Source organism: Lynx canadensis, chromosome A2, assembly GCF_007474595.2.
Source record: "Lynx canadensis isolate LIC74 chromosome A2, mLynCan4.pri.v2, whole genome shotgun sequence".
NCBI classification, from domain to species: domain Eukaryota; kingdom Metazoa; phylum Chordata; class Mammalia; order Carnivora; family Felidae; genus Lynx; species Lynx canadensis.
In genome coordinates, this window is record NC_044304.2 from 61,389,179 (window position 1) to 61,439,724 (window position 50,546).

Sequence of the window (50,546 nt, forward strand, 5' to 3'; positions counted from 1 at the left end):
CTGGGGCACCTGGGTGGCTCAGTCAGTTGAGTGTCTGACTTTGGCTTGGGTCATGATCTCACGGCTTGTGGGTTCCAGCCCCGCGTCGGGCTCTGTGCTGACGGCTCAGAGCCTGGAGCCTGCTTCAGAGTCTGTGTCTCCCTCTCTCTGCTCCTCCCCCACTCACGCTCTGTGTCTCTCACTCTCAAAAATAAATTAACATTAAAAAAAATAAAAAAAAATTTTTTTAACGTTTATTTTTGAGACAGAGAGAGAGCGTGAACGGGGGAGGGGCAGAGAGAGAGGGAGACACAGAATCGGAAGTAGGCTCCAGGCTCTGAGCCATCAGCCCAGAGTCCGACGCGGGGCTCGAACTCCCGGACCGTGAGATCGTGACTTGAGCTGAAGTCGGACGCTTAACCGACTGAGCCACCCAGGCGCCCCTAAAAAATTTTTTTTTAAATGCCCAGTTGCCAACAAAACATTACCAGGCACAGATAGGAAGTATGACCCATGTACTGGCGAGAAAGCAGGCAACACAAACTGCCTACAAGAGCGACCGGATGCCGTATGTCACAGAGAAAATGTGAAGGTGGTTGTTGTAAGTTATGCTCACTGCTAAAGGAGAGCATGGTTAAAGCAAAGGAAGGTACGATGATGAGGTAGCAGCAAGTAGAGAATATCCACAAGGGACAGAAATGACGAGATTCACTTTAGGGGCTGAGCAGAAGATCTGAACTGGGAGGAGAACTAGTGAACTTGAAGACAGATCACAGGAGATTACGCGAGCTGGAGAAGAGAACAGAAAAACGCACAGAGCCTCCGAGAGGTGTGGAACACATTAACCGCACCAGCACATGCAGACCGCACATGGACCGGGGTACCAGGAGGAGGACAGCATCCAAAGAAGGTATAGCTGCAGACTTCCCAAGCTGAAAACAAAACCCTCCCACACACTGAGGGGGCTCGATGGACCCCAGGCAGGGTGGATGTGGACAGACCCACAAACACGTGTATCATATAAAAGTGTGTAAAGTCAAAGACAAAATCTTTTTAAAAGCAGCAAAAATCATTAGGAATGATAACATTGGTTCAGCAAGGCTGGAGGATTCAAGATCAGGATATAAAAATCTGTGCTGACAGCGTGGAGCCCACTTGGGATTCTTTCTCTGTCTCTCCCCACTTGTGCTCCCCCTCCTAGCAAATAACAAAAAAAAAAAAAAAAAAAAATCAACTGTTGACCTCAAATAACCAAAGCAATCTTGAAAAAGAACAGAACTGGAGGCATCACACTCCCAGATTTCAAACCATACTGCCAAGCAAATAAGTAATCAAAACAGTCGGTACTGGCAGGATGCACAGATTAACAGAATTGAATAGAGAGCCCAGAAATAAATCCACATTTATAGGGTCAATGAACCTATTTTTTTAAGATTTTATTTATTTGCTTTGAGAGAGCAGGAGAGCTCATGCAAGCGGGGGAGGAGCAGAGAGAGGGAGAGAGAATCCCAAGCAGGCTGTGCATTGTGGAGCCTGACATGGGGCTCGAACTCACAAACTGTGAGATCAGGACCTGAGCTGAAACCAAGAGTCAGATGCCTAACCTACTGAGCCGCCCAGGTGCCCCGACGAATCTATGACGAAGAAGGCAAATATATGCAATGGGAAAAAGTCCATCTCTTCAGCAAGTGGTGCTGGGAGAACTGGACAGCTGCAGGCAGAGGGAGGGAACCTGGACCCTTCTTAAACCACGCACAAACGTGAACTCCAAATGGATCAAAGACCTCAGTGTGAGACCTGAAACCTTAAGAATCCTAGAGAAGCACATGGGCAGTAAGTTCTCTGACTCTGGTCTCGGCAATGGTTTTGTGGACCAGTCTCTTCAGGCAAGGGCGAGAGAAGGTGGGGTTGCTTCAAGCTGGAAACAGAGAGAACTACTGAGTGGGAGAAGGCATTTGCCAATCATACAACAGATAAAGGGTTAACATCCAACTATATAAAGGACTTACACACCTTAATATAAACAACGACAAATAACCCTATTAAAAAATGGGCTGAGGGTGCACCTGGGTGGGCTCAGTCAGTTGAGTGTCTGACTTTGGCTCAGGTCATGATCTCACGGTTCATGAGTTCGAGCCCCGCGTCGGGCTCTGTGCGGACAGCTCAGAGCCTGGAGCCTGCTTCGGATTCTGTGCCTCCCTCTCTCTCTGTCCCTCCCCTGCTTGTGCTCTCTCAAAAATAGATAAAAAAAAAAAAAACAAATAAAAGGGCTGAGGACTCGAGTAGACATTTCTCCAAACACCTGGAGATGGCCAACAGACGCGTGAACGGTGCCACACCGTTGTCATCCAGGAAACGCAAGTCAGAGCCCCGGGAAGACACGACTCTCACCTGTCAGGATGGCTAGTATCAAAAAGAAAAAAATGACCAGTGTTGGTGAAGATGTGGAGAAAAGGGGCCCCTCACACACTGTTGGTGGGAATGTAAGTTGGTGCCACTGCTGGAAAACGGTATGCAGGTTCCCCCCAAAATTATAAAATAAATTACAAATAAATCTAAAAAAACCCACACCAAATGGAAGCACATTTGTAGATAAAGCAACTGTTGGTTACCACAGGAGGGAGGGGTTGGAGTGGTAAACAGATAAAGGAGATTAAGAGGGTGCAAACATTCCAGTCACAAAACAAATAGGTCACATATGTTAACACAGAGCATGAAGAATACTGTCAATATTTCAATAACTTTGGTGACAGATGGTAACTGGACTTATGGGGATCATTTCACATGTAAAAATATTGTATGTGAATTCATCGTGTGTGAGTTATACTTCCATTAGGAAAAGTTAATTGTGGGGTGCCTGAATGGCTGTCAGTTGAGCATCTGACTTTGATTTCAGCTCAGTCATGATCCCAGGGTTGTGGGATCGGACTCTGAGCCGAGTGTGGAGTCTGCTTGAGATTCTCCTGTCTCTTTCTCCCACCCTGCCCCTCTCCCTTGCTGTCATGATCTCTCTTAAAAAAGAGAGAGAGATGGGGTGCCTGGGTGGCTCGGTCGGTCGGGCGTCTGACTTTGGCTCAGGTCATGATCTCACGGTTTGTGAGTTCAAGCCCCGCATCGGGCTCTGTGCTGACAGCTCGGAGCCTGGAGCCTGTTTGGATTCTGTGTCTCCCTCTCTCTCTGCCCCTCCCCCACTCATGCTCTGTCTCTCAAAACTGAATAAATGTTAAAAAAATTAAAAAAAAGAGAGAAAATCAATTGTATTTCTATAAACTTGCAATAAACAATCCAAAATTAAAGTAAAGAAAATCCCATTCATAATGGCACCAAAAAGAATAAAGTACTTAGGAATCAGTTTAGCCAAAGAAACTCAAAATTTGTACTCTGAAAATTACAAAACTGTCAAAATTAAGGAATACCTAAATAAACATCCCACGTTCACAGATCAGAAGACATCACGTTAAGATAACACTCCCCAAACTGATCTAAGGCTTCCTTGCAATCCCCACCATAATCTGAACTACTTCTTTGTAAGAATTGATAGGCTCTGCTTTTTTTTTTTAAATTTATTTAGGCAGAGAACGAGCACACGCACAAGTGGGGGGAGGCCGAGAATCCCAAGCAGGCTCAGCACTATGATGGGCGCAGAGCCCAAAGCAGGGCTTGAACTCGTGAACTGTGGGACCTTGACCTGAATCGAAACCAAGAAATGGACACTTAACCAACGGAGCCACCCAGGTGCCCCAACAGGCTACTTCTAAAATTTATACGGAATTGCAAGGGCCCCAGAATAGCGAAAACCATTTACCTGGAAAATAGAGAATAAAGCAGGACTCACACTTTTTAAAAATCCAGTGTAGTTAACATACAGTGTTGTATTAGTTTTGGGGGTACAGTATAGTCATTCAACACTTCCGCAGATCATTCAGTGCTCAAGTGTATGGGCGGCTGCGTGGCTCAGTTGGTTTCAGGTCATGATCTCACAGTTCAAGCCCCGCATCGGGCTGTGCTGACAGCTCAGATCCTGAAGCCTGCTTCCGATTGTCTCCCTCTCTCTCTGCCCTTCCCCCACTTGTGCTCTGTCTCTCTCAAAAATAAGCAAAAAAAAAAAAAAGAAAAAAAAAAAAAAAAAAAAAAAAAAAAAAAACATACTTAACCCCCTTCACCTGTTTCCCTTACCCAATCCTCACCCTGCCCCTCAGTTAAGAGTCTGTTTTCCGGTTTGTCTTTTTTCCTTTGTTCATTTATTTCTTCAATGAATGAGCGACATCATATGGTGGGTCTTTCTCTGACTTCTCTCACTTAGCGTAATACTCTCTAGGTCAATTCATGTCTCTGCAAATGGCAAGGCTTCATTCTATCTGATGGCTGATATTCCAGTGCGTGTGTGCACGTGTGTGTCTGTCTGTACATGTCTTCCTTTATCCATTCATCAGTTGATGGCCTGGCTGTTTCGAGTTTGGAGTTGTAGATAATGTTGCTGTAAACACTGAGGTGCACAGATCCCTTTGAGTTCACGTTTTTATATTATATGAGTAAATAACCTAGTAGCGAAATTGCTAGATTGTAGGGTAGTTTTTAACTTTTTGAGGACCCTCCATACTGTTGTCCAGAGTGGCTGCACCAGTCTGTATCCCTACTGGTGGTGCGGGAGGGCCCCCTCCCTCCACGTCCTTGACAACTCGTTTCCTGTGTTGATTTTAGCCACTGATAGGTGTGAGGTGATCTCATCCTGGTTTCGGTTTATTATCTCCCTGAGTAGTGATGTGGAGCATCTTTTCATGTGTCTGCTAGGCACCTGAAGCTCTTCTTTGGAAAAGCGTTCATGTGTTGTGCCCGTTTTCCACATCTTTTCTTCAAGTTTATTTTGTTAGGGGTGCCTGGGTGGCTCAGCTGGTTGAGCATTTGATGTTGACTCAGGTCGTGATCTCACCATTTGAGGTTGAGCCCGATGAGCACGGAGCCTGCTTTGGATGCTCTGTCCACTCCGCCTCCCCCTGCCCCTCCTCCACTGTGCTCTCTCCCTCAAAAATAAACAAACCTTAAAAAATAAAGTTTGGGGTGCCTGGGTGGCTCAGTCAGTTAAGCGTCTGACTTCGGCTCAGGTCATGATCTTGCAGTTTGTGGGTTTGGGCCCCACATCAGGCTCCGTGCTGACAGTTCAGAGCCTGCTTGGGACTCTGTGTCTCCCTCTCTGCCCCTTCCTGCTCACCTCTGTCTCTCAAAAATAAACATTACAAAATTAAGTTTATTTATTTTGAGAGAGAAAAGTGCACAGTGGGGGAGGGACAGAGAATTCCAAGCAGGCTCCTTGCTGTTAGTGCAGAGCCCGATGTGGGGCTGGAACACCTGAACCATGAGATCATGACCTGAGCCAAAATGAACTGGACGCTTAACTACCTTGCCACCCAGGTGCCCTGTTCTGCCCATTTTTAAGTGGATTATTTCACTTTTGGTGTTAAGCTGAATAAGTTCTTTGTATTCTTTGGATACTAATCTCTCCTCCCGTTCAGGAGGCTGACTTTTAGTTTTGTTGGTGGTTTCCTTCACTGTGCAGAAGCTATTCTGATGTAATCCAGGACTCACGCTTTCTAGTTTCAAAATGTCCTGCAAAGCAACAATCAAGAGACAGCTACCGAGCGCCCAGAGTTAACCCCAGACACCTGTGGCTAGCAGAGTTTCAACAAAGGTGCCAAGAACAGAAGACAGAATGATCTTCTCGGTGACGGCACTGGGGCAGCTTAAGAGTCATGTGCAGAGTGGAGCTGACTGCACACCAAATACAAACATTCACTCGAAGTGAAGAAATCTGTAAGGGCAAAATTAAGTAATCAAATTCTCGGAAGTAAACAGGTGTATTTCCATGACCTTGATTCACCAAAGGACTCTGGGACAGGATGCCAAGGGCACAGGCAAATCAAGAAGATATGGTGGATGTTGCCAGAACAGGAAGCTTGCTGCCTGAGGGCCACCACTGAGAAAGTGAAGACGGAACCCATGAAACGGGAGAAAACATTCACAAACCATTTCCTGATGGGAACTGAGTTCTGAGTGTACAGAGAACTCTGACAACTCCGTAAGGTGACCGAATCAAGTCCTGGACACAGAACCGGGCCGGGAATTTCTCCAGAGCCCACGCAGATGATCAACTATGCAAGTGCACTGGCCGTCAGGGAAATGCAAGGCCCAGAGGCAGCAGCTGGTGCCCACTGGCCGCTGGAGTGGGCGCTCCCTGGCACCGGCCAAGGGAAGACGTACCACCTTCTGGAATGCACAGGATGGCATAGTGACTCTGGAAGGGCTGGGCAGCTCAAACTCCCATATAAATGCACATGGCAGGCATCTATCCCGGAGAGCGAGGCTCCCTCCACCCCGACTGTGGGGTGACCGGTCACCTGCAGGAACACGGAAGCAGGGCATGGACCCCCTGATGAGTCTCCCAAGAGAGCCCAGGCAGATCCAGCCTGAGGGCTGTGCAGACTCCTCTACAGAAAGCTCTGGAAACAAGAGTGGAGATGAAGGTCAGGCTGGTGGCCGCCAGCAGGGGGAGGTGTGGGTGTGAAGGGTGGCAGGAGGGGCCCCTGCATGGAGGCAGTAGCCCTACACGTGGATTCCTATTCCCGGTGTCCTGGTGACACATACCAGTTGTAGATGTCATCACCAAGAGTAATAGAGGACACAGGGACCGCTGTGATGTCTCAAGACTGCAAAGGGACCTGAGCATCTCCAGTGAAAGCCTGTGGTCCTGAGTGGACAGGACCAGCTCCACGCCCCCTCATCTATGCCCGTTCTTCACTGCATGATGTCATCCCTGCTCCCACATCTTGCCTACGCTCGGGGACACCGGCTTCAGAGTCCTCTCAGCTGCTCCTCCCTCTGGCCTGTGCAAATGACAAGCGCCAGAGGCCCCCCTCCACCCATACCCCAACGCCTGTGGGAGCTGCACGGTTTTGGGAGACTGGACTAGCTCTTCCAGAGGGACCACTTTGGAGATGGCCCTTCTCCCTGCCCCGCTCTGAGCTGCTGGGGGCAAATGGCAGCATGTGGCAGTCATCCTGCTTTTGCAGCAGAGGCTTGGGGAAGGGACAGACTACTGGGCGGGGCAGGGATGAGGCTCGGGCCACTCAGGGACAGGGCACATCCCCCTGGTCTGGAGGTGATGGTAGCTGCATCCTGTCAGCTGACTGCACCTGTCCCTTGTTCCAGAGCCAGTGACACTGGTCAGCTTGGGTCCTTGGGGGTCCTCCACTCATCTGAGACCACAGCACAGGCAGGCAGGGACGCCCAGGACGCCTGTGGTCAGTGCCCACACCAAGATCAGAACCCCAAGCCGTGTCCTCAAAACCCTACAGGCCTGACCCAGGAAGTCCTCGCAGCCCAAACGCTGGAATCCCAGGACCCTGGGTGTGGACCGCACGGTGTGAACAGCAGGCGGCTCCGTGTGAACATGTGGGACAAGGGGACCTGGGGAGGCAGAGAAGCCGGGACAGACTGGCCGCCATGAGAGCAGGGTGGGTGGTGGCAATGGTGACAAAGTCCGGGACACCTCCTGGTGTGGACACTGGAATTCACTGTTTATTGCCCACAAGAGAGCAGGAGCTGCCAGCCAGCTCCCCCACAGTGCAGTCCAGGCTGTGAGCCGGGTCCCCCAGGACGCAGTCCAGGTCACTTGGCCAGGGCCCTCAGGGTGCAGTCCAGGCTATGGGCTGGGTCACTTGGCCAGCTCCTCCGCCACTGCTTTTCGCATCTTGTCCTTGAGGTAGGCGCCTTTCTGCCACTCAGACTTGAGCTCCAGCCACTCGTAATAGGGGACCTGCAGGGGGCAGGGGCATCTGTGCTCTGCCCGCTGCTCCACACCTGGCCTCCCCACCCTCCAAGCCCATGAAGCTGCCGAGTGTGGCTGTGGAAGAAGCTGCCGGGGCCTGAGCCCCCGGGGCCAGGGATCTGAGAATCTGTGGCACCTGATGACAACTTTTTCATTTTTGAAGTGAAAAACAAAAACCCATTGAGATACCAAAACTACCACAAGAAGTAAATGTGACAAAACCCTCACACGGTGTCTGGTGCTCCTGGGTTCCCCGGCCCATATAGGATTGTCTGCTCTGGAAGGGGTCAGCAGCCCCGGGCCAGGCACTTGCGGGGCGCAGACCTGCTCTAAGAGCCCTGAGCAGACGCTTCAGGGCCGCGGCCACAGGGAATCTACGAGGTTCCGGGCCTCCCTTCGTCCCGCACAAAGGGGTCCACTGGACTGGCGGTACTCACGTCCACCACCAGGAAGCCAGCGGCCTGCACGTGACGCCGGGCCAGGGCGAAGCGCCCCAGCAGGTCTCTGCTCCGGCTGCTGAAGTTGGGGAACTCCCAGCGCAGGAACGCCAGCCTGGTGGGGGAGGGGCAGAGCGCTAGGCATCCTCCCGGGGGAGGGGGAAGGAGGAGGGGGGCACCAGAGAAGAGCCAGAGTCCAGGGCCTGCCACAGGCCACCTACCTCTTGGCCCCAGGGGGCAGCGGCTGGGTCCCCGAGGGAGGAGTGAGATGCGGGGCTACAAAGTCTCTCAGGGGCAGGAACTGGCCGTCTGTGTCCAGCAGCACCTCGGCGTCTAGGGAGGGGCACGGGTGGACATGGAAGGGACCGTCCCTGGGGCACAGAGACCTTGTCCTGGACAGAACAAGCCCCATGCCCACCACCAGGGTAGTGCAGAGAGGGCCTCACCCAGAACCCAGCCGTACTGCGTGGCCACCGCGAAGCTGCCCCTGCTGGGGCTCCCCAGCAGCCCCCGCAGGGTGTCCCGCAGTTCTTTCTGCAGGGGTGTGGCCTTCCCATCACAGGCCAAGAGCCAGGGCGCCCAGTCTGAGGCCGGCAGAAGGGGGCCCGTGTATTCAGGGTGCTCCAGCTGGGCGGTGGCGCTGATGTGCAGCAGCTTCTGGAAGGTGCTCTGGTCCTTTGGGGACTCGCTGCCTGAGGCAGAACGAGAAGGGAGGGTGAGCCGAGGCCGACGCTGGGCCAGAGAAAGAGGGGGGCCAGGCAGGGGACAGTGACACCCTCGATCCCAACTGACTCTGAACTTGGCATCATCAGGGGCAGAGACAAGATCATAAGGGCCACGCACATGGACAAGCAGAAGGATGGAGGAACAGATGCCAGCCAGGTGAGCTCTGGGCACCATCTCGCTACTCTGGAGCCCCCTCCCTGCCAGGCCTGAGGCCCCCAGACCCCTGGGGTCAGGGAGGGGAGGGGAAGCCCTAACACTCACCCAGGAACCGGGCATGCAGTTCAGGGCAGAGCACCGCTCGCAGCGCCTCCCCCTGCACCTGCTGCAGCACGCACAGTGCCCACACCACATCCACCTGCAGGGCCGGGTGCAGGCTCCGCAGCTTGGGCCCCAGCTTCTCATGAACCTAGACAGGGGCGGGGCGGGGGCTCTGCTCAGCAGCCGCATACCTCCTGGGCCGGAGGCAGTCGTAACGCTGGAATGGCTTGGCTGCGCTGAGGCTAGAACAACTACTGGGAGCAATCCTGGCTGACGTTCTTGGCCAGGCTTGGAGCCCCCCCTTCCCCCAGTAGAAAGTACCAGAAACCTTCTTCCTCACCCGGGACTAACGGACAGCACAACATGCAGCAAGACTTTCCTGCTGCCCCTCCCAGCAGCAAGGGCCTGTGGCACAAAATCACAGGCCCCTGGGGACAGGGATGGATTTCTGGCCCTGGGAGAACTTGGAGAGTACAAGGAGGGCAGTGTCCCCGTGGAGGCCCAGGTGCACACGCGAGATGTGTCATGCCTGAGTGGGCCTGCTCTGCATGGTGGTGTGCCAAGGGTTCAGAGCACCAGCAGGACAGTAAGGGAAAACCAGTGGCCCCCTAGCCCTGACTGCGGCGAGTGAGCCGGCCAACACCTCCCGACCTGTACACACGGCCGCACAGCAGGCATGTAGAGGACCTCACATCTTTTGTCCCCAGACCATCCCTGTGACACGGGGCTCCAGCTCCCCTCTCACCCCTGAAGCCCCCGGGTCAGGGCTCCCCTCTCTTGCCTCCACACCCAGGGTGGGTGAACAGGTGCACAGACCATACCAGGCCGAAGAACTTGTCCTCTCGCTCGGGACGGAAGTTCAGGTGTGCGAAGGCCAGAAGCACGTTGCACAGGTGCGGCACGGTGACGGTGTGGGCTCGGTCTACGACGTGCTGGGCCGGCCACACGGGGTGGAGGACAGAATGAGAGGGGCCCTCCCACAGGGCCCACGAGCCCCCAGCCGCCCGGGGGCCACCTGGACAGGGTGGCGGGCCAGACCTCCCCCTGCTCATTGCCCCCACCCAGAGACCGGTGGTAGTGTCACAAACGCCCCGGGTGGTCTGCGCAGCCTCAAGCCGCTGCAGGTAAAGTTAAGTGTCTCTCCTCGCTGTTTCAGGGGATGAAGTTTAGAGTCCTGAGCAAATTCCGAGCCTCACGGTCCACACTACGTCCTGCTATAGCCACCCGAAGACGGATGGAAACTCCTCCAGAGCCCAGTGACACGACGGAGGACACCGTCCTCACTCGCCATTCTCCACTGCCCACAGAGGCCGCGCCTCTACGAGTGAGCCGGGTAGGAAGCCCCTGTTCGTAACCGGGGAGTGTCCGGGGCGGCCATGCCTCCCCGGTGGAACGAGCAGGGTCTGCCCGGCTCACCTGGGCCAAGGCCTCGAACAGGGGAGGGCTGAGCCACTTGAGGAGGGCGAAGGACTTGGCGCCACGGGCCACCTCGCCGGACGTCAGGCTGGGCACGTGGGGCAGCAGGTCGGCAGCCAGGCGCTGGAGCACCTGGGTCTGGTGGAAGCCAAGTTTGCCTTTGGGACAGAGCGACCCCAGGGTTCACCTTGTGAGGGTGGGCAGGCTGCTCTGCCCTCCCTCCGCCCCCAGTGCCTGGCCTGGAGCTCCAGGGGCTTGGTGTCCGTGACCGAATTTATCCCTGAGGCCCAGCACAGAGGATCAGGGCCCATGAGCCACGTTGTTCCTGTGGCAGCCTCTTGGGCCGGTGCCTGCCACGGGTGGGCGGGCACCGAATTTGACACGGCTGCGGCCAGCCCGCCTCCCTTCCCACCGCTCCCCATGGGGAAGGCTCACCGTAGGCATAGGCCAGATCCAGGAGCATGCCTTTTGTCAGCGGGAATGGCTTCTGGACCAGGTGGTAAGAGACGGCGCGCAACAAGGGCACTGAACGCCGGTTCTGAGCCGCCAGTGTCACCAGCACCTTCCGCAGCTCGTCGGGGCCGAAGCGCTCCACCAACTCCAGGCACTGTCAACCACAGCCCTCAGGGTCAGCTCGGCGGCCCAGGCCGGGGATCCCATGCAGCACCGCCCCTGCGGGACAGCGACTGGACCTGAGCTCAGTAATCCAGTACCCTGCCATGCGGGCCTACTCGGTTCTCAGCCGGGGCACCCGTGGGCCCGAAGTGGCCTGTCTGCAGCCAAACTTATCCCCGGGTCCCAGGGCAGGGGACCCGGAGCCCATGAGCTGCGAGTTTCCTGTGGCAGCCATCTGGGCCAGCTCTCGCTACAACAGGAGCGGGGGCCGAATTTGACTTGACTGCCGGGGGCGTGTGGCACATCACCAGAAGCGTTAAGCGGAGCCCCCTTGTAAGTGTGGCTTAGGCTCTGCCCTACCCCCGAGGCCCTCCAGGGAGAGGAGGAGAGCCGGCAGCCCGCTAGCTAGGTCCACCGCCAGCTAGGTCCACTGTGTGGCCACGGGGTGCACCTGCAGCTGCCCGGGGCTCCTGCCGCAGTACCTTGTCTTCCAGGCGGTTCATCAGCGGCTCAGAGAGGTGCCCCGTCTTCGCCATCAGGGCCACCGCAGTGCGGCCATCATCGATCTCCGTCCAGCGCCGCTCTAAGTGCAGCAGCAGCTCAGCCAGCAGCTCCGGGGACTCCCGCATGTGCGTGGCGCTCGACTCGGCCAGGAAGGCCAGCTGCCTGTACTTGAGCCTACGCAGGCGCCAGCGGACCTCCTGCTCCACCGAGCGCAGCTCTCTGCAGGCCGCGGGCAGTGCCAACGCATACAGGCTGCGGAGCAGTTTCACAAGGGTCCCGTGCCACACAGCACTTATCTGGCGGGGGTTGAGGGGGGGAAGGGGACACACACGGGGCAGTCACAGCCGGGACCCCACCTGCCCTGGGCTGGTCTGCAGCCCACCACCAAGTCTACCTCCCGCGCCACCTGGTCAGCTGTGCACGGTCACCCGTGAGCAAGGACCCCTGTGTGAGTCAGAAGATTTCCCTTGAGGGGAGACCACAGACACCCGCTGTGGCTCCGTGTGCCCAAACCCAAGCAAAACTGTGGAGTCCAGAAGCCAGGGGGAAGCGTGTGGGACAGACTCCGAACTAAGAGTTTTGTCAACCCGCTCGTTCTGTTGCTTGTAGCGACGGTAACAGTTTTTAGGTGTTACAGACCCACCGGCCCTTCTTCAGAAGCAGCGGCCACATCGCATCTGACAAACCCCGAACCCTGAACCTCTTTTCTCCCACAAAGCAGTCCTAAGATTTCCGGGAACGTAGTTTCTTAGGAATGCAACCACCGAGGACAGCAAAGGTGACATCCCTACAGAGCATGCCCAGGCATCAGCACCCCGCCAACCCCCACCTTCCAGGGCTGCTGCTGACACCAGCCAGCACGCGGGGATGCCCCTGGCGCGTGAAGCTACGTGAAAAAGCGCTTGATATGCGGGCAGAGAGAGGCCAGGTGTCACAGAGTCCTGCCTACCCCACACTCCCTGGCACCAGCGAGGAGTGGGGCGGGGGGGAGTGGCTGGCCAGCCACCTGCTGCCACCGGCACCGTGTCAGACACCGGCACGCCGTGAGGCTTCACGCCAGGCTCCACGACGTCCCCAAAGCCCCAGTGCACACGGCAGACCTTCCCTCTTCCTGGGGGCCTGCCTGTTTCTGAACAAGGGGGCCCCCTGTTCTCAGTGTGTCACAGTCCGGTGCAGGACCCCGCGGTCCAGGTGCGGCTCCACCTGCAGCACGCAGCCTCTGCCCGTTAGGGGGTGCAGGGGGGCTGAGTGCAAACAGGGAAGGTGGCATGGAGGGGCTGGGCAGCTGGAGACATGCATGCTCCATGACAGCAGGGACACTTTCAAATAAGAGAGCCTGGCCACCATCCGCATTACCCATACTCTGGTCCCCGCTTGCTTTCGGCTTACGACTCTGTTACAAGGTTCACTCTTGTCTCCCAGAACTTGCTTTGGTTCCGTGTGTGTGTGAAATGTGCACTGACAATTACAGGCTTACAGCCTCGGAACAAGAAGGGACTCAGTGAACTGTCACCAGCTATGGCATCACCAGGAAGCAAACTGGTGCCCTGACCCCAGCACACACTTCTAACTGAAGCAAGACGTTCCAGGATGCCATGCTCCCCTTACCACACACGCATTCTGGCATTTTCTCCATTACCCTATCTCATTAAAACCAGCCGGCCGCATCCACTACTCTCACAGCCTCTGGTTTGGAAAACACTGTCAGTGCAACCGCCACCCCGATCTGTGCCTCTCCTCCCCATCCTCTCGGACAACTGGACACAGAGTCCCCTGCTCAGTGTCGGAAGCACGGCTTCTTCCCGGTAGCATGGACCAAGGCAGGGAGTGAGGGCCGACGCAGCCAGTGCCACGGGCCCCTGGCACCGGAGCGAACAGCCTAGCTGAAGGGAGTCCTTCCTCAGCCAGCCCAGAGAGGGCCTGAGGTCTGACCACCCCGCCCGGCTGCCTGGAATTCCCCGTCAGCCACCCCACATCCCCTGCAGCCATAGGAGTGCGCCCATAGTTGGCCAGACACTGCGGCAGGGTCATGCAAGTCAGCACCGCCTGGCAAGGGGACAAGCACCCAAGGAACCGGGTGGAACCAGTGCGGCTTCCTGTGCTTCTGCGTCCCGTGTGCTGCTGAAAGGACAGTGGAAGGATGGCAATGTTCACCTAACGGGACCGCTCTGTGATCAATGGGGAACAGCAAGCAAAAGTAGCCTAGACTCTATACAACAAAAACTTCTCACAGGACGGAGAAAACTAAGCAAGGCAGCACAGTTCCCGTCTATACCTGCAAAGTGACTGGCTGCTATGGACTCTGGTGCCATTGTTTTCTGCATGGGGAACCCTGAGAGAACATTTTAGAAACCCACCTGGCTGTCAACGAGATGGAGAAGCTGCTGAAAGCGGGCATCCTGCACGAGCAAGGCTCTGTCTTCCGGCTTGTCAGACAGCAGGCGAGAAAGCTGGATAAGCATGAGGGCCGCATGGTTCTCTTGCAGGCAGCGACTGTCACTGAGCAGCTCCAGGAGCTCCTCTGGCTGGGTGGCCTTCTCAATGAGCCGCTCCACCTCCTGGTGCTCTGGACAGGGGGCAGACAGTTGTTCCTTCTCCACAAGCCCCGACAAGGGGCCTGGGAAGTGGGAACTGGGGCAGATGGCTGAGAAAGTCAGAGTCCTATGCGCCACGCTGGCAAGCCTCAGTCGGCCTACCGGAGCCACCACAGGGGCCAGAAGGGTGGCCTCTCTCAGGAGGCACGCGCATCGCTTCACCAGGCGGGCTGCCATGATGGCCTGGGTGGCAGGGAGGGCAGCTTCCTAGTGAACAGGTCCAGGTCCAAAGCCCTGAAGAGGAAAAGGAGAGAAAGGGGTGATGCAGGCGCAGCTTCTGAGTCAGAGATCCGAGAACACGGCAGGTGACACAACGTTGTGGCCACTCTCTACACTGGCCGGAACCTCTGCTTTCTGCCTGCCCCATACCTGGGGCACAGAGGCTTTTTGTTTCGCTGTAGGATGGAACCAAATGCCAACCCCAGCAGCATTACAGCTAGGGCTGGAGAGCACAATTGCCTACGGGGTGGTTCAACCATTCAGATCCCCAGGTTCAGCCCCGGGTTCCTAGGTGGGAGTCTCCGCAGGATCGGACAGTGTCCTTTCATTTACTTTAAAAGTAACCCAGGATCAAGAATGATGGACTTCCAGAAGCACAAGACAATATTTCACATCAGACTGCTCCTGGAAAGCCCCGGACGTATGACCCACATTCCGTAGCCTCACAACGTGGCTCAGAATGACCTCCTGGGTTTACATCCCTCATCCCGACAGGCCCTGCACCTTCAATAGACCCAGCCAGGGCGACTGCCCCCACCCCCAGCACAGCACCCACAAAATCACCCATCACCTCTCCACACCCAGGCAAGACGTTACCTTCTCCAGGGGTGTGTCACATATCCCGATACTGTTCAGTCCTGCCTGCCTCTGCGATCAAGTGATGGGGTCCGCGCGCCTGCCAAAGCAGAGAGCGTAGCGTGTTCGACCTTTGGTTTCCCGGAACCCGGTAGTGGCCAGCGCATTATAGCCGCTGTAAAACGCTTAGTCTAATTACACAGTATAAGAGGCTCAGGAAGAACACCGGCCCCAAGGTAACAGCCCGCACCCGCTGAGCCCGGTCAGAGGGAAGCCGGAAACAGTCCGACCGGTCGATCCCACGACCTGGGGAGCGAGCTGCAGTCCAGGAGCGCAACTGGGCTACACCGGCCCCGAAGCTCCGCCGGCAGATGCAGACCCCGCACCCGCACCAAGGCGCGGGGGCCTGCGCGCTGAGACGCGAGGGTCAGCGCGCCGCTCGCGGGTCACCATGCGGGACCGCGGTGCAGGTGCGCGTGCGCACACGGGCGGGAGCCGCTCCTTCCCCCACCTCGCGCCGCGCCCCGGCCCCCCCCCCCCGCCTCCACCCCGCCAGCCCAGCCCCCTGACCCCCCGCGTCCCGGAGCGCCTGTCCGGTCTCCTCCAGCCGGCCACGCCCTCCGGCCCTCGGCATTCACGCCCCGCAGCCTCTTCCCCGCCGCCGGGAGACCTGAGCTGCCGCCGCGAGGGCCGCCGCTGACCTCCATGCGCGCCCGCACTGTCCTCGGACCACGCCGCGCGGCGCGCTCGTCACGTCACTCGGGGCGCCGCCGGAAGCGAGCCTCGCCTTGCTCCGCCCGGCCGGAAGTCACGCCGCTACCCTTTCCAGTTGGATGCCATCTTTGCTGAGGGCACCTTTCCGGACGGGTGCCGTCTTTGCTGAGGGCGCGCAGTAGGCGACGGGGAGCGGAGAGGAGAGCGTTGGGCAATGGGAGGGGGTGAGGGGAGGGGAACAAGGATCCCCGTTAGCGGCGGCAGGAGGCTCGGCGCCCTCCGGCCTGCACCCCAGCGTGTGGGGTGGCTCTGGGGTGGACGGCGTCCAGGGCGGCCTGAGGTCCTGCAGGCAGTTTGCCCACATCTTGCCGGATTTTTTTTTTTTTAATATGGAATTTTATGTGCAATCTTCTGATTTTTGAGAGTGTTGACGTTTAATTTTGAAAAAAAATTAAAGTGCGGGTAAGCCAAGCACACGAGGCACCTGCAGTCCGTGTGCGGGCTTGATCTCCCTTCCTGCCACGCTTTTTCACTTTCTCTGAATTAGTAATTGCTTTGTTTTCTGTTGTTGGATTAAGATTCCACGTGTTTATTGATTTGGGAAACAAAGGCAAGTGAAAAATCAAATTCCCTTACTGCCTGTGGACAAGTCCTTGAAACAGGCAGAGTGACCTCTCTCCTTCCCTCCTTCCTTCCCTCCCTTCCTTCCCTCCTTCCCTCCCTCCTTCTCTCCCTCCCTTCCTTCCTTCTTCTTTTTAATTTGTTTTGTTTTTAATTTCTAAAAGCTTGTGTCTTGTCATGATTTCTGATATTTCTCAATGATGCAAGTCTCCATCCTGAGCGCCTGATGGGCCCTCAACCTAAAAGCACTTGTCTTTGGGCCGGAGTTTGTTGTTGTTTATTCGTATTCCCTTTCTTCCATTTCCTCTAATCTGGCTTTCCAAAATGCCCACGTTTGAATACTGGCTCTTGTACACCAATTTCTGGTTTTCCCATCCTGTCTTTGTTATTCTTTCATTATTTCTTTGCTCGACCTTCTGAGCTATTTCCTCCTTAGCTTCCGGCTCTTCTCCTGAAGGTTCCTGTCAACACGTGTTTCTTTACCAAGAGCTCCTTTTTTGGCTTCTGAATGTTTCTTTTTACAGTTTTTTTTTTTCCACTATTGCGATCTTTTGTCTTACCCCTGTAAGGATTTCGATGATAGGGGTTTCCCCCCTGAGTTTTTCTTCTCCCTGTTTACTTGCTGTTATTTTTTTCCTCTTGCTGTTATTGTTCGTACTGTTTTGGTTTCTGTTCTCAGATGTAAGGGTGGCGGAGAAGGAGCTCTCATCTGTGCTGGTTGGAACTGCAACATGGTGCCGTCACTTTTAAAGTTTACTAGTTTTTGTTTTGTTTGTTTTTTACAAAACTAAGCATACTCTTACTGTCCAATGGGCTGAATGTTTCTGTCCTCCAGGTTCATACGTGGAACCTAATGACAGTGCTAGGAGGTGGGGTGTTTGGGAGGTCACTGGGTCATGAGAGTGGAGGCTTCAGAAGAAACCCCAGAGAGCCCCTGGCTGTTCCACCACGTGAGAACCCAGCGAGAAGTCTATACTACAGGACAGACAGCCCCCCTCCACCGTGCCGGCACCCTGACCTCAGAGTTCCAGCCTCCAGAAGTGTGAGAAACAGGTTTCTGTTGTTTGTAAGTCACAAAGTTTATGGTATTTTGTGACTGCAGTCTGAAAGGATACCGTGCAGTCCGGCAACCTTGATCCGTGGTTCACCTGGGGGAGGTGAAAACATATCCACACAGAAGCCTGCACACGGTGTTTACAGCAGCTTCAGTCATAATTCCCAGGACCTGGAAGCAACCAAGGTGTCCTTCAGGAGGCGGATGGATAAATGAGCTGTGGTGCGTCCAGATTATGGGATATTATTTAGTGGCGAAAAGAAAGGCGCCATCAAGCCATGAAAGGACATGGAGGAACCTTAAATGCATGTTACTAAGTGATAGAAGCCAATTTGAAAAGGTTGTGCACTGGGTGATTCCAAGAACATGACATTCTGGAAAAGGCAAAGCTGTGGAGACAGTAGAGAGGCCAGCGGTTGCCAAGGGTTAGGAAGGATGGGAAGGATGAATGGGCAAGGATGAATGGGCTGAGCACAGAGGGTTTTTGGGGCAATGAAACTATTCACGTGATACTGTGATGGATGGGCTATTACAGCTTTGTCCAAACCCATAGAATGTATACTCCAAGAGTGAACCGTAATGTGAATTGTGGGGTTTGGTGGTCGTGATGAGTCATGATGGGTTCATGGATCACAGCAAATGTACTTCTGGTGGGGGATGTTGAGACTAGGTGTGTGGAGGGGACAAGAGGTAGATTTCACTGTATTTTGCACTCAGTTTTGCTGTGAACCTAAAATTGCTCTAAAAAAATGAATATTAAGAAAAAGCAATGAGGGGTGCCTGGGTGGCTTAGTCAGTTGAGCGTCTGAGTTCAGCTCAGGTCATGATCTCACAGTTTGTGGGTTCAAGCCCCATCTCGGGCTCTGCTGACAGCTCAGAGCCTGGAGCCTGCTTTGGATTCTGGGTCTCCCTCTCTCTCTCTCTGCCCCTCCCCTGCTCGCACTGTCTCTTAAAAATGAATAAGCGTTAAAAAAAAAAATTAAAAGAAAAAAGAAAAAGCGATGAACACCTGTGCTGGCAAGGACATGGGTGAGTCTCAAAACGATGATGTTGAGGAAAGAACCCTTACGATGTGACAGTAGAAGACAATTGCCCAGGTAAGAACCGCTCAAAGAATCTGAGTAGACGTTTCTCCAAAGAAGATACATGGAAGTCCGGGGAGCACGTGGACACTGCTCAGCATCCCTATCCATCAGGAAGATGCAAATCAGAACCATGATGAGGGGCCCCTTCACACCCACTTTGGATGGCTGCAATTAGAACAACGGGAAAGCCCAAAAAATACCAAGCGATGGCGAGGATGTAGAGAGATCAGAACGCTGAGGCAGTGTTGGGGGGCATGTGAAATGGCATGGCTGCTTTGGAAGACAGCTTAGCAGTTTCTTGTCAGAGAATTACTGTGTGTCACTTAGGTGTATACCGCAGATAACTGAAAACACGTCGGTGCAAAAACTTGTACGCAAATGTTCACAGAAGCGTTTTTCATAAAAGTCAAAAAACAGGCACAATCCAAATGCTAACCGATAGATGCGTGAACAAACACGATGTGGTATATCCACCGTGGGATATCAGTCAGCCCAAGTTAACCTAGAAGAACCTTGAAAACATTACACTTGATGAAGGAATCCAGACGGCCTACTCCCTGTGTGATTCCATTTGTGTGCAGTGTCCCCGAGAGGCAAGTCCACAGAGCTGGAGGTCGATTAGTGGTTTCCAGGGGGCTGTGGACGTTGGGTAAGATGGGGAGTGATGAATGGGTCTGGGATTTGTTTGGGGTGCTGGAAATATTCTGGGATTGGGTGGTTGCACGATTAACTGTGAAGGTATGGGGAGCCGCTGGGTTCTACACGTTAAGGGGTAAATATCCGTCATGTGAGTTGTATCTCAGTAAAGCTGGTACCTTAAAAAAAAAGTGGCGGGCCATTAAGAGGACTTGCTGGCAGTGAACCTCGCCGTCAGGCTGTTTTTAGGGAACCTACAGTTGCCATCTTGTTAGTTCTTTCCTCTTGGGCCAGAGCTGCTGACGTTTGGGGAACCTGATGGGGGGAGGATGGCTGGGTGGGGGAACAGACAGTCTCAGGCTTGAACGCACGTACCTTTCCTCTGTCGGGGTTCCTGTCGCTGTTGCTAGTGGGGGTTGTGAGGGGGGCACCTCCCCTGCAACGGCTGGGGGCTGGAGATCCCCGCCGAGAGCCCCTGTGCCACATGGCAGCCTCTCCCATGTGTGAGCAAACAGGAGGTCCCTAGAGGTGGTCTCAGCTCCGCCTCTGACCTCACTCTCGGGGGAGCAGTGTCGGGCCTGGGGGCTAATTTAGAGCGGCCACGGTCAGGTTTTGGCAGGGTAGCCCCACGCTCTGAGACTCTTTTTTTTTTTTTTTTTAAATTTTTTTTTTCAACGTTTATTTATTTTTGGGGGGGGGGGACAGAGAGAGACAGAGCATGAACGGGGGAGGGGCAGAGAGAGAGGGAGACACAGAATCGGAAACAGGCTTCAGGCTCTGAGCCATCAGCCCAGAGCCTGACGCGGGGCTCAAACTCACGGACCGCGAGATCGTGACCTGGCTGAAGTCGGACGCTTAACCGACTGCGCCACCCAGGCGCCCCATCTGAGACTCTTGGTCAGGCCAGGTGCCTTGGCCACACTCTGCAGAGAGGAGCTCCTGGCTTAGGTGGGGGGTGGGGAAATGTAGAGGCTCCGGTTTGCGGGCCGGTGGAGAGGATCTTACTTTGCGGGATGTGTTCAAACATGTTCCTGAGCTTCGAGCATGGCATTGCCTGGGCCACCAGAGGCAGTAGGCTGGGTGGATCGGATGTGGAGATGTGGGGATGTGGGGAAGAAGTGGCAGTTTTGTTCATTCTTGTCTCCCTCCCGATTCTGCTCCGTTAGAGCCCCTCCGTGTTTCTCCTCCTTACCTCCTACCACCCACTGTTTCCGGTGCCCCCTCCCAGCCTGGCGGGCCCAGCACCAGGCTCACAGGAGCACTGGTTGAGATGGGTTTGTCTCCCCTTGAGGGAGAGGAGGGATTGCTGGGAAGACCTCAGTCCTTCCGTCCAACACACTTGCTGACGGACGGATGGTGGTCAGGGGCATTAGGGTTGGCTGGCGTCAGGAGACACGACTGCTTAGAGGTGCCATACGCGATGCGGCCTTCCTGGGCCTCCCTGGGGACATGGGGCCATCCTGCACCTGCTTGCCCTCTGCAGGGCTGGGTTTTGGCACACTCTGGGTGGAGCGCGTCCAGCCCAGCCCTGGGGGGAAACCCTGGGCACTGAGCCCCTCCTGGCAGACACATCACTTGTGTTACTGCGGAATTCATCGCCTCCTGGGCGACTGTTCCCGAGAGATGTCTGGAAGTTCCTGCCTGCCCTCCTCCAGAGTTCACCTCCCCCCCCCCCCCCCCCGTTCCTCTTCTCTCCTCCTGCTGTAAGAAGTCTTAGCTTTGCAGAATCACAGAGCCTGGGGACAGTCTTGGGGACTCTCCATCAAAGGGCTTTCCTCTCTCAGGGGAAGATCCTCCCTCAGGGCCTGCATGGACCCCTGAAGAAGAGGAATCAGAGCTGGTCAGCCTGGCCCCAGCTCTGCCCAGCACATGAACCTGTCCCTCACACGCTCTTCATGTATGGAAAACTGAGGCCAGGGAGGGCGGGGAGGGGACTGCCCAAGGGCACCTGGAGAGTGAGCACCCAGGGTTCCTACAGACATCTGAACTCCCAGTGCCTCTCCATCCTGCCTGGAGGCTCCCTCCCAACTGGGGAAGGATGATGAGCCCTCTGCCCTCCCAAACCCCAAATCCTGCCAGCAGCCAGGTCCCCAAAACCCACAGACTGATACGTCCCCCCTTCTCCTTTGTCTTTCCCTTCTCCTGCATCACCCCTCCTCCTCCTCCATCCCTCCTCCTGCATCATCCCTCCTCCTCCTCCATCATCTCTTCTCCATCATCCTTCATCATCCCTCTTACCCCTCCATTATCCCTCCTCCATCATCCCTTCTCCTCCTCCATCATCACTCCTCCTCCATTTTTCCTTGTCCATTCCTCTACCTTGTCCACTTCGGGGGGATGGAGCTTAGTGGCCTGGGCAGGAGATCAGCCTAGTAGGGCCCGGGAGCTCTGGGCTTGGCTGCCGTAAGCACTTGGTGGGAGATGGTGGAGGGGGGAGACAATTCCCCACGCCCCCGGGTCCTCTCTGAGATGGACCTCCAGTCCCTGAAAGCGATTGTCTTTAAAATATCTTTATTAACAGAAAGTCCTGGGTCTGGTGAGGCCAACAGATCAGGAGAGGACTGCCGTTGACTCTAATGTACGAGTCACAGTTTTCAGGGACAAGGGCAGCCTATGCCTCTCAGGGTCACACAGGGAAGCACTGTGTTGGTCAGGAGGTGGGGGTGGGGTCACTGTGGTACGGACCTCTGCTGTGGTTTCTGTGGGGAGCACCAGACAAGGGAGGGCAGGCGGGCTTAGGACTGGCTAGTGTGAATAATTAGCATGCTCTGCTGTGGGAGGGCTGCCCCCAGCTGCCTGCTGGGGATAGTGGCCTGGATGGTAAGACCCCAGAGAGAAGGGGGTTGGGGCATGGGCTCTGCATCCTTTGATTTGCATTTGAAAAGTGTTCCCCTTACCCCATGGGAGGAGAGGAGTCCTGGGGCAGTTGTGGGGGAGGTGGGGGTGGGGTGGGTAAGTTGACTCAAACATGACATCAGTGCCTAGTATGCCTGCGGGGCAGATGTTAGGGCACCAGGCTTACAGAAGCTGGATGTAGGGCTAACGCAGGGATGGAGGGGATGGGCGTTCTCTGCAGGGGAGGAGTCCTCCAGCATGGGGGTGGTTCACTCTGAGCTTGAGGAAGGGTGAGCTGGGTGGTTCCAGCTGCCCAGGCTGGGCTCAGGCCGCCCCCCCCGCCCCCCCTTCTGGAACCGTGAATGGAAGCTGCGGTCATCTGATGGCATCTTCGTGAAGACCGTTGGTGCATATCTCTGGCACGGCCACCCCTTTGGGTTGCACGGGGACGCACAGCCATGGTGGGTCCTAGGATGCCGGGTTTGATCCCTTGGTTCAATTAGGGGCCAGCTCTCTGCTGTGGGAGGAGCTCCTCCTTGTGAATAGCGGGGCTGCTTTGAGACTGTGATGTTTCTGCAGGGGTTTCTGGTCATCTGGGTCGTCTGGTGATGCTTGGCTGGAGGAACGATTACTTTGGAGTTGGGAATGGTGGGTTTCTAGTCCTTCTCTCCCCCCTGATGTGTTGACTGGCATTTTCCGCTAAGAAGAGCCTCCTCTCCTCTGTATGCTGGTGGCGCTGGGGGGAGGGGCAAGGTTGTCTGGGGGTGGCTGCAGGTTGGCTCCCACTTTCTGACACATGGTGTCCCCACGGCCTTGTTCGTTGTTCCCTCAACGGCGTCTCCAAGGAATCCTGCTTCCTTTTGCTGGAGAATGGTCCAGGAACAAAATTCAGCCACTGGTGAAAGCCCTTTTTATTTGGGACGATCCATCCTGTCTCCCTGGCTCCTGACATGTTGTCTGGCATGTGACAGGTGGCTTCAGCGTGCGCGACCTGGGGCCAGGCTGGGGGAAAGTGCTCCCCTGGGCTGGCTGTGCATGGGGGCACGGTGAGGAACTCTGGTCTCTCTCTGTCCCCTTCCTGGAGCAGCGCTTCAACACCTTGTGGTTTCCTGGCTGATGCAAGTGTCGTGTGTTGTTTGCAAGGACTCCTTTCTCACGCCTGAGTTTAAACAGATGCGGTGACTCTGGGGTAGGGGTCCCTCATGGCACAGGACAGGCTGGTGGCCTGGAGCCAACCATGTGGTTACGTGGGGACTGAGCTGGTCAACAACGGCTTCATCAAAATGCCTACTAATGGAGCTTTGAGAAAACCTCAGGGAGCTTCCTGGTTGGTGATATGTGGACGTGCTGGGAGATGGCACGCCCCAGCCCAGTGGGGACAAAGGCTCCTGCATCTCTGCTCCTACCTTCCACGTGTGGCCTTTATTTGGCTTTGCTGGTCTGTGTCCTTTATCACAGGGTGTGATCCGAAGTGTTGTGCCTTCAGAGTCCTGTGGGTCATTATCACAACTTATGGGAGCTGTGGGGTTCGTGGGACCCCAAGACTGGTAGCTTGGGGTTCGTGGGACCCCCAGGACTGGTAGTTTGGGATTCGTGGGACCCCCCCCCAGGACTGGTAGCTTGGGGTTTGTGGGATCCCCGGACTGGTAGCTTGGGGTTCGTCGGACCCCAGGGCTGGTAGCTAAGTGAGTTAGGGTGCAGGGCAGGTGTCTGTGGTGCTGGCAGCCTAGTGGGAACTTGGGGGGGCCTAGCATCAGAACCGCAGTGGTCTCTGGGGTGCCCGCTGGGTGTTGGGTGGGGTGCACGTGCTTCACTGCAGGTCCTAAACAGGGCTTCCTGGGAGCAGTGTCTGTGCTCCCCATAAGCACACACTGCCAAGTGGGTGGGGGCCACACACAAGCCGTGGAGAGAGGCCGTGGCAACCTCCAAGCCCCAGCCCTCCCTGCAGACTCCACTCTCCTCCTGTCCCCACGCCAGCAATGCCTCTCAAAGGGGCCAGACCCCAGAGGGCCAGAGCCCTGAGTGCCGGTGGACAGCCCGGTGCTCCCAGAGGCCTGTGTGCTTTGTCTGCCGCCCCCGCCCAGAGGTGCCCGGGACATGTGACAGACAGACAACAGAGAGACATGAAGCTGAGTGGGTTTTTATTAGCAGCAGGTAGGAAACATCGTGGGCTTTCTGGATCCGAGAGAGAAGGCTTTCGCCAGGCAGGCTCAGGTGGGTCACCCTCGGGCAGCCAGGGACTCCTGGGGAAGCCCGTCACTGAAGGGGGTCCTCTGCAGGGGACACGGAGGCCTCAGAGGTGCAGGGTGGGGGCAGGGGAGGGAGGGACGCTGTGTGCAGGTGGGCCAGCGAGCTCTCCACACCCACCCCTCCCCGGCCCTCACCAGAGCCCACTGGTAGGAAGGTGAGGTCACAGGTAGCCAGGAAGCAATTTCCCAGCTCCCGAGCCAGGTCTCCTTGCAAGATTAAGTGGCCAAGGCACAGACCCCGCTCGGGTGGCCGGCCCAAGTCCTGCCAGCCAGGTCTCTGAGCCGCCTTTGTCTGCCCGGCAGCCCCAGGGGCCAGCGGCTGTGTCCTTGGGGCGGGTCTGGGGCGCTCACCTGTCGCAGGGTCCAGACACCGCATGGCGCACATGCTGAAACAACACTTCCTGCTCCCTGCACACTGGCTGTCCACAGAGCACTCGGTGCTCTCTGAGCAGGGCTCGGGGGCCAGCGGGACGGGTACCCGGGGGCAGCGGCCAGCCTTTTGCAAAGGTGCTGCGGAGACACGGGCCAGCCCTTCGGGTCCCAGTGGTCCACCCTGCTGCTGGGTCCCGGTGGGGGCCCCCACACCACTGTGCGGCACCCTGGACGGCAGCCGAGCCCTCAGGGAGGGGACCCTGAGCGGAGCCCCGTGGCTGGGCCAGCAGGTGGGTGGGGTCACTGCCTGGTGGAGTTTAGGGGGCTGTGGGGCAGGCCACTGAGAGAGGGTGTGGACGGTTCCTCCCTCCACCAGACAGGGTCTGGCGTGGGGCACAGGGGTGACTGTTACCCATGACGGGGAACACGCAGGAGCGGCTGCAGGGGCTCCTGGGGCAGCATCTGATGCCTTGGGGGCAGTCGTCATCGGTGCTGCAGGAGACGACGCAGGAGTCCTCCTCCGAGGAGCTGAGCTCCGGGCACATGGCCTGCCCTGCGCACAGGACAGGCAGGTGGGTGGGCGCCGCTCCCAGGATAGGAACCTAGCACCCTGACACACCGTTTCTTGTAAGGAAGAGAATCTGCCGGAGCGTGACATGCCTGCCCCAGGCCCACGACAGCAGGTGGGGTTAAGACCCAGGGGGCCAAGGACAGGCCCCCCCCCACGCTCAGCTAGCTGTCTCACAGTGGCCTGGGCCCTGCCGCATGGGGGTCTCTGGGCAGGGCCCTGCCCTGCTCTTCTGCCTCCTCTGCTCTGCTCCTCCGGTCCCAGTGCCGTCCTGGTGCGTGTCAGGGAAGCGCCTCGGAGACAGGGAGGTCAGAGGGCCCTCCTGGGTGCCCCCTGTGGCGGTAGCTGAGGCCTACCTGGCACAGTGAAGGCCGGGGCCGCGGCCAGGGCCACGGCAGCCTCCAGGGCGAGCAGGACCAGGGCCAGGCTGGCAAGACAGCGCATGGTGGCCAGTGGCAGGCCGTGGTGGATGGTGGCCAGTGGCCCTGGCCCCGCTTTAAAGGAGGCAGTGGGAGGAGCCGTGGGGGAGGAGAGGCTGGTGCCCGCCCAGCCGCCATGGGGCTTCCGACTTGGAGGGGCGCCAGGCTGGACAGCCACTGCGTCAGGGTCACGTTTTAAAACATAGAAAAGTTCCTGATAAGGTGGGTGATCCCACTCCCTTGTGAAAGCACTGCTAGTTCATAGCCAGGATCAAGCAAAGGACTGACCAGGGAGGGGGGCAGAAGGGCGTGATGGGTGGTCTTCGCGGTTCACAAAACCATGTTGCGTTTGGGGGGGGTCACTTGGACAGTACATCTTGAACATTCTCATCGCAAGAAAAGAGTGTTTGTCAGGAGGTGACGGAGGTAATGAGACATTGTGGGGATCACTTCCCAAGGTTTGCAAACATCAGTCACCCGAAACCAATATTCTCTTGTGGATGATGATACCAACTAAGAAGAAGGCAAAACAGAACAAAGAAGTGCAGGGCAGAGGACGGACGGCACACATCTTCCCCATCCCGGACGGCCCTGCAGGGCCCCGGAAGACGTGCCTGTCCTGTACTCAGAGCGGGGCGGGGGGGCAGCTGTGGCGGGGCAGCCTTGGGGGACATTCTGTCTCTCTTGTGGTGCCTTTCATCCCTTCTGGAACTTTCTAGGAGCAGTGTGCTGTTTCTGCGCAGGGCGGTCACCGGGAAGGGCTTTTCCCAGAAGGTGTCAGGGTGAGACTCCTCCTCCATTCTTCTTCCCTGAGGACCTGGGCAGGAAGGGGGCCCCAAGGTGACTGTGGGCTAGGGCTGCCTGGTCTAGGCCGCACTCCTCGACCTGGCCACCTGGCCGGGGGCCTCCACCTTGGACGGCACTTCCCTGGGGCCCTTAGCCTGTGCTGCTTGCATTTCCAGATGCTTTGGTCCAGAGACTTCCACTCGGGCCCCCAGCTGTGTCCACCCGGCCCCGGGAGCACCCTCTCGGCAGAGTCCTGGGGCCTCAGCCTAGGCCCAGCCCAGGTGGATCACCCCTGGGATCCTGGCCAGCGACAGTGAGTTGCAGCCTCTCTGCTTTTCCAGGCTGGCAGTTCATGGGATGTTTCTGCACCAGAGCCCAGGAAGGAGGCAGCAGACAGGCCTGAGTCAGAAGACCGAGCCCAGGAGGAGAGGGTGGGGAGGCCACTGTCACTCACTGGAGGGCCCTCTGCTGGCCCTTCTGCCTGTTCTCTGCGCCTTTGCCTGGATGCTGGGTCTGAGGCCAGGCTGAATGCACCTGCCCCCCGCTCCCCAGGACATGGCCTGCTGCCTGTGGGACCTGTGGGCACAAGTCCCTTTCTCCAGGACCGCTCACAGCTTCTGAGCTGTGCTGTCCTGCATTGGACCTCTCCCTCCTCTCCCCTCCCTTCCCCTTCCCTTCCTCCTCCCCTGCTTCCTCCCCTCCCCCCTCCCCACCCCTTCCCTCCCGTTCCCCACCCCATCTGCCCTTCCCCATCCCTTTGCCTTCCCTCCCCATGCCCTCCCCCTCCTGTCCCTCCCTTCCCCATCCTCTCCCCCACTCCCCTCCTCTCCCCTCCCCCTTCCCTCCCTTCTCCTCTCTCCTTTTCCCTCCCCTCTCCTTCCCTCCTCTAGTCCTCCCCTCACCCCCAGCTCCTCCCCTATTCCCCCTCCCTTTCCCTCTCCCCCCCAGCCCCACCCTCTTCTCTCCCCCTCCTCACTTCTCCCCCAGCCAGGCCCCCCCAACAACTGCTGCTTCCCCACTGGGGTCCTCTGGCCAGCCCTGCTGACTTGGCCTCACCCCTCCCAGCACAGGCAAAGGAGCCTCCCCTCTGGAAGCAGCTTAAAGGCTCTCAGGCATCTGGAACTTCCTTGACACACTGTGACTGGTCCTGGCTACTCCTTGGGTGTCTGTTCCTCCAGAATGAACCCCCTGTGTCAGGGCTCATGTCCATCCCCCTGATCAGTGTGTCCCCAGTCTGGGCTCCCATGGGGAGGGGACTACATCAGCCCTCCCTCCCAGACGGTTGCCCACGCAGTGGCCAGTGACCTCACACCTTAGGTGACCCTCTCCCCTGGGGGGTGGAGTCCAAGCAGAGGTGTGGCACGAGGGTCCCTGCTGAGAGGGACATTTGAGCCCCTGTGCTCATGTGGGTCCCCAGCTCTGCCAGGTGCGGGCCTGTAGCAGCTCATGCTTCCTCCCTGCGGTGGGTGGTGGCGCCTCCCGGCCCACCTGCTGCCCAGAGCACCCGGAGGGGGTATGCAAGGGGGTCGGGCTCTGCCCTCATCCCGGAGGACCTTTCCCTGCTCTCTGGGCTCTCCTGGGTCCTCGGGACTGCACGAGGCCACTGGTACCAAAGGTGCCACGAAATCTGGAGAGTTTCTGTGATGCGATTCAGGTTGTGGAGGAGACAACCTCCAATATTTCCCATCAGATAAACAACACATGCATTGCAGGAAGCTCGGACAATCCAGAAAAACACAGAGAAGGAAACAAAACTCACAAGATCCACATCCTGGAGGTCTCTCGTTACCGGTCTGGTTCCACGTCATCCAGGTGTTCCCTGTGCAGACATCTCTGTCATCTATCATCTATCTATCAATCATCTATCTATGTGTCTATCTATGTATCTATCTCCTGTCCCCCCCCATATACATAGATACTCCCCCCCACCCCAATCTCGGTCACTGGGGTCATGCCGCAGGTGCGCGTACAGGCACATTATACTCGGAGCATTCCCTGTACCCTCAAGACTTCTGGAAAGCAGGAAGCACTGTGTGGCCAGTGGCTGTGGAGTGTGACACTTCACCTGCGGGCTGCCATCATTTAAACCATTTCCTTGCCTTGGAAGGGAGGCTTTTAAGCACTGTGGCTGGGCCACACTTCTGCCTGAGCTCTGGGTCTCCTGTGGGGGGCATGGAGGTCAGGAACTGTGGCCAGGAGGGGTGCACAGCCCACAGGGATGGGGGGGCAGGGGCCAGAGGTGTTGGCAGGAGAAGCATGGGGGCAGGTTCACCTCTGCGGTCACAGCCCCGAGGGCAGGTGGAGAAGCCAGGGGTTCCAGGAAGGATGTCGCCTTGAGCTCTGCGGCCCCAGGACAGGGATGTGGGGTTCTTCTTGGCCTGGGGATGTTTGCTGGCCCTGCGGGCCGAGCCTCAGCCCGTCTTTTTCCGAGACAGACATGCCTTCCTGCTTCCCAGCAGCTCCTGAAAGCCAAGACAGGTGGGGAAACGGGCCCATCTGTGATCACCTGGGGCATCATGGACTTAGTGGGCAAAGCACAGAGGCCCCCACTGGTCCTATGGGGTTGGCGGGCTGGGGTTTCCTCCAGTTCTCCAGGTCCAGGTTGGGTCAGGGCGGCCACACCATTCTCTCCACTTGCCTCTCTCAGTGGGGACCGTCCCGGCCCCTGAATGGGGGTCCTGTTCCCATCACTGGTGTCACAATCCCAGGGTCAGGGTCACATCCCTGTCACCAGATGTTATGACCCCGGGGTGAGGGTCCTGTCCTCAGGGCTGCATCGGGGCTCTCACGGCACGAGGACCTTCCCATACCCGTCTCACTGAGCCTCGCCCTTGTGCACAGCGGCTGCACCTCCTGCCTGTCACTCCTCTCTGGAAAGTTCTCTCCTACGCAGAGTCTCTCAAGGCTGTGTCAGCACCTCTGGTGCTGGTGGGGACTGTGGGCCTATGGATCTGGGGGGCCTAAGGAGAAGTGGGGTGTCCATGTGACATAAGTATGTGTGTATCTGTACTTGTGCATATGGACGTGTATCTGGCCATGGACACGTGCACACGTGTCCCTCTACATGTGCGTGGACGTGCACACTTACACATGCACTGCTCACACCTGTACGTGTGCACCTGCAGTTATTGTGGCCCCGTGTGACAAGGGTGTATGTGTGTATCCATACGTGTGCATATGGACGTGTATGTGGACTTTGACATGTGCACACGCACACTCACATCTGCACTGCTCACACCTGTACGTGTGCACCTGTGGATATGTGTGGCCCCTTTGCCTCGAGGCTTCCCATGTTCCGTGCACTTTCCAGAATGATCAGTGAGTTACTTCTGTCTGCAGTAGCCCCCAGGAAGGGTCTGGACGCTGCCTCTGGGCTCAGGACTGCCAGAGGACTGCAGTCTCTGGGGGTCCCTGGGGTGCACAGCTGGCACTGGGCTCTCCTTCCTGCAGGAGGTGCTGAATGGGTTTGACACAGCATACAGGCGGGTCTGGGATCTACACCACGGTGCTCTGAGCTATGTGGCCCCACCCGGGGTTGAGGGACTGCCACGGGAAAGTGACTTCGGGTGTGTCAGCTCAGGGCTGCCTTGGGGTCCCCTGACCCCCGCCCCCCACCCCCCCACCCCCACCCACAGACCACTGCTGGGACAGCCGGGCTCGGGCATCCAGCTGTTCACCTGCAACCCCAGGCCTGCAGGGTGTCTGCAAACGGAGACTTATTTTTTAAAAGTTTATTTATCCTTGAAAGAGAGAGAGCGGGGGGGGGGGGGGGGCGGAGAGACAGCGTGAGCAGGGGAGGGGCAGAGAGGGAGACACAGAATCCGAAGCAGGATCCAGGCTCTGGGCTGTCAGCACAGAGCCTGACACTCTGGGGCTTGAACTCACGAACTGCGAGATCATGACCTGAGCTGAAGTTGGATGTTTATCCGACTGACATACACAGGATGTTTAGTGTTAAAAGTATGTGCTGGTCTCTGTATCAGCCATTTCCAAGTGCGGGACCACCCTTGGGAATTAACCACACAGGTCACGGCTGTTCTCTGTGACCCTCCTTGGGACATCTGGGTCGGGACTTCTACAATTCCAGAAACTCTCACGCAAAGCCAGGTTTAGGGACCCCCTAGAATGAGGGAATTCTAAACACAAATTCCCAGTGCACTGTCTCTAGTGCCTACGAGAAGTGTGACCTAGGGGCATGCGGGAAGGGCAGACAGCTTCTCAGCAACACAAACGACTCCACGGTCATCTGAGCTCCACGGGCCTCAGGACTGTGTGGTGAGCAGGTTGCATCTGGGCGGTGCCTTTCCCTGTGTCCCTCTGAGGGGCAGGCAGAGAGCTGGAGTGGACAGAGGTTGGGCTGGGCCCTCTCTCTGTGCAGGTATGGGCTCCGGAGAAGGGATGGTTGGGGCCCCTTCCTGATTGGAGCGAAGAGAAAAGCTGGCCCATGAGGCGGGAGGCGGACGGTGGACGGTGGGCTCGGGGCACGGGGCCGCCTGGGGAGCCTGCCTCAGGGACCTGGCTACCTCCCCTGCAGCCCGCGTTAAAGAGGACAACACCAGTACGTCTCTCTCGACACGTGACAGAATGGCTGCTCGGACAATCAGCAAGGATGTGGACAAACTCAGCACCAGCTGAGTCCAACAGGACCCCTTTGGCAGTGACAGAACTGTCCATCCGCCAACGGCAAAGCACACCTGCTGTCCAAGTGCCTGCGGACAAAGGAGGGCCGTGTCGTGGCCCTGTCTTCTGGGAGCACAGGGGATTTAAAGTGGAAATTGGTAACAGGAAAGTTACCAAGTCCTGGTAAGTAAGCAACACCTTCCAAATAGCCCGGGGCAGAAGGAAGGGCCGCAGGAGGCAGAAGAACCATGGAGGATGTGGCATGTTGCAGCCTGGAGGTGCGGTGACGGCTGTGAGAAGCAGGGTGGGTCCCAGGTCAGTGGTCTCGCCCCCCCTCCCCCCCCTCCCCCAGAGGGGTTGGGAGCAGAGCAACGCTAGCTCAAGCCAGCCAAAGGAAAGAAATGGAAAATATAGAAAAATATATGGAGCAAACCCCCCACAAACTCTGGTTCTTGGAAAGATCAATCATATCGGCAAACGTTGGCAAGAGGGACAGAGAAAAAGAAGGACAGGTGAGCACGTGTGTTCGGAAACCAGGGATGGGGCGCTGGAGGGGCGGTGAGGCGGCTCTCCGTTGCTCATCGTGGACCACTGTGCGGACTGCGAGGCACCCGGAGGAGACAGCTTGTAAACCGCGGCTCCCGCAAAAGCAGTTTCCAGCCCAGGGGGCTTCGCTCCAAACATTTAAGGGAGGATCAAGGCTGGGGCGTCTGGGCCGCTCAGCCACTTCCACACCCGACCCACGATTTTGGCTCAGGTCATGGTCTCATGGTTCTTGTGATCGAGCCCCAGTTCGGGCTCTCTCCCTCCCTCTGCCCCTCTCCCCCTCGCTCACAGACGCTCTCTCCCTCTCTCTAAAATGACATAAAACAATAAAGTAGAATTAAGACCAGTATCCTACAGTCAGTTCTAGAAAATGGAACAGGACGGCCCAACTCCTTCCTGTGGCCAGCAGCACACTGTCTCCATCCAGATCTGACAGAGAGGGGAGAGCACACACACACCCCTGCACACACACCCTTACACACATCCCTACACACACACCCCCCGACACAAACATAGACACAGATACACACAGATACACCCCCCCCAGACACACACATACACGGATACACAAATGCAGACACACAGACGCATAGGCACACACACACACACAGAAGTCCTCAATGAGCAACAAGCAAGTGGAACCCAGCACTACTGATGAGTTTATGAAGTGGGATTCGTGAGCCAACGGCTAAGCAAGAATTCTTGAGACATTTTTCATGCAAAAAGGTGACTTTATTACAGCACAGACGCAGGACCCACAGGCAGAGAGCTGTGCTGGGGTTGTGAGGGGAGGCAGATTACATACTTTTAAGTTAGTGGAGGGAGGGGGGTAGACTTAAAGTCAGTCTCTGAGGAATCGGAAGCAAGGCTTCCAGGACCTTGAGGGGCTGGTGCCGCGAAGATAAGGTTACTTCCAGTCTTTAATGAGACAAAACATTAAGGCACTGGGGGCACCGTGCGTTCCTTCAGGAAGGTGACCCTCTGCACGCATCAGCTGTCTGGGAAGGTGACCCTCTGCATGTGTCATGTGTCCGGCAGTGGGCGGTGAGCCGTGAGGCTTCATTGAAGTTGCATTTCCCTTGCATTCTTTTCCTCATCATTTTCCCCCGGAACAATTCTGATCCTTTGATCTTAAAGTTGTTGAGGGAGGAAGGTCTTCTCTTCTGTGGCTTCTTCTTGCTGAGTAGGGGCGTAGAGATGTCCCTACCTCTGGGCCAGCGTTGGTCAGTTCGGGACGGAGGAGTTCCAAAGGCAGAGGCAGTGGAATCCAAGGTGGACCACGTGTATGCATCTCCTCAAGTGGGAGGGATCGCTTGTCAAAGTGCAGCTATTGTAGTGATGGAGCCTCAGCCCAAGCCGAGGGACATGGGAAGACACAAGGTAAGACGATCGGCCCGGCCGTAAGAACGAGAAGCCCAACGAAGAGACCTTCGTAGTTGACCACGGTCCTCCCCTGCCCCAGGAGCTCAGCCAGTCGTTAAGAGAAAGAGAAAGATCTTGTACAGCCTCAATTGGAGGATCCGTCCCTTTCAATAGTCCTGAGACATTTTCGTGATAATCTGGGATGTGCACACAGCGTTCTGTTTTAATAATGGTGCACGGACCACCTTGTGCTGCTGTGAAACACCTGAAGCCATTCTATCTGGTAGAACTGTTTTGTGCATTTGTATGCCCTCAGCCCCGAGTAAGGGGGAGCTGGCTTCTGAGTCACTGAGTGCCTTTACGGTGTACTTACTATGGCTTTCACACTCCAAATCATGCTTTCAAGGCATGCAGGTGGAGTGAAGATGGGCGCTAAATGATCATACCAATGAAAGGCAGATTGTTTCCATCTTTGCTTTAAATTGGGAAGACTAGCTGGGGGGAGTGGTGGTTGGTTTTTTTTTTTAATGTTCATTTATTTTTGAGAGAGGCAGAGCACGAGTGGGGGAGGGGCAGAGAGAGAGGGAGACACAGAATCCGAAGCAGGCTCCAGGCTCTGAGCTGTCGGCACAGAGCCCGACACGGGGCTCGAACTCCTGGACCGTGAGAGATCATGATCTGAGCCGAACTCTGACGCTTAACCGACTGAGTCCCCTACCGGCGCCCGAAGAAGGTGTCTCTTACATCAAGTACTGTAAGCCAGTTGACATCATCGGGGACCTGGGTGACAACGGCAAACGGATTTGGCACTGTGGGACGGATAGGCACCACCACCTTATTTACGGCTCTTAAGTCTTGCACCATTCAGTATTCTCCATTTGGCTTTTTTATCGGCAAAACTGGAGTGTTATAAGGAGATAGACAAGGCTTTAAAATGACCACGTTGGAGAAACTTGTCAGGAAGTGTTTGTAACCCAGCTTTTGCCTTGGGATTTAAGGGATGTTGTCTTTGATGAGGCGTAGTGACTGGGTCCTAATTTAAGGTCGCTTTAACTGGCTGGGCTTTAGGAGCCTGTCCTGGGACATCACAATCCCAGACCTGAGGATATACTTACTTCCCGATGTTAGAAGGGGTAATGTTTTCTTTTTAAAGTTAATATTTATTTTTAGAGAGATAGAGCAGGGGAAGGGCAGAGCGAGAATCCCAAGCAGGCCCCGAACTTTCAGCACAGAGTCCGACGCGGGACTCAAACTCACCAACTGCGAGATCATGACCTGAGCTGAAACCAAGAGCTGGCCGCTCAACCAACAAGTCGCGTGGGCACCCTCTTGAGGTCAAAGAGCACAAGGCGACTTGTTTAACCGGAGCGAAGCTGCTTCCGGGCTTAGGCACGAGGTCTCATCCACATAATCGAGTGGGATGAGACAGAAGGACCAGAAAAACATGCGTGACGAATTGACGGTTATATTTACAAGATAAAAGCATTGTCTGGTGGCACATTTTGGTCCCCGTTCTATGCCAACATTTTTATGGCCAGAAAGACAGTAGGGCCAGAGTGCTGGATAAGCTTACTTCCCGAGTCCGGGATAGCCAGGGCTCAGTCAACCTGATGTCAAAGGGAGCAGGACCAGCCTCAGGGCCCCATCATGCCAGATCTTCTGGTTTCTGCTTTTGGGCGGGGAGGTGACTTCCTGCCCCCCGCCCCTCTGGAGTGAGGACATCTCTCTTCCAATGTCCCCCTTGTTTTACGGATGGGACATGGTCCTGGAGGAGATCTTTTGTGTGGAACTCCTTTGCTCCAAGGTCTGGTCTGGCCTCTGCTGCAGCGTGGGGACTTACCTGATTCTTTGTCTGATTCTGGCTTTTTCTTTGGCCCCTGGCTAGTCTGCTGTCGTGGAGACTCCGCTGTGGCAGCAGCCAGTATTTCAGCCTGATTCTTACTCTGCAATTTAGCTGTCCCGTCCTGTTCTAGCTCTAAGACTGCACCTCTATTACCAAAGACTCCGGTCGAACCTCTAGGAGGCGCCGGGTAGGGGTAGGGGGCCTACAGCCATCTCAGTCCATTTTCGGTGGATGCCAGGTGCTGACGGACTTACAAAATGCCTGCTCAGTGTAGTTTCCCCTCAGGTGAGGCGGGGTCCCGATCTGTGTGTTTACAGATGGCATCTATTAAATGGCCCTGAAATACAGCTGGATTCTTACCAGCCCCTTGAGTAACTTCCCTGAATTTTATCGAAATTTGCAGGTTTAGGGAAACCTTTTCTCATTCCTTCTATTCAACAAGTGACCCTATGACCTTGTCTTTCCCTTCCCTGTCTCCCCTCTTGGTGACTCCAGCGTGGCTCGGTGTTTGGGACAGCAGCGCCCTGTCGGATGATGTCCCCGGCCCCCTGTGGCTGGTTCATCAGCAAACTCCTGGCCGCTGCCCGGAGACGGTTCTTCTCCTCAGTGTGCAACAACGTGATGTGCACATCTTGCCAGGTCAGATCAAACACAGTACGCACTTGTTGAAAGCCCTCAGTAGATTGGGAAGGGTTTTCGGAACATCGTCCTGACTGCTGTGTGATCTGAGCCCGGTCTGCTGCAGAGAACAGGACAGGGACCCTACTTGTGCCTGTTTCTCCATCAGCCACCTCCCTAAGGGCGCCATCCAAACCTGGGGGCCCGGAGTCTGGCTCCTGGTTAGTCCAGGGGGGGCCGGGAGCAGAGGGGTCTTGGGGTCTGTAAGGAGGAGGGAGAGTGACAGAGCCAGGGGTCCTCGGTCTGGACTGGCTGGCGATTCCTCCAGTGGCCCGGGCCTGTCAGGAGGAATGAGTCTATCTAGAGCCATCATCTGATATGTCCAGAGCGGGTTTGTTAAGCTGGTTGGTGCTTAGACACTCTGTACAAGAGGCCCTCGGGTCTGGATCCCGATTTAGAGCCACGAAGGTCTGGACACAGTGCACCTCAGTCCATTTGCCCTGTTTCTAACTGAAGAGATCTAACTGACAGATTGTATTAAAGTTTAACATCCCATTAATGGGCCATTTTTCCTCATCTCCTAAGGAGTGCTGAGGCCAGGCAGTGTTACAAAAGAAGATTGTTTTCTTCTTTCTTAGATCTTGCAATCCGAATTGATTCCAGTGGGTTCAAAGGCATCCTGAAGGAGAGTCCTTGGGGACTGAAGAAGATCCCATGTTCCTGGAAGAGTAGAGAAGGCCAAGAATTTTTACCCAGAATCCTCCCTGACTCCCGGGTGGCATCTCACGTGGGATATGTCAGAGGTTCCTGGTGTCAGATGTGGTAGGGTCTCCTCCCTAAGGAATGTGGTGAGAAAAGGCCTCAAGATAAGGGAAGGCAACCGGGCTGTGTGCCTACGTGACATTCCTCACGACTCTGTCTGTACCTGACATCCCGCCTGCCCTTGTAACATGAGACCCACTCACACTGTATGTCTACACCTTCCCCACGTGTGGCAAAGAAGTAGGAAATGCACAAAACGCTACACGTCACTGCGCTCGGGGCTCAGCTCTTCGGGTACGAACCCGGTGGAGCCACGCCAGCATGAATAACGTTGCTTCCTGGAAAGAAATGTCTTGGTGTCACAACTCTCTGTGCGAACCTTGGTCCTGTTACAAAAATGACCCAAAGCGTCCCTCAAATGAAGTTGCTACAATCTCTGACCAGCCACTAAGGCCCCAGAGAAGAGATGCTAGCATCCCCCATCTTCCCAATAGCATTCTAGACTCCAGATGGGCACCGGCATAGGGACCGAAAAACTGTGCCTTGTCTTGCCTTTTTTAACTCATGGAAAACACTAGAAAAGCTTTACAAGAGGAACTTACCCAATTTTGTAACTGTAGTAGTCAGTAAGGGACACCGATGAGAAACCGAAGACAGAAATCCATCATGATCTAAGTGACATTCCCGCACATGGAGACTCTACAGCCGACTTCCTAGGAAACCATCCCTGGTTGGGTTTTACTTCAATCCGGCACTGGTTTCGACCGGCTCCCAGTGGAGGTCCTGCAGCCAGAAGTGTCTAGACCAGATGTGGGGGCTGGGGTGGGGGATCATGTGAAACCAATGAGGATGAAACCTCACACAGGAGTCTTAAGATTGGCAGCTGTCCTGGTGACTTCAGTGGCTGTCCCATGCCCAAGACAGACAACTCTGTAGAAGGACAGGAATAAAGAGAGGGCATCGAGTTCCTGGGTCTTATTACCATTCCGGCCAGGGCACTAACTTCCAGCCAAAAGTCAGGCTTTCTCCTCCCCATGGAGTAGCCACGGGCTCAAGGACTGCATCTGGAGGGATCGACAGGAAAGTGTGCCAATAAGACCACACTCCCTGAAAATACCCTGGAAAGAAAGTAAAGGGAGAGAGAGGAATTACTCACCGAGTTTGCACCGACACTGAGTGCAGATGAAAGTACTCGACGCTCTGCATTCAGGTGCCAAAATGATGAGATTATGAAGTGGGGTTCGTGAGCCAATGGCTAAGCAAGAATTCTTGAGACGTTTTTGATGCAAAAAGGTGACTTTATTACAGCACGGATGCAGGACCCACGGGCAGAGAGAGCTGCGCTGGGTTGTGAGGGGAGGCAGATTACATACTTTTAAGTTAGTGGAGGGAGGGGGGTAGACTTAAAGTCCGTCTCTGAGGAATCAGAAGCAAGGCTTCCAGGACCTCGAGGGGCTGGTGCAGCGAAGATAAGGTTACTTCCGGTCTTTAATGAGACAAAAACATTAAGGCACCAGGGGCGCTGTGCCTTCCTTCAGGAAGGTGACCCTCCGCACGCATCAGGTGTCTGGGAAGGTGACCCTCTGCATGTGTCACGTGTCTGGCAGTGGGCGGTGAGCTGTGAGGTTTCATTGAAGCTGCATTTCTCTTGCCTGTGTTTCCTTCCTCACTGTGTGCAGAGAATTACACACCAGGAGCGAGTGGGGTGTGTTCCAGGGACCCCAGGCTGTTTCAGGGTGTGAAAACCAATCCGTGTAATCTACTGTATTAACAGAGTAAAGAAGAAAAATCGGGATGGAAACTCTCGGAAAGTTAAGAATAGAAGAGCACTTCCTGGACTTGATAACATTTATCACACAATTCCTGTCAGAATCCCAGAAGGATATTTGGAAGTCATAGACAAGGTCCGTCTAAAATTTTCCATTGGAAGGCAAAATGACCCGAATAGCAACAACAGTTTTGGGAAAGAATACAGAGGGAGGAAGCTGTCTACCTGCTCGAGGATGCCTGCAGCTGTAGCAGTTGGGATGGTGTGGATGGACCAAGGGACAGACATATGGACGGTAGACAGAACACAGCATGCATGGGTAGCCCCTCACAGACACGGCCAACCGACCTTTTGACAAAAGTGTGAAACCAGTTCCGTGGAAGGAAGGGGGATCTTTTCAGCTGATGGTGCTGGAACGAGACTGCCCCCTAAAACTATTGGGACTAATCAGCGACTTCAGTAAAAGTGCAGGATACACAGTCAACATAGAGAAGTCAGTTGTGTTTCTATATGCTAAGCACGAAATGTCTGACAAATAAACAGAACAATCCCATTTACAATAGCATCCAAAGCAATAAATCACTCAGGAATACATTTACCCAAGGAGGTGAAAAAGTTTTATACTGAAAACTGTAACACTTTATGGGCACCTGGGCGGCTCAGTCGGTTGAGTGTCTGACTTCGGCCCAGGTCATGATCTCATGGCTTGTGGGTTCGAGTCCTGTTTTGGGCTCTGTGCTGACAGCTCGGAGCCTGGAGCCTGCTTTGGATTCTCTGTCTCCCTCTCTCTCTGCCCCTCCCCCACTCGCACTCTGTCTCTGTCTCTCTCTAAAAAATAAATAGACATTAAAAAAAGAAAAAGGATTTCTTAGAAGTATCCTGTGTGGGGGCGCCTGGGCGGCTTAGTTGGTTGAGCGTCCTGATCTCAGGTCATGATCTCATAGTTTTGGCTCAGGTCACGATCTCATAGTTTGTGAGTTTGAGCCCCGCGTTGTGCTCTGTGCTAACAGCTTGAAGCCCGGAGCCTGCTTTAGATTCTGTGTCTCCCTCTCTCTCTGTCCCTCTCCTGCTCACGCTCTGTCTCTCAAAAATACATAAATTAAAAAAAAATTTTTTTAAAGTAAAAAAAAAATCACTGAACATGGGTTAGACACTTAAACATGGGACCTGAGACTGTAAAATTCCTAGCAGAAAACATAGATAGGAGAAAAATTCCTTGGCGAGCGCCCTGGCAATGTTTTGGTTGCGACATGAAAGCACCAGCAACCGAAGCAGAAATTCGCTGCACTGAACAGAAAGCTTCTGCATGGTGAGGGAGACCATCCACACGGTGAGAAGGCAGCCCACAGGACGGCAGTTCCCCTTCTGGGAGCAGGAGGGCATGGGGGAGCCGGTGCTGCAGACGGGCCCCCAGCCACGATCCGCTGTGCCCTGTGCTCCTATGCCACAGGCTTTCCTGGAAGGCCCAGGACACTTAAAAGCTTGGGAGTCCTTCAAGACTGTCAGGACTCTCCTCTCCCCTGAGACTCAGGGTTAACCTCGGGATTTTCACTGGGGTTGCGCTGACTCTGGAAATCAATTTGGGAACAATTAACACCCACGATAATTGAATTTTTCAATCCATAAACACATATTTTTAGGTCTTTAAAGTTTTTCATTAAAGTTTTGTTTATTTATTTTTTTCAAATTACATTTTCAACTTGTTATTTTTGATCCAGAGAGATCCCCTGGGCCCTTCATCAGGCTGCCCCCTATGACCTATTTTGGGTGGAATTTTCTATATATAAGATAATATCATCTGTAAACAGGAAATTTCACTTTTTGCTTTCTGATTTGGATGTCTTTTATTTTTTTTTCTTGCCTAATTGCTTTGGCTAGAACTTCCAGTACCGTGTTGGATACAAGTGGTGAGAGTGGTTGTCTGTCTCTTGTTCCTGATCTTAGAGGAAAAGTCTTCAACCTTTCACTGGTGAGTATGAGGTTAGCTGTGGGCTTGTCATATGTGGCCTTTATTATGTTGAAGTATGTTCATTCTACACCCACTTTTGTTGAGTGTTTTTATAATGAAAGGGTACTGTACTTTGCCAAATACTTAAAAATTTTTTTTTTAACATTTATTCATTTTTGAGACAGAGAGAGACAGAGCATGAATGGGGGAAGGTCAGAGAGAGAGGGAGACACAGAATCTGAAACAGGCTCCAGGCTCTGAGCTGTCAGCACAGAGACCGACGCGGGGCTCGAACTCACGGACCACGAGATCATGACCTGAGCCGAAGTCGGATGCCCAACTGACTGAGCCACCCAGGCTCCCCTACTTTTTCTGCATCTATTGAGATGGTCATATAATTTTTAATGTTTTTATTTATTTTTGAGAGAGAGACACAGCGTGAGCAGGAGAGGGGCAGAGAGAGAGGGAGACACAGAATCCGAAGCAGGCTCCAGGCTCCAAGCTCTCAGCACAGAGCCCGACGTGGGGCTGGAACCCACGAACCACGAGATCGTGACCTGAGCCAAAGTCGGACGCTTAACCGACTGAGCCTCCCAGGGCGCCCCGAAACTTCTCTTTTAGAATGGCTTTTGTTGCATCCCATAAGTTCTGGTGTGTTGTGTTTTCATTTTTATTTGCTTTAAAATGTTTTTTTCTTGCCCTTTTGATTTCTTCTCTAGCCCATTGGTTGCTCATGGGTGTTTTGTGTAATTTCTTCTTATTTGTGAGTGAGACAGTTTTCCTCCCGTTACTGATTTCTAGTTTCATACCGCCGTGGTCAGAAAAGACAGGTGGTACACTTCAAATCATAAACTTGCTAAGACTTGTGTTGTTATCTGACGTGTGATCCATTCTGCAGGAAGCTCCATGTGCTCTCAAGAAGAATGCTGTTGTGCTGCTGTTGGATGGATGTCCTGTACGTGTCTGTCGGGTCCATGTGATCTAAAGTATAGTTCAAATCCAGGGTCATGATGATTGTGGGAATGACAAGAGGACCCAGGATATCATGTGGACTTCATGGAGGGGGCTGCAGCAGGGTCTGAGCAATTTTGAAAGAAGTTCTGTGGGTAAAACGTTGTCAAATGGCACCACATGCCAAAGAGAAAACTTTGGTGAAAGGAAGAGACCATCAGTGCAGCGAACTTCCCTGTTGTCTTATTCTGAGCAGTGGCCACGGCCACCCCGGCCTTCAGCTGCCACCACCCTGATAGGTCAGCAGCCGCCAGCCTCGGGCAGACCCCCCGCCAGCAAAAAGATGATGACTTACCGGAAGCTCAGAGGATGGTTAGCACATTTTAGCCATAAAGTGCTTTTAACAGTTGTTTTCTTTTAATTTTAGAGAGAGACACTGTGAGGGCAGGGGAGAGGGGCAGAGAGAGATAGAGAGAGACTCTTAAGCAGTCTCCATGCTCAGGGTGGAGCCTGGCATGGGGCCTGGTGCCACGACCCTGGGATCATGACCTGAGCCAAAATCAAGAGTCGGGCGCTCAACTGACTGAGCCACCCGGGCAACCTGCAATAAAGTATTTTATTTAAAAAAATTAAAAAAATGTTTTATTTATTTTTGAGAGAGAGAGAGAGAGAGAGAGAGAGAGAGAGAGAGTATAAGCAGTGAGGGGCAGAGAGAGACACACACAGAGGATCTGAAGCAGGCTCCAGGCTCCGAGCTGTCATCACAGAGCCCGACGTGGGGCTCCAACCCACGAACCACAAGATTGTGACCTGAGTCGAAGTTGGACGCTTAACCGACTGAGCCCCTCAGGTGCCCCTAAGCACAACTTTTCTACCCACTGAGAAACGAAAAGATTCATTTGACTTGCTTTACCGTGATCTCCACTTTTTTGCGGCGGTATGGACATAACGCCTGTGTTTTGAGTTTATCGGGTGTGTTTTGAGTTGGGAAAATTGTTGGTTTTGTGTGGTGTTGTGTCTCCTTGATTCTTCATGTTCTTTGAAGTTTTGTTCCCGCTGAGGCTTTCTCAGACCCATGGACACCCCCTCCACAATCCTTGCTGCCTCCTGACACAGAATTCTTAGGCGTACACGCTTTCTCTGTCCTGCCACTTCAAGCCATGTGCCGACTGCCTCCCATTTGTTTTCCCAAGGGGTCCCCGGCCCGCAGATTCGGGCTGGCTTCTGGGTACGTCACTGGCTGTCTGCAAAAGCTCTCTCTGCGGCAGTGGGAGCTTGGGGATGTGCACTGGTGGTGGCCATGGTGTGTGTGTGTGTGCGTGCATGTGTGTGTGTGCATGTGCATGTGGATGCGTGCACACATGCGTGTGTGATGCAGAATGCTGGGGTGCCCTGGGCCAAGGCAGACGTGGGTGGGATGCCTCCCACATCCCTGGGAGTTTGGTGCTGGTGACAGACACAAAGCCCTACGGGGAGCGGGCGGTTTCCTGCTTGGTTGCCGGGACCTCGGCCACCTGCTCCGCTCCCCTCGGTGTTGGACCGCAGCGGGGTTTCACCATCTCTGGGCTGGAACCCACAGCCCCTCGAAGTCATTGTTGTCCGTGGCTGGATGCCACGTTGTTTTTGCCCAGGGAGACATGAGCGATGGGAGCTTTGTTCGGCCACATTTGCGACGTTAACCGGTTTTTGTTCTTCAATGAGGGACGCATGCTCCTGCCTCCTGTTTTCAAAAGGGGGCCTGTTCCCCAAACGCGACCCTCAGCCTGGCACCTCGGGAGGGGTCCACACTGCCTTGTCGCGCCGCGGGTCCCAGCAGAAGCCCCTTGAAAGTCCCCCTGGTGATGGGAAGTGTCTCTCTGAGAGGCCCGGTGGCCCATGTCAGCAAGACTCCACTCAGCAGCTCCTGGTGTTGGCAGAATCTCCTTCCTACGTGCCTTGGGGGCTGGAGGTTTGAAGCCGACTTGATCTTTTCTGAAATGTGCAGTATTTATAGGCATTCAGATGGTCCTTCGCCCCGCTTCTCTCTCTCCTCCCTGCCCGGTGCTCAGCTTTGCCCTGCCAGCTCCCAGAGTGGAGCCCGGTGTCCTGGGTCTCACAGGGCCCGGTCTGTGCAGCCCTGACCCCTCCGGGGCCAATGCTGAATGCACAGCGACCCATTGAGTCGGCGCCAACGGGAGCCTTGCGCCGTTCGAGCCCAGCGGCAGCCCCACGAGGGGCTCGTCTGCTCTCTGCACTGAGCAGCCGGGCTTAGAGAGGCTTCGTAACAGACCCGGGAGTCAGGGGCCGACACAAGGTGTCCAGCTTCGAATACAGTCATTCCCTTATGACAAATTCTAATATTGGACACGAGTGGAAGTATTCTGCCCTGTTCCAGGTACAGCTTATGGCGAGGCTCGCTGGGATGACACAGAGACTGCCCCGGGGCCGCGGCATGTCCCACAAACGTTGGGCACGTTGGTGGCTGGAAGTCTGCTTCTCAGGGGCGGGTCGACCGCAAGGTCAAGTGTGACTTACAGGAGGCGCCGGTGATGATACCTTGGAGGCACTTTAGGGTTACGCCTCCCGGCCAAGAAATGCTATTTTGTGAACAGGAACAGTGAGTCCACTTCCCAGGGGGGGACGCTTGCTGACCTAGACACGGAGCAGTCGTACGGGAACGGACCAATGTCTGGGCTCCTGATGGTCAGCGTGGTCAGCCCGCAGAGCCATATGGGAGGTCAACCCGCAACCAGAGCTGTGCGTGCCGACGGCGGGGCGAGTCTAGTCACAGACGTGATGGTCTCCGCTGGCCCCTTCGCATCCGGGCATGGGACCACCGAGACCAGCTTGTCCCTGGGGCTGTGGGTGCCAAGCCCCTGTCTCAGCAGGCTTGGACAGACACCCCCCCCGCCAATGCTCCTGGGGACACGGTTATTTCTCCCTCCCCTCCCCCTCATCCCAGGGAGGTTGCCAGGCGCTCAGAGGGCTTGGTGTGTGTGTGGGGGGGCTGATCTCCAGGTCCTCTGGGCCCCCTGAACCCTGTCTTCTGGTCCAGCGTGTGCTCTCCCAGCTGTGGGGACCCCCCAATTCCCGCTGCTCCACAGACCACCAGGCATTCCTCTGGGGTGTCTGAGCACTTCTGGGGGTGTCCCTAGGCTTTCTCTGGGCTGCCTCAGGGGTGTCTCTGGGGCTGTCTCGGGGGTATCATTGGGTTATCTCTGGGAAGTGTCTCTGTGCTGTCTCTGTACTCTCTCCGTGCAGTCTCAGGGGTGTCTTTGGGGGTGTCTCTGAGGTGTCTCTGGGTTATCTCTGGAAGGTGTCTCTGTGAATGTTTTGGTGAGATGTCTCTGGGGTGTCCTTATGGGTGTCTCTGGGGTGTGTCTCGGGGGGGTCTCTGGAGTCTCTGGGGTATGTCTAGGCTGTCTCTGGGTTGTCTCTGGAAAGTGTCTCTGTGCCGTCTCTGGGAGAGGTCTCTGTGCCGTCACTGGGAGGGGTCTCTGCCCCGTCTCTGGGCTGTCTCAGCTCATTTGCAATGGCCTGCTGGGCCTGGACACCCCCCACCCTCGGCTTGTGCAGGCTGCACTCTGGTCATCCGGGCCAGGCATCTGGAATGTCTGCAGAGGGGGAGGGGTACGGAGGCGGAGGGGTGGGGAGGGGTGCGGAGGGGAGCTGGATTCCAAGCTCACTGAACTGTAGTTGCTCAACTAAGCAACGGCCTGCAGCCAGGTGTCTGGAAGCACGGTTGGGGACCATGCCAGGGGCTTCCCTCAGGCCCGCAGCAGGGGCACCTTGCTGTCCTCCCGCTCTGGCGGGGTCATGCCTTCCTCTGGGCCGGAGCCCCAGGGTCGCCCTGAGGGCTGGTGCTCAGAGGCCCCCTGCCCGCGCCGGGCTGCCCTGCGCACCTTCGAGGGCACGTCCGGTGGCGCTGCGGTGGTGGCAGTGGTGGCTGGTGGTCACGACGCACCTGTTGCCCCCCACGTGTCCTCAGCACCTGGTACTGAACCCCGACTCCCGGAGAGCGGGGGAAATGAAGTTCACAGTGAGGCCTGCATGCCTGGCGCGGAGCCAGGTACCCGACCCTTCCCCAGAGCCCTCCTTCCTCGGCTTTGTGGCCGGTGGGCCCCGTGCATCGAGCTTCCCCCTGAGCCCCAACCCTGCAGACCCGGGGGTGCTTGCCGTCCTTCAGTGATGGGGTGTGGGGCAGGGTCTCCCCTGTCAGAGGGGGTCGCAGCCCAGACCTCCGAAGGGCTGGAGCACACTCTGTCCCTCCGCAGGCCCTCCTTTTCTCGCGGGAACCGTGGCTCACCTGCCCCCGGGAACTGGTGGGGACCCAGCCCTGGTCAGGCAAAGGGAGTGGCCCGCTGACCCGGTCTCTCCTCCTGAAGTGCCCCTCATGGATGCACCGTCAGCACGGTTTGTCATCAAATCTAGGGGTGTGTGCACAAGACACACATGTGCACACAGACACACACCACACACACAAATACACATGCACACATATGCACGCACATATGCATATGTGCACACACACGTGCACACCATACAAGTTCACATGCACATGCACATACCACACACATAAATACACACACATGCACATACACACACACATGCACACACACATGCATATGCATAAATGTGCACACACACGTGCACAAGACACAAGCATACATGTGTACGCACACATGCACAAACACCACACGCATGCACACACATGCACACACATACACACATGCATGTGCACAATACATGAAACACACACATATGTACACACACACTCGGGCTCGAGCAAACCCAGAAGGTACACACACATGTGCACATAGACTCACACACATGTGCACAACAGACAAGCACACATGTGCACGTACACACATGCATATGCACAATACATCAGACACACGCATATGCACACACACACACACACACACACTCACATACTCGGGCTTGAGCAAACCCAGAAGGTACAGGCACATGCACGAGTGAATGACCCAGACTCCACACACGCTTCTGCCTCCCCCTCCTCCGGCCGTGGCCTCAGGACAGCTCCATCACCAGCTGGCCAAGGACCACAGCCACAAGGACACCATTTGTGGCTGGACAGCTGCGCCCCAGCCCTGGGTGCCCCTGAAGAGGGGTGGTGGGTTCTCAGCAGGGGCAGGGCATCCAGCAGTGTGTGGGGCCGTCCCCTCATCAGTCCCAGGAGATGGCCGGAGCGAGGGTCCGCGTGACTGCACAGGCTGATGGTTCACACAGCACAGGGGCAAGAGCACCACATGCCCGCTCAGGCACACACACACTCACAACACACACTCACAACACACGACACAAAACAGCCCTGTAAATGCCATTTGTGGCCCTGCAGGAAAATGAGAGAACGAACTGAAAGGAACATACATTAAAAATCACTCCAAATCCCTCCAGATCCAGAAATGACCAAGAATAACACTGTGGCGTATTCTCCTCAAAACATTGTCGGGTGGATTTTACAAAATTGAAATCAAATGAAAGTAAAATTGCTTCGTTCACTTAAAGAGAAAGTGGGTGATGGTGAACAAATAGAATGTGGTCCATCTGTATAGCACAGCATCACATGTACATCACACGTACATGCACCATATACACATCATGCCCCTACACACACACATCACATGTACATCCGGACAGCAGAGCACCGTCAGCCTTGACAGGGGAGGAAGCCGTGTGCACAGACAAACAAGGGGTGAAGGCAATGTGGAGAGAGAGTGTGTGTGTGATCACGAATGTGTGAGCATTGTCAGCCTTGACAGGAAAGGACGCTCTGACTCGAGAATTTGACACCGAGTGGAAGGAGCCAGACACAGAAGGACACGCGCTGGAGGGGTCCACTTCCGTGGGGTCCGGAGAGGGGTCCAGTCCACAGAGACAGAGAGGACACGGGGTTGGTGTCTAATGGGGACAGAGCCTCCGTGTGGATGGAAAAGGTCCAGGCATGGACGGTGGTGGTGGCCACACACAGTGTGGATGTGCTTACTGCCACTGGAGCGCGAAGGTGGCGAGGCGGGGGCCCTGTGCTATTGATGATGATGATGATGATGATGATGGGACCCAGACCCCTGGGTCCTGGGGCAGCTGGGAAGTGGCTGAGGGTGCCCCCTCCCTAGCCCTGGGCTGTGGGGGCCCCCTCACTGAGGACGATGGAGGTGCAGTGGCCACAGTCCGCCGGCAGAGGGCGCCAAGCCCCCATGCACCTGCGGGCTACTGTGGCCTCTCAGGCCTGGGCTTTGCGGGGGGGGGGGGGGGGGGGGGGGGGGGATGCTCCCGGAACCATGGGGGGCCTGCCGACCCCGGGCCCTCCCACACTGGTGCACGTGCGAGACCCTCACACACTGGGACGGTTCTCAGATGGCACCGGTCACAGCCCTCCCCTTGGAGAAGAGGTCACGTTGGGGTCAAACAAATTTTTCAAAACCTGTGTAAAAGTAAGAAAAATTACGGAGTAAATATCGTGGTACTAGCCTGTCAGTCCGGGCCGGCCTAAGCAAGAGGAGCCACCAGGACTGGCTCAGGAGTCGGGGAGAGCGCGACGTGAGCCGAGCCGGGTGGGAGCAGGACTGCACTGGAGCACCCACCCCACCAGATGAGTGCCCCGACCCGCGTTCACGGTCACAGCCACGTGGGGTGGCTGTCAGAGGATGTGGGGCGGCTGCCTCCTCCCTGGGGTCCCGCAGATGGACAGCAGCCCCCGTAGGACCCCGCAGTGGCCCCGCCCCTCCCCCCGGGGCTGTGGGATCTCCCCCTTCCCAGCCTGTGCCTTGTTGGGCTGCCAGGCTGCGCACAGGGGAGCACGACCACCCGGGGTCACCCTCCAGGGCTTGGCTGCCTCCATGGGGCCTGTGGCCCCTGCCCTCGGGGCACGCACCTGGCCTACCCAGGGGGCTCAGGCTCTCCTGTGCCTGTCTCTTTCCTAGAGGACCTGGCTCAGGGTCCGGGGCCTGGAAAGACCCCTCCCTGAAGAGACCACACGCTCACCTTCCCTCTGGTGGCCTATGGTGGAAGGAGGGGTAAGGAGACGGACAGGATGCTCAGTGAGTGCCTGCAGGCCTGAGGGAGGATGGTGGATCTGATGGCCTCAATTCTGTGATGGGGAAGTCACCTGTGCAGAGCCACAGGGCTGCAGGGGACCCATGGGGCCACCAGCAAGGACAGCGGCTGGAGGCCTGTGCCAGCCCTCTCTGTCCCCCCCCTCACATGCTTCCTCCTCCTCCCCTCCTCCCCTCTCCTCCTCCCCCTCCCCCTCCTCTTCCTCCTCCTCCCTCTCCCCTTCTCCCCGTCCCTCCTCCTCCTCCTCTTCCCCCTCCTTCTCCCTCCCCCTCCCCTTCTCCTCTCCCCCCCTTCTCCTCCTCCCGCCTCTCCTCCCCCTCCTCCCCCTCCACTCCCCTGTGCCCATGTGTCTCATCATGGAGGGGCTCCCTTGGCCTTCGTCCTCACCTGTAATCCAGAAAGGAGGCAGGGTGGTTCTTTTCTCCAGGTTCAGATGGAAACTGTGAGGGTCTTGTGCTTAGAGGACAATGGAGCTTGGCTGGATGTACGTCTCCCCCCCCACCCAGCCTTTGCTCTAAAACCTGGAGCAGAGCTGCTGATCTGGACACCATGTGGGGAGGGGGCCGGGCCTGGGGGGGTGTCTAACAGAGAAGTGGATGAGATTAGTTCAAGCCTCTCAAAGGAGGAGTGAGCAAGTCGTTTCCAGAGGGAGTTTTGGGAGCTCGGGGTGGGTCCCTCTAAGAGCTGATTGGACCTGTTCTCAAGGGTGTGCGGGCTGAGCCGTGGGCAGCTGGGGAGGCATGAAACTCACCCAAGCGTGGCATTGTCCTCCTAGAGGGCAGGAGTAACAGGGGACTGGGGAGGGACCGGGGAGGGCTGGCTGTGCTGCAGGGATGCACCTTCTGGAGCTGAGGCAGGCAAGAACGAGAGTGGTGCTCCTGCTCAGATGCCCACTGACGGCCCTGGACGGGGCCGTGGTGCCCATGCAGGGAGAGGAGAGGAGAGGCACCAGGCAGGCAGGAGGATCCACGGTGGAGGGTGTCCCAGCAAGTGGGTGGTGGGGGGGTCAGGGTGGTCTGGCGGCTCGGCAGAAACAACTCTGAGTGTCTCTGTGGATGGGCAGGAAGAGAGAAGCGGGGTCTAGGCCTGGGGATAAGCTGGCCCAGGGGCAGGGGCAGATCCTCTCTATGGCGAGGAGACGGCCCTGGGGGAGGCGCAGCTTGTGAGCTCTGGGAGGGAACCAGCATCAGTGCTGAGCGTGATCTGTCCTCTCTGCCCTGAGGCTTGGGGGCTGCAGCTGGCCTCTAAGACCTCGGAGGGATCCCATGTCGGCTTGGCTCTAGGAGTGGGCTATCCTGTGGGGTGGGGGCTTCTGTCCCTAGAGGCATCCAGGCTGCAGCCCCTCTGATTGCTTGTGGACTCAACACGCGCCACCCTCAGACAGCCCCCGGGTCAGCCAGCACCCACTGTCACGAGCACTGACCTGAAGCCACCTGTCTGGGTAAGGGGACACCCTTACACACGGCTTACCCAGCCAGTGGGCATCCATTCCAACGGTCCGGGCTGCACTGGGAGGCCACCCTGCTCGGGGTGCGTTGAGGTTGCCCAGGCACCGACTCAGCCCGACCCCCCGTGGCTGGAACGTGGTGAGCTCTGGTCCTAGCGATGCCCACACAGCCGCGCCTTGTCCGTGCGAAGCAGCTCTAGGCAGCCCAGAGGGAGAGCCGCCAATCTCTCACGTCCCAGCCTCCAGGTCTCAGGATGTCCTTCTGCCATGATCCAGGGGTCCCGGCAGGCACTGATGCCAGCCTGGGTCCGAGCAGGGTGGCGGCCTCTCCCATGACCGTTGGTCCACCCCTCTGGTCAGGAGAGGAGCAGTGAGCCAGCAGCAGGGAAACAGCTCAGCACAGGAGGGGTCAGCATGCTCTGAGGGTGCCAGGACAGGAGTCAGGGGGAGGTGGGAGGGCCTCTGGGCCTCTCCTCACCCTTTCTCAGTCATGCAAGCCCCCCTCCAGCAAACCCCTGCTGTGTTGGGCGCTGGAGCACTGGGGGAAGGGCGGGGGGGGGGGGGGGGGGGGAGGGGCGGTGGTCAGAAGCCTGGGCCCTGCCTCTCAGGGTCTGCCCCTAGTGGTGACAAGGGACATTCTTCGGAGCACAAGCTCCTGAGTGTGCAGGGTGGATGGAACATCAGAATGGGGGAGGGGAGAACTTCCCGACAGGTGAGCAACTTCGTCTGAGTCCAAGGTGGGGCATACGGGTCCCCGGTCACCGGTACCCTCTGCCGCTGCAGCCCTGCCTGGCCCCGGGCCCCAGTCCCGTCACGCTGAGCCCCAGCTACCAGTCTGGCACAGGCTTCTGGGTGCTGTTAGGCCTGTCCCTCTTCTCATGGCCCATCCTGCTGTCGCAGCCCGCTGCCTGTGTGGGAGCGCGGGGGTCTCTGGGGTCCGGCTGACCCTCTCCCGGGGAGGGACGTGCCTTGGTGAGCCCGCAGCCCCCTGGGATGCTGTTGGGGGCCATCTGTACTGTCCTCTTGCTTTGTCTGGGTTGGTGCGGGGCGTTTGAGAGGGGGTGACAGGCACGCGGCTGAGCCCAGCCCGCAGCCCCTCTGAGTGAGCTGAAGGCCTGGGTCATGGGAGGTTCTGGGCTG

At 56.2% G+C, this 50,546-nt stretch overlaps 1 protein-coding gene, 1 long non-coding RNA gene and 2 other non-coding genes across 8 annotated transcripts; 1 reads left to right on the forward strand and 3 right to left on the reverse strand.

The window, feature by feature from the left end:
• Positions 1-7,526: 7,526 nt before the first annotated feature.
• Positions 7,527-15,907, reverse strand: TBRG4 (transforming growth factor beta regulator 4). 5 transcript variants are annotated; one of them, XM_030307620.1, is made up of 12 exons: positions 15,848-15,907; positions 15,168-15,246; positions 14,115-14,585; positions 11,736-12,053; positions 11,074-11,245; positions 10,639-10,796; positions 10,044-10,154; positions 9,226-9,370; positions 8,685-8,930; positions 8,460-8,571; positions 8,239-8,353; positions 7,527-7,789 (listed from the first exon to the last, which is right to left on the reverse strand). In XM_030307620.1, exons 3-12 carry the CDS (start codon positions 14,526-14,528, stop codon positions 7,688-7,690), a joined length of 1,893 nt encoding a protein of 630 aa, XP_030163480.1. In that variant the 5' UTR covers positions 14,529-14,585; positions 15,168-15,246; positions 15,848-15,907; the 3' UTR covers positions 7,527-7,687. The 5 variants fall into 5 exon arrangements, 4 of the variants coding, with proteins under 4 accessions (XP_030163480.1, XP_030163477.1, XP_030163479.1 ...); XM_030307617.1 differs by having other exon boundaries at positions 15,817-15,892; XM_030307619.1 differs by lacking the exon at positions 15,848-15,907 and adding an exon at positions 15,717-15,809.
• LOC115509511 lies at positions 10,895-11,028 on the reverse strand. Its single transcript, XR_003967399.1, has one exon. It is a non-coding gene; the product is annotated as a small nucleolar RNA SNORA5 (small nucleolar RNA).
• On the reverse strand, positions 11,406-11,541 carry LOC115509512. The gene has a single exon (XR_003967400.1). It is a non-coding gene; the product is annotated as a small nucleolar RNA SNORA5 (small nucleolar RNA).
• LOC115508674 lies at positions 12,256-32,103 on the forward strand. The gene is made up of 3 exons (XR_003967075.1): positions 12,256-12,338; positions 16,061-16,066; positions 32,092-32,103. It is a non-coding gene; the product is annotated as an uncharacterized LOC115508674 (long non-coding RNA).
• Positions 32,104-50,546: the final 18,443 nt, after the last annotated feature.

What these genes read in the sequence shown, in the direction of transcription:
- TBRG4 (XM_030307620.1), bottom strand. Translation starts at nt 14,528, where the DNA reads ATGGCAGCCCGCCTGGTGAAGCGATGCGCGTGCCTCCTGAGAGAGGCC. An exon ending in TCCATCTCGTTGACAGCCAG is followed by an intron (nt 12,054 to 14,114) that starts GTGGGTTTCTAA and finishes AACCCCCGCCAG; the next exon opens with ATAAGTGCTGTGTGGCACGG. An exon ending in TGAACCGCCTGGAAGACAAG is followed by an intron (nt 11,246 to 11,735) that starts GTACTGCGGCAG and finishes TGTGGTTGACAG; the next exon opens with TGCCTGGAGTTGGTGGAGCG.